We start from the raw sequence: 72,089 nt of genomic DNA on the forward strand, positions 1-72,089 counted from the left end.
CGCTATCATCCAGAAGGCGAGGTCAGTACAGGTGCATCAAAGCTGGGACCGAGAGACTGAAAAACAGCTTCTATCTCAAGGCCATCAGACTGTTAAACAGCCACCACTAACATTGAGTGGCTGCTGCCAACACACTGACACTGACTCAACTCCAGCCACTTTAATAATGGGAATTGATGGGAAATGATGTAAATATATCACTAGCCACTTTAAACAATGCTACCTTATATAATGTTACTTACCCTACATTATGAATCTCATATGCATACGTATATACTGTACTCTATATCATCGACTGCATCCTTATGTAATACATGTATCACTAGCCACTTTAACTATGCCACTTTGTTTACATACTCATATCATATGTATATACTGTACTCGATACCATCTACTGTATCTTGCCTATGCTGCTCTGTACCATCACTCATTCATATATCCTTATGTACATATTCTTTATCCCCTTACACTGTGTATAAGACAGTAGTTTAGGAATTGTTAGTTAGATTACTTGTTGGTTATTACTGCATTGTCGGAACTAGAAGCACAAGCATTTCACTACATTCGCATTAACATCTGCTAACCATGTGTATGTGACAAATAACATTTGATTTGATTTGATTTGAGTCTTTCTGGGTAAGTCTCTAAGAGCTTTCCACACTTTAATTGTGGAACATTTGCCCATTATTCTTTTCAACATTCTTCAAGCTCTGTCAATTTGGTTTTTGATCATTGCTAGACAACCATTTTCTAGTCTTGCCATAAATAGTACATTTAAATCAAAACTGTTAAAATCGGCCACTCTGGAAAATTCACTGTCTTATTGGTAAGCAACTCCATTTTGTAGATTTGGGCTTGTGTTTCAGGTAATAGTCCTGCTGAAAGTTGAATTCATTTCCCAGTTTATGTTGGAAAGCATACTGAACCAGGTTTTCCTCTAGAATTTTGCCTGTGCTTAGCACCATTCCGGTTCTTATCCTCCCCAGTCCTTAACGATTTTTTTGCAGTATTACTTTAGAGCCTTGTTGCAAATAGGATGCATATGTTTTGGAATATTTTTTATTCTGTACATGCTTTCTTCTTTTCACTCTGTCAATTAAATTAATAGTGTGGAGTAACTACAATGTTGTTGATCCCTCAGTTATTTTCTTCTATCAAAGACATTAAACTCTTTAACTGTTTTAAAGTCACCATTGGCCTCATTGTGAAATCCCTGAGCGGTTTCCTTCCTCTCCGGCAACCGAGTTAGGAAGGTTGCCTCTATCTTTGTAGTGACTGGGTGTATTGATACACCATCCAAAGTGTAATTAATAACTTCAGGGCAGCAGGTAGCCTGGCGGGGAGAACCTTCCGGTTACTGGCCTGTACTGAAGAGCTCAGTGACTTTTAAAATGTGGCACTGTCATAGGATACCACCTTTCCAACAAGTCTGTGTGTCAAATTTCTGCCCTGCTAGTGCTGCCTAAGTAAACTGTACGTGCTGTTATTGTGAAGTGGAAACGTCTAGGAGCAACAACGGCTCAGCTGCGAAGTGGTAGGTCACACAATCTCAAAGAACAGGATTGCCGGGGGTGCTGAAGCACGTAAAAATTGTCCTTCCTCGGTTGCAACACTCACTACAGAGTTCCAAACTGCCTCTAGAAGCAACGTCAGCACAAGAACTGTTAGTCGGGAGCTTCATAAAATTGGTTTCCATGGCCGAGCAGCCAAACACAAGCCTATGCCAAGCGTCGGCTGGAGTGTTGTAACGCTCGCCTACATTGGACTCTGGAGCAGTGGAAACACGTTGTCTGGAGTGATAAATCACACCTCACCATTTGGCAGTTTGTCAGATGCCAGGAGAACGCTAACTGCCAACTGTAAAGTTGGGTGGAGGAGGAATAATGGTATATGGCTGTTTTTCATGGTTCGGGCTAGGCCCTTAGTTCCAGTAAAGGGAAATCTTAATGCTACAGCTTGCAATGACATTTTAGACAATCCTGTGCTTCCACTTTTGTGGCATCAGTTTGGGGAAGGCCCTTTCCTGTTTCAGCATAACAATGTCCCCGTGCACAAAGCGAGGTCCATACAGAAATAGTTTGTTGAGATCAGTGTGGAATAACTTGACTGGCCAGCACCGAGCCCTGCCCTCAACCCCATCGAACACCTTTTGGATGAATTGGAACACCAACGGCGAGCTCTGCCCAATTGCCCCACATCAGTGCCCGACCTCACTAATGCTCTTGTGGCTGAATGGAAGCAAGTCCCCTCAGCAATGTTCCAACATCTAATGGAAAGCCTTTCCAGAAGAGTAGAACCTGTTATAGCAGCAAAGAGGGGGAACATATTAATGACCATGATTTTGGAATGATATGTTCGATGAGCAGGTATGCACCTTCTTTTGGTCATGTTATTTACCAAATACTACATAGAGCTCTGTCAAGACCAAATAACATCTGATAATGGCCTAAAGGGGCTTTGTTTGCATGACATTTTATTTATACACCAAAGTGCTACACTGCGTTATTTTGAATCAAATCAAAAGCAAACCTTCACATCACGGGTGCTCCCAACTTTAAAAACTTAGGAGCACTAGGTGGGGAAAAAATGTATATAAAATTGGGGATACATGAATTTTAGCTACTTTTGAAGCACATGGTGTGCACTAGAAAACTAATATGGAACACAATTTATTATAAAAGCTAAAATGTTGATATGAATACCTGAAACTACCAAGTAATTTATTGAATTTGAGGTTTCTACATTGTGAAAGCACTATTTTCCGATTGAGATGCATTACATTGAAAACGTCTTTAACATCAGGTTTGTGATAATGATATGCAAGAGATCTGTCATTCATTCACCATCTGCTATGATATGATCCACTGAAGTATAATAAGAACTGGAGACTGTGTCCAAGATGTCCAACCATTGTTTGCAAGATCTACTCACGTTCACATACGCAGATTCAGATTCATGGACTGTCTATATCCAGGTTGCATCCGGTTTAAACCGACCAACATCACACTGCACTCAGTGTGCACAGGGAGCAGCAACAACATCATCACTTCATCCAAAAACATGGCAGGCAGATGAATTCGTAAGGAATAATCAAGAAGCCGCTGTGTTTGGCCTCCCGTGTATCGGAGGACGATGACTTTCAACCTTCGTCTCTCCCGAGCCAGAACGGAGTTGTAGCGATGAGACAAGATAGTAGCTTGTTGAGGAGAAAAATTGTGCTGTGTTCTATGGAAAATAATGAATGACGTAGATGTGTTCCACGACGTGCTAGCGGAGTGAAACTGACCTTCTACAGAGTTGCATTATTTTCCAGACAATGTACAGAGCTGTTAGTTATCCTTTTTATACCATGGCGCTAGTAATGTGTTCAACATCCACTGAAATAGCTTGCAAGTTCACTAGATAACTACAGTAGCTGCCGTGGTAACCAAACACAAGACACTTGCTAGTTTCGTTAACCAAACCATCAGTCCTAGCTTGCCATTATGAACATTGAATTACAAAATGTCAATGTTTTCAATTCGACTTTTGCGTTCAAAAGCAGCTCAAACATAGTACATGTAAGAATGCACTTTAGCCATTGAATTCTACCGTACAAATATACTGAACATTCTAGGAAAATAATGCATGCTCTAGAATGCCCTTCAAGCCAATCAGAAACAAGTATTCAACAATGCCATGGTCTTCGGGTTGTGAGTGATGGGAGAAAAAAAAATTGGCCTCAGCGACAATTATTTAAATAATTCAATTGATGTTTTGTGCAAAGGTGATGACTAAAGTGTCTTATTAGGAATTTTCAAATCTGACTTCTCTATGTGACTGTCTATGGAAATTGTCTTTCTTGGTCGAGCGTCAGTTAAACTGCAGTACCGATGGTTAGCAACATCAACGCACAAGTAGTTTTAGAACAGCCCATGACAAATACGAAGGCAACGAGTGGAAGACAGCCTTCAATGCAGCTAGTTGACACGGAGTCATGCCATTTGGACTAACCAGCAGTGTTCCAGACCCTGATCAATGATGTGCTCCGTGACATGTTGAATCGATTTGTGCGTTTGTCTACCTCGACGACATCCTTGTTTTCTCTCGTTCTGCTCAAGAACACATCCTCCTTGTCTGACAGGTCCTTCAGCTCCTCCGAGAGAACCAGCTGTTTGTGTAAGCAAAGAAGTGTGAATTCCACCACTCCACTATCTCCTTTCTGGGATACGTCGTCGCTGAAGGGAATGTTCCTATTGATCCTGAAAAGGTGAGAGTGGTGGTGGTTTGGCCCCAACCCACATCCATAGTGCAGCTGCAGCATCCTGGCAGCTCCCCTCTCTGCCGATGCCGATCACATGGTCCCCAGCTGTTGACCAAGTATTGGTTTACTACAGCCTCCATCCTCATCCATCCGGACCCGTCAGTTTATGGTTGAGGTAGACGCTTCTGACGTTGGAGTGGGGGCCGTCCTGTCCCGGCGGTCTGCCTAGGACCAAAAGCTGCATCCCTGTGCATTCCTGTCCCATTGTCTCAACTCCGTTGAGAGAAACTACAACGTAGGAAATCGGGAACTTCTGGTGGTCAAGATGGTGTTGGAGAAGTGGAAGCAATGGCTGGAAGGGGCGGAACATCCATTTTTGGTGTGGACCAAACATAAGAATTTAGAATATCTCCACACCGCCAAGCACCTTAACTCTAGGCAGCCCGTTGGGCTCTGTTATTCACTAGGTTCAACTTCACCATCTCCTACCGCCCAGGGTCCAAGATTGTGAAGCCTGGCGCTCTCTCGCCTGTATAGTTCCGCTGCCACATCTTCTGACTCTGAAACAATCCTTCCTACCTCATGTCTTGCAGGTACAGTTACCTGGGGTATCGAGAGCCTGGTTCGCAAGGTACAAAGTTCCCAGCCGGACCCTGGGGGGGGGCATGACTCAGTTAATTTTTCCCTGATTTGGCCCAATCTGAGGACATGGAATGGGCTCATTCTTCCAAGCTCACCTGCCATCCCAGCTCCCGTTGAACCCTGGCCATCCTCAGACAACGCTTCTGGTGGACACTATGGTTCCTGATGTCTCAGCCTTCGTCACCACATGCATGGAGTCTTATTCTGAGCACACACCACGGCAAGCTCCGGCTGGCCTCCTTCAGCCACTCCCTGTTCCTCATCGCCCGTGGTCCCATATATCTCTGGATTTTGTCACTGGGCTTCCTCCGTCTGATGGCAACACCACTATTCTGATAGTAGTGGATAGGTTCTCTAAAGCCGCTCATTTCATCCCTCTACCCAAGTTACCTTCAGCCAAGGAGACGGCCCAGCTCATGGTGCAACACGTCTTCCGAATACATGGACTCCCTGTCAACATGGTCTCTGATCGTGGTCCTCAATTCTCATCCCGATTCTGGAAGGCGTTCTGCACCCTCATTGAGTCGTCGGCCAGCCTGTCCTCCGGGTTTCATCCCTAGTCCAATGGCCAGTTGGAGCGTGCCAATCAAGACCTGGAGACGACGCTTAGGTGTCTCGTCTTGACCAACCCCACCACCTGGAGCCGGAAACTTGGGTGGGTGGAGTACACGCGGAACACTCTTCCCTGCTCGGCCACTGGGCTCTCACCCCATGGAGCGCTCGAAGGGCATCAGTCCCCGCTCTTCGAGGAGCAGGAAGAACATAACCTCAGTGCTGGGTCCCCGCTAAGGACATCCTGAACCCGGCCATCATCGCCGACTTTCATCGCCGGCTCCCCGGTCAACAAGGTATGCGCCCAGGTACGACGCCATGTGGCGGGGGTACTGTCACACCCTGATCCGTTTCACCTGTCTTTGTGCTCGTCTCCACCCCCCCTCCAGGTGTCGCCCATCTTCCCCATTATCCCAAGTGCAGTTATACCGGTGTTCTTTGTCTGTTGCCAGTTTATCTTGTCTAGTCATGCCTACAAGCATGTTTTTTCAGTGCTCCTGCTTTTCCTAGTCTCTGTTTTCTAGCCCTCCCGGTTCCGACCTTTTCTGCCTGCCCTGACACTGAGCCCACCTGCCTGACCTCGAGCCTGCCTGTACCTTTCGGACTCCGACCTGGTTAATGAACTTCTGCCTGACCGCGACGTGCCTATTGCCTGCCCCTTGTATTTCAATAAATATCAGAGACTAACCATCTGCCTCCTGTGTCTGCATCTGGGTCTCGCCCTGTGTCGTTATAGTATTGTCATTTTGGAGTCACTTATTTTAAATAAGAATAGAATATGTTTTGAAACACTTCTACATTAATATGGTCTGATGCTACCAGGACAACGGAAAGTCTTGATGAATTGTGAATAATGAGTGAGAAAGTTACATAAGGGCTATGTTGAGCGGTAGCTTGCAAGTAAGCATTTCCTTACAGTTTACACCCCGCTGTATCCTGTGTATACGACGAATAAAAATATATTTGATAGTAAGGATGCTTGCCATTTCAGGACAGTTCTAAAAGAGTGCAGCAGGGCTACATCTCCGGATAGAAATTGGGCCAGGAGGGCTGTACTGCTCCGAGGTGACAACCCAGCAACAAGGCACACTTGTTGGGTCAACACAAGATGCAGTTCAGCCTTTACAGGAAGCAGACCTTCAAGTGGGTAGTTAAAGATGCAAAAAAAAAAACATGCTGCCAATCAGATGACTTTCAAGGAGTACCTGGAGGTCCCATCCCATCATCCAGTCCACACTTCTACCCGCATCAGTCCGCTCCTGTACGGGGTACTCCACCACCAGCTGGGCCTCCGTCCGCGCCCCAACACCCGGCACAGGTGTCTCCTAACACCAATATGGGCCTCTGTCCATGCCCTCGATATCAAATTAAAGCAAACAGTCTGCACTTTGCCAAAACATTTCACTATCCCAATACTTTTGGAGCTTTTACTTTGTATTTCAACGCTTTGCTTCTCTTGAGATAGCCGTTGATCATGACTCAGTTCCATTAGATTACAAATAAGAATTGTTGGACGAAGGCGTCTTCTGTGCAGGGAGTTTTGCTTTGAGCCCTGACGCTCTAAACAAAAGGTTAAAATTATACATACCTTTATAGGATTAGTGTTACCTTACCACACGGCCATATCTCCATGTTACAGCGTGTGTTTTCTGAGTCAACTACCTGTGCTAAAAAGCTACCTGCATCTCCTAACACCTATATGTAAAACGGAAGACGGACGCCACTAACATGTTGTCACTAAAAAGATAAGGTTGGCTGCAACTGTGTCAAAACAGTGTACAGTAAGTGTGTATTTTGCATTTGAAATTATTTTGATGTGATTGATGTTTCTAGAACCGTACCGGAATTGAGAATCAATTCACGTTTAGATTGAGTATTTGGCTGTTTTGACTGCCAGAGCCAATTCACACTTTAAAAACAACATTGTTGGTCCATGGACAAAGGAGTAATGTTAGCCAGTACAGGAACATAGGACAGGGGACTGACTGATGCAGCTATGGACTAGAAGCTGGTAAAGGGGGTGGGAGTAGGATGAAAGGTGCCAACAAGAGGCAGGGCTGTCTCCAGCACTGGAACTGTTACACAAGCTCAACAAAGCCCTCATCATACCCCCCTTGGACATCAGGATCACTGCAGCTGTACACAGCCCATCTGTAAATAGCCCATCCAATCTACCTACCTAAATGAGAACTTGTTCTCAACTGGCCTACCTGGTTATGTAAAGGTGAAATAAATAAAAAGGATCACTTGTCTCCAGTTCCTCAATGGCAGCCTTGCAATCCTGCAGCACCAAACCAGTCTGATCGAAGAGGTACTCCAAACCCATCATCTTCCCTAAAGAAAAAAACCAACATAAATATATGAGAATATATACATAAAGCTGGTAGAGGGGGTGGGACTGAGTATGGAATAATTCTATAACAACATTTCACAAAGAGAAATGTGTTGCAGCTTTTACATTTAATACAAACATCATTAGATTATGAAATATATAATCATTACCAGTGTATTTGCATGGAAGAATGTAAGGAACCACTGATGACCTTCCTACTGCCACATAGTAGGATCCATCAACAACCTGCCTGATCTTCTGGTGGAGTCCTGGTGTGGTCAGCTCCCCCCTCTCACAGTCAGAATTTGGGCTTCACCTACCAGAGCTTCCTGGGCATCCATCGCAGCAGAGGACGGGCAAAGTACCTCTCCATCACCAGTACTGAGCTGCAGACGAGGGGTGGTGGAGGGTCCCACCACATTTTGTCAACCCTGGCAAAGTCCATCTCTGGAATCCCATTCCCCAACCACCTGAACAATGCCTTGGACACCCACTTACGGTCCACATCGGGCAAAATATGTTGCCATGCCTTGGGAAGGCATATGTCTCTCCATGAAAAGAAAAGACAACATCCCCACACAAGAAATAATGTAAGGATGATACATTCCCCAAATAACAGGTTATCATATCACATGAGACATACTGCATAGGCCTAGTACATCCTTTGAAGTCATCACTATAAATATGCCACACAAACACATAGAATAAGACTCAGAGGCTGAGCAGTGAGTACTATATGTAATAAACTTGATACTCGTAACACCATTGGTCGTGGCACGTCTGACTCCTGTGACTCAAGCTGCCATAAGGAGCTCACCATCATCAGGCTCAGAGGATGGAAGGGCTGAAAAGTAGAACTATTAAATAAATTAGATCAATTGATTAAACACCAACAAAATATGATCCTTTGTTTTACTTCTCTATTATCTCCATAAACTAAAGCATCATCATTATGATATAATTTATATTAACATAATATAGAGCTTACTAGGCTGAAACGTTCCAGGAGACATGAGCTTCCTTATTGTCCTGTCGAGATTCTGGGAGGGGCGAAGTTTTCCAACCAGCAATGACCTGAGTGAGGATGTTGAGGACCTCTGGGAACCAGGGAACTTCACAAGTTATAAAAGCTATTTAAAAAAAATCCCAGTTTGTTTAGATAGCTATCTACGGTAATAAGAAAATAACTCCACATTAGTATTATGAGGATTCTGTGTTATGCACTATAGCCTGTTACCATATATGTGATTTAATATTATCTGCTGTTGGCTTGTGTGGATGTATGTATGTGTTATGCAACATAGCTGACTTGAAACATTGTTAACAGTTTCAGGGCCATGGGCCTTTCTCATGATGGGAAAATACAGAATAACATAAAAACGGACACATACAGAACGTAGTGTAGCAAACCACAGACTGTTTTTTGTTAGAACTCAAACTTAACAATAACAGAAACCAGATATGTGATAACGGTATCTAGGGAATGAGCGCATAGATACTAGCAACAGTTACATCTATCAACTGGAGCGCCCGGGGGCTGGTACCAGCTCGTACGACAACAATCAACGATAGGCTGGGTGAGTCTAAACCACGCCCAGTCTCTACTCTGACAGGCCGACTCGGAAGCAGGAACTATTTCTATATTTATAATATCTTTGTCAAGAACAAGTCAGTTCTCTGTTTGCCATGCGAGGTGGGACAGAGAGCAGGTATATACGAAAATTGCATTTACCACTTACTGCTTAGCTAATAAAAAATACATAGTATACAATCGGTGCCTCAATGTCATATTTATCCTGATACCAGATTCGAATTGACGCAACCCTAACAGTATGGAAAGTGGGTTTAACAAACTATTTTAATGGTCAGAGTCATCGGACGTTAAGCTAGCTACGTTACCTCGATAAACTGTCAGTGTCAAAACACCAGTTTACTAACGCGTTAGATAGCGTTACTGTAGCTACACTGTAAATCTTGTTAACTGTGCGAACATATTACATGCTGACCAAACCGTATGTGCGCGGTGTGGTCAGCACTTTACCTGCTAGATATTCCGATCGATGATGATGATGATGAATGAAAACAGCAGACAACAAAAAAATGTAACTAAGTTTACCTCAGAAAAGAAAGATAACCCGCGAAAATTAACTGAGGAAATATATTTGTCCATTGTCCTCTTCCAGCGTTTAAAGGTCCCGCCATAGCTCATAGCTAACATTACTTCAGAAAATAAAGATAACACGCTAACAGATTTACCTGAGATGAAATATATTTTCCATGGCACTCTTTCTGCGTTTAAAGATCCCGCCATCGCTCTATCCTTATTGGTCAATATTGGTTACCTATTGGTTGCACTGGTGTCTCGGATTGGTCAGGGAGTGCAATTCTTGGTTACTTCTTGGTGGCAGACGGCGATATGATTGGTTGTCGCAACCAGACATTTCTTCGACTCACGTTTGTCTGGGAGGATATCGAGCATTCGATGTTTCAGAAGAGTACGACTAGCTAGGTTATCAGCCATTATTAATCAAATAAGTAATCAGAAATGTACATTACTTGGAGGAAGAACAAGTAATTGGCTACTAATCAAATCGATGTATAGCTTAATCTAAATTGTCTTTTTTAGCTAGCTTGATATGTATTTTCAAACAATATAACGTGTCCTTTTATTTCTGAAATTGTTAAAGTACTCTTTATAGTCTTGTCTCTCGGGATTGAACCAGGGTCCTTTAGTCTAACGCCTTCCCAGCAATGCAATTTCGGCTTGGGTGGCGTTTGAAATGTCGTTGTTCGCCAGCTTGTTATGTATTTTTAAACAGTGTCCATTTTCTTTGTGAAATTGTAAAAAGAACTTCACAGTCTCGTCTCTGCCGAAACCCGGGATCGAACCAGGGACCTTTAGATCTTCAGTCTAACGCTCTCCCAACTGAGCTATTTCGGCTCGCATATTGTTTTGGAAAATAAGAGACAATTTGAACATCTCCAAGGCATTATGGGATATGGTATTCCTTTGAATGTAGTTTGACAGATAAACCTGCAGAGGTCGACATAATGTTAAAGATATAACTAAACTACTACACCCCATTACATAGCTACTCAAACGTTTTGTATAATTGTATTAAAATACTGTCTTACATTGTAAAAAAAATACTATTGACCAAAAGGCTATGAAATACAATCTGGATAATACTAGATGTTTATGACAGGCATTACCCACTAAGCATTTACCAACGGTGACATCTTTTAGATGTATAATTGATTTCGCTTTGGTCTGGTCCGGACTCACCTTGAATTGGTCCAAACAGCTTCTATAATTAATTCAGTTTGAACAACACAGCAGAGTACAGTACAGTACATTACAGTATCATCATAGTTCAGAACAGTAGAATAAAGCACAGTAGAGTATACAGCAGTACTGTATTGTACCCTATTTACTCTAATGTACTCTACTGTAATAAACTCTACTGAATTAAACTATACTGTACTCTACTGAAAAAAAACTGTCCTGTGCCTTACTGTACTGTGCAGTGTTCCCAACACCTCAGGAAGGAAAGTAGCTATTGGCTATCCTAAAAGTTACTAGAAGTCGATAAATGACGTCATCGCCTAATTTGCATAATTGGCCATGTGCATGTAATTGTGATGGACGCTGTAGGAGAGAGGACTAATGTCGTGGGAAAGACAAAAAAGTGAGTAAAAAACACCCTAAATATGTTTAGAACTACAAATGAGCAAGCTGCAGAGTGGCACATACAGCGAATAAGAACCAGATATTTGAGGCCAAACTCCTCCTTCTGCACTTTATGGACCCCATTGTTAATCCCCGTCATAACAGAGGCATTGTCAGTCCCTGTCCCCAGGAGTTTCTCTTTTTTTAAGACAACACGTCTCGAGGAAAGCCACAACAGCACGGGGCTATAGATCTGGCATCTCCTCCCTCCAACTCAACAAGCCCCAGAAATGTTGATACAATTGTCTGCTTGGTGTCACTAAAGTACCTTATCACAACCCCCAGGTACTTAGAAACACTTACATCCGTGGCCTCATCGAGGAGGAGGAGGCTGAAACGCTGGTCACCCACATCTGCGACCAACTTGTTCAGAAAGTATGATGCTAGAACACCATGCTTCTCCAATGTGATCACATGCCAGCCTTTTTTGCAGAGTCAAAAAATGTTTTACCATAAATGGCAGCTTGTTTCGGGTGGAACTGTTGTAAGGCTTTACTTTTTGAGTATATTTTTGAGTTGTCATGTGTTTTTTTTACAACACTAAGTTTGGCGTAGAAATCAGCCTTACAATACAGGCAGTATGCCCGTGTATCATCTCCAATAAACGGCTTCAACCAGCCTGTGAATTCAGGGTTTGATTCCCACTCCTTTCTGTATTTTTGAATGTACAGTTTAGACTGAGACATGATGAGCTAGCCAGCTAGATGTTTAGCTTATGTCACAGAGAGGCACACACACAGTGGGAAAAGGTGAGTAAGTGACTGAGGCTGTGTGAGTCAAATGCAGTGATTTATTTTAGACAAAAAAAAAAAAAAACATTTTACAGCCAGCGGCGGCTTCCCGCATGAGTGATTCATTTGTAGTCTGGACGCGGAGGGGTGATTAATCTCCTGCTCTGACTGCAGCTGGGAGGGACTGCAGCGCGAGGACTGGGCCGCCTGTGAGTGCTTTGGGACGGGGGTGGGGCCCAGGGTGGGGCCCACAGCAGCACCCGCTGCTCGTTGAGAAGAGTAAGAACGATATGTGCTTTCACGTTCGTCTCCAATAACACCAGAAAAAGTCGCCAGATGTGTCGCTCGTCGACTTTTTGAAAATGTGTCGCTAGAGGGGTCTGACTATTCGCTAAATATAGCGACAGTCGCTAAATTGGCAACACTGGTACTGTGATGTTCAAACTTATGAAACACAGCACCCTCCACTGACTTCTGGCCTGAGGGGAGAATGGCAAATAACGGGATCCATGTGTTTGATTTATTTGCTACCATTTCAAAGATTCCGCTCCAGCCATTACCACGAGCCCATCCTCCCTAATAACTGTGCCACCAACTTCCTGTGCTATAAGTCTATGATTGATTCAGATTTGGTCTGGTCTGGACCAACCAAATGTGTACTTGTTTGGGGACGGCGCTCATTAGAATAATACCTGGCATGCTTTGCAAAAATATCCACATTTACATTTTGGTCAAAACCGACTTAAAGTCATTGCATTCAACTAAGGTAGATAAACTACAACATATCACAGTCATATAAAAAAAAACGTTACTGAGAATGTTAACTGTTCTGTTGGTTTGTACTGTAGGTTGGACTGCTTTGAACATTGCTGCCAGTTTAAAGCTTTTGAAAACGCTAAAATAACTGCATGTGACAGATGGGAGTAATAATGCATAGTCTGTTGGCTCCTGTATTAATAGGATTGAAAAAGTATTATTGTGATATTACTTTACTGAGAATGTATTTGCAGTTCAAATTTGGGTATAGAATCAATTACCAAAAAAGTTGCCTGTCAATTATATATTTTCTATTTACATTCAGAACTGGAAATTAGCTTGATTTCAACGTCTGTAAAATAGGTATTTTCGTCTTCCGAATAAGACATTTTCGACATCCATATAAGACGTCTTTTATTGACGTCACCAGAAGATGTATTTTCACCTTTCATTCAGCACCTAAAATGCACAGGACTTCAACGTCTGGAAAAGACATCTAATGTAATTTTGCTTGTTGGGTAGTGCCTGCAGCTCACTCCGTTGTTGGTTGTTGAACTGTTGCTCCTGCGCTTTGCATGCCCTGCAACAGCTACAGCCCACACACAACTTCCTTTGACATGCTGAAGAGGTATTTTTCCCCATCTTCCACACCACACCACACCACAGCCTGTACTCAAACTGTAGATAGGCCTATTGCTCATAGCAACAGAGAACCCATCATTTGTACACACACACACTCCCATTATATGAATAATGCATGTGAGATTTATCTTTTATTATAGTATGGGAAAAGGCAGTCTGAGCCTACAGTACAAAAAGACACAAAGGCATTATTGTAAGTCTATTTCAAATATATACATGGGTGCATGATTACATTCTGCATGTGAGTGTGCCTACAGTATGTGTCAGTTTGTGTAAGTGAGTGTAGGTGGCTGTGTATGTTCATCTGCCTCCAGCTTAAGGCCTCACAGCAGGCCTTCCCTTTGCCCATTTTTATAATGAATGAAATACTTCCATTAAGCACTGTAGCTCCCCAATCTTCAACTCCAAGCAATTTTAAACCATGTAGTCTAAGGCCTAGATTCTATCAGATCAAGCGTTAACCGGTGATAGCAGACACCCACATAGCAGATGTTTTGGCGGTGACAGAGTTGGAACTGCATCAGAGCCTTCAAATTGGTGGGCAGATGCTCTCGCGATCATTGTCACGAAGCCACAGCCGCGTTAGAAGTTTAAGCTCAAATTGAAAAATCATTAAACAAAATAATGAGGATTTCTATCATGGTGTAGTTTATATCTCACTTTCCGGTGTTTGAACTAAACAAGGCTGCATGGAATTTCTGTTAACGCAACACCAGGCAGCCAATGGGAATGTCCGCTTTAGGTATAATGCCGTGAGTCACTTCTAGAGCCATAAAATGTATTTATTCATATAGCAATGTATGTGAAACCATCTTTATTCAGGGATGAAATGTGCTTCCTATTGAAAAACCTATGACAAGAACACAGGAGTAGAGAAGCCAGATAAAAAGGTAACTGACTGCAAACAAAAGCCCCAATACAATAGTCAAATTTATTGATATGGTCAGTGTCTTCTTTCTATGTATTCAGATACAAGAAAACACAATTAGAAGTTATACAATGAATACATGTGTATATACACCAGGTGTGAGCATTCAGTAGGCCTACCATAAATACATCAGATTTGTCTCAGGTTTTATGACAATAAATCGAAAAGTCCCACAGGAGGATGAAGGTCCTATACCACAGAACAGTGTTGTGCAGAAATCAAACACAAGCCAAGTGTTGTTCAGTTTTTTTTTACCTGATCAACACAACTTCTTTCAGTCCTATATTTTCATGTATTATTACATTTTTTTGTAAACAACAAACAAACAAACGTAAATATACCAGAAGTGCAAAAACCTACCTTTGTTTCATACAGGACAATTATGGGGAAAACACTTTCCTGTTCAGTTACGCCAGCTCGAGGGACCTTTGTATCTGCAAAGGTGTTGAATTGGTTTGAAACAGGGGCTGGCAAGATCACTCTTTGTTACATGACCAAATGATTTGGGGATCAATAGACAAGGTGGAAATCACATTGAATAAATAATGTCAATGTCTATTTAATTTACAGCACACCGCAATAAATACATATCAATACATGATTACAAATTCAGTGCCAAAGAGTAGACACATGAGCTTTATGGAAGTTTGTCAATATTAAAACATCTGTTTACTACAAACTATCTATTACATACAGCAGTAAGTTCTTTAACCCCCCCCCCTCTCTATTTACATATGAATTGTTGATAGTGTTCACAATATACAATCTTAGAGAAAAAAAAAATGTGCTATCAAGAACCGAGAAGTTCTTCTTCGGCTGTCCCCATAGGAGAACCCTTAAACTCTTTTACTCAGAGGGTTCTACATGGAACCCAAAATAGGTATACATGGAACCCCAAAAAGTTATTCCTGGAACCCAAAAGGGGTATCCTATAGTGACAACCGAAGAACCCTTTTGAAACCTTTTTTCTAAGAGTATAGTTAAGACTTATATCAGGAAGGATATACACATGTACTAATATTCTCATTCAGAATCAATGAATCATTCTTAATAGAATTAAGGCATCGGTAACATTTAGCAGATCCAAAGGATCTGTATTTGTGTATCTATGAGTGTCAATGTTTTTGTGTTGGAAGCTGCCTTCGAATGCTTGAGTGGGTGGCATTCTGATCCTCTGCTGGCTAAATAGACTCATACTGTACAGAAGTTACATAAGCATCGAGGGAGTGTACTCAATGTTATACCATATATGTTTCCATTTGTAAACAGACACTTTAGTATATTAAAGATGACCAATGTTTGACCTGTTATTATCTTGTCTTTTATGCTTTGTTTGTTCTAACAAATAATTTATTAGTATTGGAGGCAGAGTAAGGTGGCTAAGGACACAGAGATGCAACAACATGGTTGGACTATAGTGCTGCAAGTTGTGTTTCTGAAATCCAGCACTGGTTTGCTGGTGGTTATATTGTACTATGTCCCCGAGGTGGATGCTACAGTGTATTACTGACATTCCCTTAGCCTCGCCCCAGATTTTTTGGCAACAATTGCAGTGCTCCGTTGAATAGGAACGGTCTCTAACGTTGAGGTATACCTGAGAAATACTTTAAGAAATGAGATGGAAAAATCCATTCAATTCGTATATTAACACCTATTGTGTACATTGCCCGTACGTTGTCAAGGGGCCGCGCGGTGCATTCTGAGCGATGTTGGGAGTGGGACATTGAGTGGGACATGGAGTGGATGGGAGTCAATTGGGTGCAAGCTAATAAAAACACAACATTTATACATATTTTCCAAGATGGGAGATAATAACCATATAGCTTTCAAATCGGGACATTTGGTACTTTTCAGGAAAATGGGAAGGTTTCTCGACTCATATCATTACCTTTAGAAGGGATTGCGTGGCCTGACAACGTGAACTCAATTGATCAAAAGTCTGCTGAGCGGGGCCTTTACGTTCCTCCATTCATTGGCCATTGAGGTTCCCATCTCATTTCTTAAAGTATTTCTGGTATATATGGAATGGAAACAGCGTCCAAATTGGACGACCGTGGTTTTCAACATAATCTTTACAATCGCAGTTTTGTGGCTGTTGCCATCTTTCTACATCGGCATTTAGCAGAATGACTATGCCTGCGCACTACCACTTAGTGCGCACTGGACAAACAGCAGTATCACAGAACAATGAGACAGATACTTCACCGAATGTATAAATGTGAAGCATCCGCTTAGCGTTTCCACTCACTACCAAATCGTGATATTGGAAGCCCAGTGGCCGGCAGTGGGAGAAGAGGGAACGAGAATAATTTTGTCTGAAATGTTCTCATCAATTAAATATTTGATCTCACTACAATTCCCAAAAGTAAAATCTGTTATCAACAGAGCGGACAAAGTGTTGTAGACTTTACCCTTTGCCAGAGTGGTAAAACATCGCATTGTTTGGAAGAACGTAAAAACTAATTATTGCACATGCACACTTCAGAGTAGTTGTTCAATAACTGAAATATGCAAAGGTTTGCTAGAACGCGCCAATAGGATCTGCCCAACTCCTTGCTTGTTCTGCCCACTACGATTCATTTGTTCCCATTGTAAACGACAGGTTGTGGTCTATCTTGGGTTAGTTATAAAAATATTTGGCGGTATCAGGTAAACAAACCAACAGGCTCTTCCCCCTGGACAGCTGGTTCTTGATGTCAGAGAATGAAAGCAAAATGTTAATATCTTCGCATGTGAGTGATAGAAAAATAAATCGACCTCAGTGACAATAATAATAATAATTCAATGGATGTTTTTTTGTACAAAGGTGATGACTAAAGGAATTTTCAAATTTGACTTCTCTATGGGGCCGTCCATGGGAATTGTCTTGGCCAGACTTCAGTTCAACTGCAATAACTAAGCAGTCTACATGTACAGTATTTAATATATAAAAATAAAGTTCTCTGGGAATAGACCGGAACCTAGGGGCCTTATGGTGCATTTAAGACTACTTGGAACTCGGGAAGTCTGAAATTTACGACATGGAAACTTATTATAGAAAGATGAGGACCGAGTTTCCCACTTGGAAAGTAACAGAATTAGGGTTGCAAAGCTACTCGTAGATTACCAAAGTACTGGAATCTTCAGTAATTAACAGAAAATCTATGGCAATCTATTGTAACTTCGGTAATGTATTCTTGAACAATTTTTTTATTGATATATATAGCGTTCCTTTTTCATATTTGTGTCCATATTGTTCATGAGTTTCCAGTAGATAGTCTATCTAGTAGAAACTCATGGACAATATGGACACAGATACATACAAAAATAATAATATACATGAATACATTTCATAATTAAAGAAATGTCAAGACAAAATAGCCTAATTCATTTAAAAAAGCATCAAATCAACAATGGCATTATTTTGAATTAACTCTGAAACTCTTCTTTACCTTTTTCACATCTGCCACCAATTTGATCCAAAAACATTGAAAACAAATACATACTTTCATAGTAAAATAAGTGTACATTTCATACTGAAACTCTCATATTAAACACCAATGGTATTCACTAAGTTGATGGTTTATATTAAGGATAATGATTAACAGCTGTGTCAGTAATTGTTTTATTTAAATCATCTTATTTCATGGTCCTCATGTGATAAGGCCACACAGAGGGCCAGACATAATTATAGACACCTTTACAAATCTGAAGTACCCAAAAGGGCCACTAGATGTCTTGTGATAGATTACATAAAATACTTGAAAGATATCAAAATTCTGGTAGTTTACTGGTAAACTTAGCTTCCAGTAATATACCCTCCCTTTGCAACCCTAATCAGAAGTTAGGGTTGTTCATTTTAACTTGGGGGTTTCGAGTTTGACTTGTCATGAATGCACCATTGGTCTCCAACCAAGCGTGTGTCCAACATCCACAGACAAGTTTTCATTTCAAACGCATGGAAGCCAATGAGGGCAGTGGAAAAATCAGAGATTTGCTCACAAAATTAATTGTTTAAATGGCTAAATAATTGAACAGTGCACTAGGGGTACTTGCTACTGTGATTCCTGAAAGGCAGAGCCTGTTGGGAGTATTTTTCAAATCCAAAATTATACTTTTGCTGTATTGTTTACTAGCTAGCTCTGTCTCATTGGCCACCATTAAAAAACGTTGCTAACACTAGCTAGCTAGCCAGTTAATATAACTTGTTTTCTCCAAATGCATGTCAGCTAGATAAATTATCTATAGGCCTATTATGAGTACAACTCTCATCTGCTGTCGACATCAGGATACGATCGGGAGAACTAGTTAGCTCCAAAAGCATTGTTGTAAAGTCCTTAAGTAAAAATATTTTAAAATACTACTTAAGCAGTTTTTTGGGGGGTATCTGTACTTTGCTATTTATAGTTTGACAACTTTGACTTTTACTACATTACATTCATAAAGAAAATGATGTACTTTTTACTGCATACATTTTCCCTGACACCAAAACGTACTCATTATATTTCAAATGCTTAGCAGGACAGGAAAATGGTCCAATTCACACACTTATCAAAAGAACATCCCATATTGCCTCTGATCTGGCGGACTCACTAAACACAAATGCTTAGTTTGTAAATTATGTATTTAAGTGTTGGAGTGTGCCCCAGTTATCTGTAAATAAATAAAAAACAAGACAATTGTGCTGCCTGGTTTACTTAATAAAAAGGAATATGAAATTATTTATACTTTTACTTTTGATACTCAAGTATATTTAAGACCACATACTTTTACACTTCTACTCAAGTAGTATTTTACTGGGTGACTTTTACTTGAGTAATTTTCTATGAAGGTATCTTTACTTTTACTCATGTACGACAATTGGGTACACTACTGTCCAAAAGTGGTAGCTGACTGCATGCTGAGTCATGGCAGTGGCTAGCCAGACTAAAAGCTTAATTTTTATCAGGTTCCTGTAAAGCGATTGTGATGAGTCCACCACAATGTACCCGAGAGTCTCCTAATCAGCAAGGGGTAGCCTGTTTCATTTAATTGTGTATAAAAAACACAGTTTGAGATCATTGTGATGGGTTTTCTCCAGTGGTTTGGAATGAGGAATTTGGCTTCCTGGGAAAATCTTGACGAGCAGGAACAATAACTAAGAGGGCGGGGCTTAGTGAAGAGTCAATTACCTTCACACAGACCTGTATAACGAGCAGGTCTGTCAGTAGTGTTATACACACACTCAGTCTGTGCTGTTCTCACAGGGGCTCTGCCAGGCAACGGCCAGTGGCGTCGCTGCCCTCCAGCCGTATCTGACATCCCTTCCTTGGCTTCACCCAGGAGTTGTGTATGACTGTCCCTCCTGGCGAGGGGTCCAACTGCAGCAGGGACACCACCCGCTTCTTTACCTTGGCCCTGAGGGCACGCCGCAGCTTCTGCCTCGTGAAGGCATAGAGCAATGGGTGGGAGACTGTGGTGCCGTAGGCCAGGGCCAGAAACCACAGGCGCATGCTGACCAGGGTGTCGCTGGGGCCCAGGCCCAGGATCAGCAAATTGGCCATGGACAGAGGAGCCCAGCAGCCCAGGAAGGTGGAGATGATGAGGAGGGACATCCTGAAGACGCGCCGCTGGCGCTCCCGTCGGTCCCGGTGACGCCTCACAGCCCGCCGCAGTGCGATGATGGCCGACACAGATGCCTGGACAGTGGGACCGGGGACAGGGGCAGCAGCGGCAGGACCTTCTAAGCTGACCAGAGGGTCTGAGGACAGGGCTGGGGGGGAGGTGGCTGTGGAGATGGGGGGGATGCAGGGAGGGTGAGAGAGCGGCTTGCTTGTGTCTGTACACTGCTCTCCTCCCTCTATCACTCCCAGCCCTGCCTTCTGTCTCTTACGGCCCCCCCTACAGTGTGGGCGCCTGAAGCGCTGGCTGTTCTTAATATGGGAGCCGATGCGAATGTTCAAGGCCCGCAGGATCCGTGAGTATGTGAACAGCATGACTGCCACCGTGGTAAAGAAGATGGGCACCTGCAGCAGGAGGTGGTAGTACATGGCCAAGCCTGTGTGGTAGCCCTGGCCGCCCACACACAGCAGCGTCCGGTTACTCCACACTGGCGCCAAGGTGGTGGCGGCGGAGGAGGATGAGGCGGGGATGTGCTTCTCATTCTCCGACCCTCCTGTGAGAAACTCCACCTCCAGGAAAGGGATGAAGAAGACGGCCAGAGACGTGGCCCAGACAGCAGTCAGCAACAGCCCTGCCCTCCGCGGGGTGAGCAAACGGTTGGCGGGTCGGACGGAGATGTCGTAGCGGTCCACACTAATGACCAGCACATTAATGGCAGTAGAGATGGAGGCAAAGGTGACACAGGCCTCGTGGAAGCAGCAGAGCAGGGCCAGGTTTGGCCCTGGAGGTATCAGCACCACTACCAGGGTCAGAGGCAGACACAGCACGCACAACACCACATCCAGCACATGCAGGTTGACCGTGACCATGTTGCTGACGGAGTCGACCAGGTTGGACTGAGAGCAGTAGAGCACCAGCACCGTCATGTTGCTGCTGAAGCCCAGCACCAGCTCCAGCATAAGGAAGGCAGTCAGGGACACCTGGAAGCCCAGGGAGTAGGGCATGTACCAGGCTGTGCTGGAGGAGACACTCCCCCCTGAGACCGCCTCCAGGGCCCCGACACTCACCACCATCCCAGCCCAGTTGCTGGGGACCGGGGTCGGGGTGTAGCTGTCAGTCTCCATGTTGGTGACCTCTCAGCCGTGATGTGTTCTCATGCTGCCACCTGGCTCCCTGATGGTGATGGAGAACAGTTCAGTGACAGTCCTGCAGAGAAAGGGAGACAGGGGGGATGAAGTGTGTGGTGGGGGTCTGGAAATTCAATGGTTAATTAAAAGGTATAAAAAGGCAAAGGTAAGTAATCAAACATAAATATCACAATCAGCAAACTGGTTATGATCTTTGGCCAGGTAGCTATAACTCGGATTGCCTGCTATATTTTTTTTGCACTTTCACTGTAAGTGCATAGATGTTATGTAATTTGTCAGAATTGACTGCTCTTCAAATGAATTTCAGGACATCATATTCAATGTGAAATGGCAGTCGATGGTCTAGAAGCGTCTGTATAATCCACTGGAGGTTAAACTACATCTTGGCAGAACCGGCCTCTCCTCAAGGAGATTAACTACATCACGACAATGTGTTTTTTTACACAAACTAAACCATTTTAATGTTGACCACCATATCTTACAAATTTTCTATAAATCTGTCCTGCAGAGTGTGCTTTCCTTTGGTCTGATATGCGTGTTCGGAAACATGCAAGTGCGAGACCAAGTCAAGCTTCAGCGCTTAATTAAGATGGCGGGAAGGATAATTGGTATAGATCAATTATCAGCCACCAACCTGAACACAAAACTCATCCTCCTAAAATTTGAAAGCATTTTACAGGACAGTACTCAAACCCTTCACTCAAAATACAGTCACAGCAGCAGCCGGACAAGGGGAAAGAGAGTTCTTCAAAAGAAAATTAAAACAGAGATATGGGGAATCATTTATTCCAACAGCCATTAGGCATTAGTATGTTGGTCACTTGTGTCATGACGTTGCCCTCTTTGGGTATAGCAAGCCCCACCCCCCTCTCCCTGCCTCCCCCTTTCCTCCTTCAACTAGGCTGCTGTGGTCAGAGAGACGCCGTAAATTCCTGAGGATCTCCTCATGGACACACAGTATAGAGAGAGTCAATTTTTCATAGAGCACAAAGGAATTTCTTCCACCTCACAGAACTTGAGGTATGAACAAATTGCATGTTCAGGAGAAAGTATAAAAGATCGGTGAAGAATCCAGCTACGAACTGGTCCGTTTGTTACAACTTGGGGAAGCTCATGGGAGACGGTGTGGCCACATTACCATAACGCTGTTTATATAATAGCCTCAGATATGAGGTTTACATCTAATTGTTGTATAAGCTGAATGAGTGAGTATGATACTGTTTGTGAAATTGTGTAATATGATTTTGGACTGTTTAATGAAGAAAAACACAATTCCCTTTTGATTTTAATTAAATCAGAGGACCGCCCCTGAGCCCAGTCAGGGTCAGGCATCCTGGGACAGCCCCTTTTCTGCAATTCCGAATAAAACCCAACTTTGAGAAATTATCACCAGACCATGTTTTTCTCCATTAGGAGGGGACAAAGGTTGTAAACCATTGCTGAATCTTTTAACCATAACATGTGGTTAAACTCTTAGACTATCGATACTGACAGAATAAGTCTTTGATATTAAAACCTCTTAGGGATATTGTGACGCTAGTGTCTCAAGTGGCCAATTGCCTCGGGAAATGCATAGCGCCAAATTCAAATAAAAAGCGATAAAACTCCAACTTGCATTAAATCACACATGCAGGTTACTCAATTAAAGCTACACTCGTTGTGAATCCAGCCAATATGTCAGATTTTAAAAATGCTTTTCGGCGAAAGCATGAGAAGCTATTATCTGATAGCATGCAGCCCCCTGAACGAGTTGTAAACAAAATAATTAGCGTAGCACTGATTAACTTCAACCCAATTCCAAAGACTGGTGACATCCTGTGGAAGTCGTACGAACTGTAAAATGGGTGCTATCTAATTTCCCTTGACAAAGACAATTGAGGGAACTGTCAGCGGGAAAAAAAATGTTTTATTCTGAACAGTTTTTCCTTGGGGTTTTGCCTGTTACATAAGTTCTGTTATAGTCACAGACATGATTGAACCAGTTTTAGAAACTTCAGGGTGTTTTCTATCCACACCTACTAATCATATGCATATAATATATTCCTGGCATGAGTAGCAGGAAGTTGAAATTGTGCACGCTATTTATCAAAAAGTAGAAATGCTGCCCCCTATCTCGCTAGTCTGCACCTAGGAATTCGGTATCGTTGAACGCGAAGAACGACAACCGCCAAAACATCCATTCTATAACGAAACGAATGAATGTCACTCTGAACTATCTCTACCCTCTAACCACAACCGAGAGAGGGGGAGAGAGACGGACAATTCTACAAAATAAACAACTTTTCACCAGCGATCAAGACGACACACTAAGCGTAAATATACATATTGGTTGCAATTGTTCACGAATGAGTGAGCGTTCATGTGCAAAGGATTAGCATTTCAATTGTCATAATTATCACTCTGTAGTGACTTCTTCGTCGACCCCCACTTCCCCTTTTGTCTAACAAGCCGCCATGCCGGTTCAGCCCACTAGGGCACATTCTCCTATCATTTCATGTAACCATATTTACTGTTTGTTTACTCATTTCTGTGAATTACTTAGTTAGTAATAAATAAATGATTTAAGACAATTGATGTATGGATGACTCATATCGAAGACTGGGTTCGTGCAGATAACCAACAATTTACGACGTTTGGAATGAGACTAACGTGAGGTAAAGTAAATAATTAATTAATTCGAAGACTAATTGATCAGATAAAATATCTGAAAAGTTATTTTAGGAAATGATAACTTTAATCTGAATATTTGTCCTTGGTGCCCCGACTTCCTAGTTATTTACGTTACATGATTAATCAGTTGATCGCGTAATACTAATTATAGAGAATCTTTGATAACTATAAGTCTTCAATTTAATGATAGTAAAGACACGACACTTGAGTATACAATATATTGCACTTTCACTTTAAATGTGTGGCTATAGCACTCTGAATTAAAAATTGTGTGTAGTTTGTGTTATGTTTAATGTACCGTCTTTTTAAGAACATGACCAAATTAATTTCCCCCTTGGTGGGATAATAAAGTTGATCTGAATCTGAATAAAATGTCAGCATCAGTCATGGTGGCTTTGGTTTAGAGTGCAGAGGATTTACGGTGCTACATCAGGACATGCATCGAAACAGACAAAACATGCATGAACCTCACATGGCACATGAGCACGTTTCATAATAAGATATTGTTAGGTATTTAGGGGCACAATTTCCTGACATTCACACGTGAAACCGATAAATTAACATTTTTGTGTGTAAGAGGTGGTAGTACAAGGTCTTAATCGCTCGCTGTAAAATGTAGCCGACGCACCAAATCTACTGCATAGTTTGGCATGGCCACGATGAATCACCACGATGCTGCAAAGCTACATTCCAAAATACGCTATGTGTAATACACAATCAAAAACACAAGTCAGACAAACAAAGTACTGTGCTAAACCTTGTGTGTCAGTGGAATAAAGACTTCAGAGATAAAATGTATAATCTGTTTTCTAACCTGAGCTGCTCTGGGGTAAATCAGATTAGTGTCTACCGTCCAGACTATAACCTACTGCTGTATTGGCAACGCACCAGTGGTGATGTCCTATGACACAATTCCTGAACATTGACTAGAGTCCTGCTGCTGAGGGCAATCAATTGATTAATCAAAATCACAATGTGTGCTTTAAAATCAGAAAATTGGACCGATCAGTAAATTGCGCCTATGCCCGACACCTTCTGCACTACTTTAGAAATCACACAGTGGTTGAAAGATGGACCAAATGTCATGTGTTGTTGTAGCCATAGCAACTAGTCTGCGAGGGTCTAGAATGGTTAATGAGGGCACACATGCTGTAGTACTACTCAGCTACTGTGTGACACCATGTTGGTGGCAGTGAAAGTGTTAACCGACCCATGACAGGCTTCAGCTTCCTTGTTGGGGTTTTAGAAAACAAGCAACACTTGTAGAGTTTATTCCAGAACAGGAAAATGGATGAGAACATAAATATTTCATGGATGATGAGACAACTGAATGCAGAGGCTGATAAATTTTCCAGTATATTCTAAAAGAGACAGAAAACATGTGAGAAATGAGGTGAGAATTAAAGGGCTAGGACAAGAGAGGGAGGGAAGGAGGTGTACAGAGCACTGCAGTCCTACACTCCACTTATCCTAGAGATTTTCAGCTGGCTGGTTTCATGAGCAGACTGCCTGATCACCACTGCACTACGAGACGATAAAGAGATAAGAGGAGAGGGACAGAGTCCCTGAACACACAGAGTTGGTGGTAGATATTGAACGAGACCTCCTTCAAACATTGGACCTATTGCATCACTCTCTGATGGGAAATGAAGGAAGGAGAAAGGAAGCGAAGTAGGGAGGTAAAATTGCAATCATGCTGCAAGGGTAAACAAGCCCAAGGGAGAGAGGATGGGGTTGTTTTTGTTCCACTCCAATCTCTCCCACCAGCCTAACCCTGTTCCTGCCTGGTCTCCTGCTCCCTCTGCTCTGTTTTCCTCAAAGGGCTCACACACACACACACATCATCCACCATGTGCGGAGAACTGCATGATATCTTCAGGTGCGACACTTACAGTCTCTCTTGATAGAGGGAGACAACTTCATTCCTACCTGGGAACTGCACTCTCTGTGATGATGCTGCTGTGCTAGTGGATCGATGTAGAGAGGAATCCTGTTATACTCTATCAATCCTGGTCTCTATCTTGTTGCGCAACAGACACTTGAATAAAACTAGGTTATGTCCCCCTAGGCTCTCCTTGTAAATAACAGGTTCAGGACCGAAAGCAATGAGGCTGGAGACACTCAAGAATGTGTTTGGATTTCTTAGGCTGCATTTAGACAGGCAGCCCAATTCAGAGGTGTGTTCAGTTGCTTGAACTTTTGCTACCTTGTACTAAACACGTTTCCCCAAAACATTCTTGAACAGACTGAGGTACGTTGGCTCCCATTTGGTGGGTGTGGCTTGAAGCAATGAGTGACGTATTTAAAGGGCAGAGCCACAAGCCACCCCTCCCCGTTTTTCAACTGGTCGTTCAGTAGAGCACAGTTCAATCAATTGAACGTTCCAGAAGGTAAAAACGTAATGAATGCAGCCCTGATCTTTTTTCCACTAGTTGGTCTTTTGAATTGGGCTGCCTATCTAAAACGCAGCCCAAGATACAATCCAATATGATTGTTTTGACCACGGACACAGGGTTTTTGGGATGACCCAACTCTGACTTCACCCCATCAGAATGTGAGCGGAGCTTGACCAATTTGACTGGAGCGAGATTCCCAAAGGCCGGAGCGTCGGCCTTCTCGCCTACTCCAATTTCGCTCCAGTAGCGCTCAGTTCATGAGCTCAGGGCATGCCTGGGTCAGCATGCATTTGTAGTCTACTTGTGTGCTGCTATTGCCCCTTACTTTAGCTACTGTCATGGAGTTCGCAAAATATTTTTTATAAAGAAACTAAAGAAACACACAGGTGCTAAATCAAAGTGACTTAAAAAGATGAGGACCAGGAGCAAGAGGGGGAGTGCGGTGATGTAGTGTCCACAACTAAATAATCATTGTGGATTCTGAAAAGACACCTGAAAGCATGATGGTGTACTTATTACATGCACATGCTAAAAGAAAGCAACGGAGTGGGTAGATAACTAAGTGTGTCATTGTAGCAAAATATTTATAAACTAAAAATCAGATCTCTTAATTTTATATTATCTATACAATAGGCCATAATTAATTTTGACCCAATAGGCCTGGCATATTCCCACGTTCAAGGAGCTTTCCGTATTGATTGGGTTATTTTTGCCTAAAAACCTTTAGGCCTACCTACCTAATATATATAAAAACTGCATCTGCCCAGCCTGGCAAGAGTGGCTAAAAGGGTGCTTAGCATCCCCAGTGGCTCTGCAAGTGAGGAGATATTCTACAGACTCGGGAGAGGCGAAGGTCAAGAGCCATGCATCCTCCAAAACATGACACTGCCAAGCCGCACTGCTTCTTGACAGACTGCTCGCTTAATCCGGGAGCCAGCCACACCAATGTGTCGGAGGAAACACCATCCAACTGGTGACCGAGGTCAGCTTGCAGGCGCCTGGCCCACCACAAGGAGTCGCTAGACAACGATGGGAGAAGGAAATCCTGGTCCTAACCCAGATGAGACTGGACCAATTGTGTGGCGCTTCATGGGTCTCCAGGTCACTGTCGACTGCAAACACAGCGATGCAGTGCCTTAGAACGCTGCGCCACTCCGGAGGCTGGCTATAATGATTTAATACAATGAAATGTTGATTAATTCCTGAGTGCTTTATGTCCCTACTAGCCTATTGTGTTACACTCACAAATGCTTCAAAATGTATTTCTCTGTAGGCTATTGCCTTGAAATAGTTTAAATAATATAGCCTAAATAGTTAATTTTAGTCTCGTAGGTTCCCTGTCTGGCTCCTGACCTATTTAGAGTGTTTATATGCAGTTTAATATGACATGTAGCCTATTTGAAATTATGAGTGCTTCTTACATTCACCTTTTCATGTTTATTCAAATACTTTTCATTCAAATCCACATGGTTTGGTTTAAATACTTCAAAAACAAAATGTTTAGGTTCAGGTAGTCACAAAAATAGATGGTTAAATTGTGAATGGAGAATGGAGCGAAGGCAGTTTTTTTTCTTCCTGTGAGTGCGGAGCGGTTTTTAGCAGAGTGGTTGGAAATGACAGAGAGCTGGAGCGATGTGCTCCATGAGTGAGATTTCCAACTGCTCAACTCCGCTCACATGCTCTGCACCCCATTGACGTTAAATTTAAAACGGTTAAGGTTAGGTAAGGGTTATGGATAAAAGGAGAAGCTCATTTTTTGTTAGCTTTACCCCGACTAGCAATAGTTAGTCGGTAGTTAGAAGTTTTCTTCATGCTCGATCTGCAGTGGGGTAAGCTTCTCAAAACCAAGTGAAATCGCAAAAAAAAAACAGTCTGGATCGACTCTTTTATAACATGGTACAAGAAAAGGTTAGGGTTTGGGTAGAGTCGTCCAAAGTGTCCAGAGAAAGGGCCACGGTCCATGCTGTCCGGGATCCTTGGGACATCCCAACTCTGACGTTACCCCATTGAAGTTGACATTTTAAAAGGTTAAGGTTAGGTTAAGGTTAGAGTAAAGCTTAAGGTTAGGGTAGGGATGTCCCAAGGATCCCAGATAGCGCTAACTCAGGGTCACATGGCCTTACAGCCGCATGTCTGATCACAAAACACAGCGAAGCCTCACCTCCTGCCTGTGGAAGACCTTGGTTACCATAGTGTCAGTGTTTTTCCCATCATAAGGGAGAGAGCGCAGGTCTGGCAGAGCAGAAGCGTGTTAACATAGTTCCCCTTGTTAGTTCAGTATCTAGACAGTCAGTGATGAAAGCACTGCAGTGAGAGCAACAAGGGCTCTACCAGTTAATTTTCAACTCAGCACCAGTCCAGCTATGAGCCGCCCGTCCTGATCACTCAACAGTTAATCATCAGCATGCTCTGCAGAGTCTGCACCCTCAGTCTGCTCTGGATAGTGTGAAACCCAGGTGCAGCAGCTCTAATTCTAACTCTAATTATGTATTCTGCTGCTTGCTAGAGGAGGCCCACAGGGGAGATCTGGGGCTCCAGGTAATTGTGTTTTCCACTTCCGACCAGCAGAAAGAGTAATGACTTCACTCTCACTAAGAACAATTGAATTCATATGTAGCATCAGAGGAAGAGGTGAAGCGAGAGGGTCCACTCCCGTAAAAATCTGTCCATGTGGGAATACAGTGATTCTACTTAATAAGCAGACCGCCTGACTTCCGCCTTTGTGACAATGACTCCCATTGTTAGGGGGAGACCACCTCGTCAATATATACAGTATCTCTGGCACCATTCACATTTCCAGGTATGGCAGGATATAATCAACACCCAACTGGGCAACTGTTGAGTCACCAGCCTGGAAACAATAACTACTCAATGCACTCTGCAGAGTTTATAATGAAGACTGGCTTACTACTTACTGAGAGTTTAAGGGAGAGAGGGGGGATGGAAAAGAAAGTGTATGATATGGCCAGGGATGGGAAATTCCCGACCGAAGGGACAGAGGAAGATGGTGTTTGAATCATAAGGGCTGTGGTAGTCATGAAAGTGAGGTCAGTTTGGAGGAGAAAGCAGATTCTGCTCCATTGCTGTTTGGTGGAATTTATATGTCCTTAACATATCTTTGTTAACATGTACATACAACAACGTTATATACTGTAGACCCATTTACCTGATTGAAATGCTGTGAGCACACATCTTGACACCCATGTAAAATGATTTGATATCCATTGAATTTGCAGCATAATAGAAACAGTCTTCACAGAGCAGACTTGAGAGAGTGGCACTAAAAGCCCTCACAACAAACACTGCAGATGATCAGGTAAAGTGCAAGCAGCTCAGTCTTAGAACCGTGTCTGGGCCAAGTAATGTACCCCCGTCATTGCAGTAGGAAGTATGAACAGTCATGCATCATTTTCTGCTTATTCTACTGTTCCCCCCCACAGCACCTCAGCCTGGTCCTCTCCCACATCTATCTGCTGCCAGGTGGCAGATCCATCATCCTGATGTGACACTGGCCTTTAGTGAGTTAAAGAGAAGGCTGGGCCAGCTCCCTGAGACAGACAAGGAGGGAGATGGGGATGGAGAGAGAGAGGAGGAAGGACACACAGATCCCACACAGAGAATAGACATTTCCTAGAGGGTTCTTAGTGATATACTTTATCCTCTTATCATGCCAAAAAACTGTCACTAAAGATTGATGTAAACAATCTCATTCATCATACTGTTGTACTACTATTATACTAGAGGTCGACCAATTATGATTTTTCGACGCCGATAGCGATAATTGGAGGACCAAAAAAAGCTGAACAGATTAAATCGGACAATTTTTATATACATATCTGTAATAATGACAATTACAACAATACTGAATGAACACATATTTTAACTTAATATAGTACATCAATAAAATCAATTTCGTCTCAAATAAATAATGAAACATGTTCAATTTGGTTTAAATAATGCAAAAACAAAGTATTGGAGAATAAAGTAAAAGTGCAATATGTGCCATGTAAAAAAGCTAACGTTCAAGCTCCTTGCTCAGAACATATGAAAGCTGGTGGTTCCTTTTAACATGAGTCTTCAATATTCCCAGATAAGAAGTTTTAGGTTGTAGTTATAGGACTATTTCTCTTTATACCATTTGTATTTCATATACCTTTGACTACTGGATGTTCTAATAGGTACTTTAGTACTGCCAGCCTAAATCTCGGGAGTTGATAGGGTTGAAGTCATAAACAGCGCAATGCTTGAAGCAATTCTTCAAGCATTGCGAAGAGCTGCTGGCAAACGCAGGAAAGTGCTGTTTGAATGAATGCTCACGAGCCTGCTGCTGCCTATCACTGCTCAGTCAGACTGCGCTATCAAATCATAGACTTAATTATAATATAATAACACACAGAAATACGAGCCTTAGGTAATTAATATGGTCAAATCCGGAAACTATCATTTAGAAAACAAAACGTTTATTCTTTCAGTGAAATGCAAAACCGTTGTGTATTTTATCTAACGGGTGGCATCCATAAGTCTAAATTTTGCTGTTACATTGCACAACCTTCAATGTTATGTCATAATTATGTAAAATTCTGGCAAATTAGTTCGCAACGAGCCAGGCGGCCCAAATTGTTGCATATACCCTGACTCTGCGTGCTATGAACGCAAGAGAAGTGACGCAATTTGCCTAGTTTAAATAAACATACTTCTGTGTATTGATTTTAAGAAAGGCATTGATGTTTATCGTTAGGTACATTCGTGCAACAATTATGATTTTCTTCGCGAATGCGCTTTTGTTAAATCATCCACCGTTTGGCGAAGTTGGCTGTCTTTGTTAGGAAGAAATGGTCTTCACACAGTTCGCAACATGCCAGGCGGCCCAAACTACTGCATATACCCTGACTCTGTTGTTGTACAGAACGCAAGAGAAGTGACACAATTTCCCTAATTAAAGAAATTCATGTTAGCAGGCAATATTAACTAAATATGCAGGTTTAAAAATATATACTTGTGTATTGATTTTAAAAAAGGCGTTGATGTTTATGGCTAGGTACACATTGGAGCAACAACAGTGCTTTTTTCACGAATGCACTTGTTAAATCACCCGTTTGGCGATGTAGGCTGTAATTCAATGATGAATTAACAGGCACCACATCGATTATATGCAACGCAGGACAAGCTAGATAAACTAGTAATATCAACCATGTGTAGTTAACTAGTGAATATGTTAAGATTGATTGTTTTTTTTTATAAGACAAGTTTAATGCTAGCGAGCCCCTTACCTTGGCTCCTTGCTGCACTCGCATAACAGGTAGTCAGCCTGCCACGCAGTCTCCTCGTGGAGTGCAATGTAATCGGCCATAATTGTTGTCCAAAAACGCTGATTACCGATTGTTATGAAAACTTGAAATTGGCACTAAAATAAAATAAAAACAATTATTATTATTTATTTATTTTTTATTTTTATTTTTTTAAATCGGTCAAACTCTATATTATACTACTGTATATTTTCACACATACATTTGTGCCTTGCTGCACAAGTGGGTTAAGACAGAGTTAAATATGAATTGTAGTGGAGCATAATTATCATATTCCTTTGAGACTGTCTGATCTAACAGGTTGTTCAAATTAAAAAGTGAAAACATGAGTGGAGGGAGGGAAACAGAGTGCATTGTGATGGTGTTAATTTACACCTGCACTGCTTTATGTATAGTACAATATCTCTAACTTTCCACTAAATCATAGTAATAACACTGCATCTTTCGTGTGGTTTATTGTTTTGTTTTTCTGCAAACACTGTCAACGTTCTCTTTGCTCTTTGTCACAATCCACAGAGTTTGAATACATGAATAATAGAGCAGGAGATAGAATGTGAAAACAAATGGAAGGAGAGACGATGGTCTGGGTTGGAAGAGCAGCACTAACAACCGCTGGCCCTGTCCCTCCATCCACCCATCCCTCCCACATGTCAATTGCTTTCTCAAACATGTGTCATAAACAAACCAACAAATTACAATGTCACAGTAAAAACACAGAACAACCCTCTATCTACTGTATCATTCACTCCAAGACAATAGACAAACACATAACTAACAACGCAGCGAAACACAAAGACTGCTTTATGTTCAAATACAATGACAACTTTCCAATGTGAAGCCTCACAACATGACGAGGTGAATAACAACAACTAAATGGTTCTTTACTGCATGCAGTCCAGCCTCACAGAACTAAGTACATGGAATGGACAGCATGGGTTCAGGACGGCCTGGGTTCAGATGGTGGGAAGTGACTAGCTGGCTGTGTGAGCACCCCACTTAGAAAGCAGATCCCTATTTGAGTTCTTGCGCTGTATTCATCACCACATCCTGATTTGGGTGGCTTAAATATCACATTTATGAAAGCAAAACACAGGCCCCGTCTTCAGCACAGTTCTTTGGGAATGCAATACAAACACAGTATCAGTACCACACAAACACAGGAAGCAGCCCAGCAGGGCAACAGCTAAGGGTAAGTGGTCTTGTTGGTAAACGTGGAGGGGGAAATAGCTTTAACCCCAGTAGTGTTCCATTGGGGGAGATGTCAGAGAGAGTTTGTTTCCAAAATGTATACATGCACAGTTAATGTACACAGTGTGTTATATAAAGTGACATATAGCTCCTTGCACTTGTTTCAGCTTTCTTGGTCCCTACCAGTGCTTCCTTTTGGTACAACATATTTCCATCCTGCAAACAGATGGATGTGACTGAATATACAATATATATAGTGAGCCTAATTATAAACAGCCATATTCTCAACTCATTATTCCCATGACTTGAAATGAGAATGATCTGTCCAACCCAGTGCTCTGACCTTCAATAGCATAACACAACAGAGCCAGTCGAGGGCCACAAGCCTGTTCAACTGTGATTGGCTTACTGACCATGTGTCTAGAATTTTAACAGCCACTCATTCTGTGTTACGGCCTCATCCTTTATTTTCATGCAGAAATCCAAATACCCTTTCTTTCCAGGTCCTAAATAGTTTTGCTAATTTCTTAACTGTGCTTAAGAACAGTAAGAGATGCAGCTATTCTGGTTGAGAGTGTGGTTGCATGAAATATGAAGAGAACACGGGGAGAGTGAGATGCAAGAGGATGAAAGCAGGAAAAGATGGTGGACTGGTGGTGTGACAGATGTGGAAGATAAGGCTTTCTGCATGTCTAATTTAATATAGCTAGCTCCAAACAATCCATTACAAGTTGCTGGATTTACAGGCCTTCAGGGGGCCTTATGTGAGGGCTATTTAAGGATGGAGTAGGTGAGTAGAATTATATTGAAATAATATATTTTTGAGATTCCTTTAGTTAGGTTAATATTGTGAAGCTCCTTTATTTTGCGGGATAACTGGCCAAACAACATGTTGGTCAGACGGACTGTTCGACCTTGAGAGGCAGAGACAACTGGGGCTTTATATTGTCCTATTACATGAATAATTTATGGTTGGGCTTTTACAGAAATTTGGACCTGAAATAGCCAGACTGAAAACTTGAGCAAGAAAGGAGGGAGAAAGAAGAGAGAAAAGAGAAAGGAGAGAGCGGGAGAAAGGAGAGAGAAAGGAGAGAGCGGGAGAAAGGAGAGAGAAAGGAGAGAGCGGGAGAGAGCGAGAGAAAGGAGAGAGCGATAGAAAGGAGAGAGCGCGAGAGAAAGGAGAGAGCGAGAGCGGGAGAAAGGAGAGAGCGAGAGAGAGGAGAGAGCGGGAGAGAGGAGAGAGCGGGAGAGAGGAGAGAGCGGGAGAGAGGAGAGAGCGGGAGAGAGGAGAGAGCGAGAGAAAGGAGAGAGCGAGAGAAAGGAGAGAGCGAGAGAAAGGAGAGAGAGAAAGGAGAGAGCGAGAGAAAGGAGAGAGCGAGAGAAAGGAGAGAGCGAGAGAAAGGAGAGAGCGAGAGAAAAGAGAGCGAGAGAAAGGAGAGAGCGAGAGAAAGGAGAGAGCGAGAGAAAGGAGAGAGCGAGAGAAAGGAGGGAGAGAAAGGAGAGAGCGAGAGAAAGGAGAGAGCGAGAGAAAGGAGAGAGCGAGAGAAAGGAGAGAGCGAGAGAAAGGAGAGAGCGAGAGAAAGGAGAGAGCGAGAGAAAGGAGAGAGCGAGAGAAAGGAGAGAGCGAGAGAAAGGAGAGAGCGAGAGAAAGGAGAGAGAAGAGAGGCGGGAGAGAGAAGAGAGGCGGGAGAGAGAAGAGAGCGGGAGAGAGAAGAGAGCGGGAGAGAGAAGAGAGCGGGAGAGAGAAGAGAGCGGGAGAGAGAAGAGAGCGGGAGAGAGAAGAGAGCGGGGGAGAGAAGAGAGCGGGAGAGAGAAGAGAGCGGGAGAGAGAAGAGAGCGAGAGAGAGAAGAGAGCGGGAGAGAGAAGAGAGCGGGAGAGAGAAGAGAGCGGGAGAGAGAAGAGAGCGGGAGAGAGGAGAGAGCGGGAGAAAGGAGAGAGCGGGAGAAAGGAGAGAGCGGGAGAAAGGAGAGAGCGGGAGAGAGAAGAGAGCGGGAGAGAGAAGAGAGAAGAGAGCGGGAGAGAGAAAAGCGGGAGAGAGAAGAGAGCGGGAGAGAGAAGAGAGCGGGAGAGAGAAGAGAGCGGGAGAGAGAAGAGAGCGGGAGAGAAGGAGCGGGAGAGAGGAGAGAGCGGGAGAAAGGGAGAGCGGGAGAAAGAGAGAGCGGGAGAAAGGAGAGAGCGGGAGAGAAGAGAGCGGGAGAGAGAAGAGAGAAGAGAGCGGGAGAGAGAAGAGAGCGGGAGAGAGAAGAGAGCGGGAGAAAGGAGAGAGAAGAGAGCGGGAGAAAGGAGAGAAGAGAAGAGAGCAGGAGAAAGAAGAGAAGAGAAGAGAGCAGGAGAAAGAAGAGAGCGGGAGAAAGGAGAGAAGAAAGGAGAGAGCAGGAGAAAGAAGAGAGCGGGAGAAAGAGAGAAGAAAGGAGAGAAGAGAGAAGAGGAGAAAGAAGAGGAAGAAAGGAGAGAGCGAGAAAGAGGAAGGCGGAGGAGGAAGAGCCTTTTGATAGTGTGTGCACATGTGTACATGTGTCCTTGTGTGTGTAAATGTCTGTGTTTTACTGTGTGTTGAGGGGAGGGGGGGCAGAGAATCAGGGATGCAGGACACAAAGCCGCGTTTCTAAAATTATGAGGTTACTTATCTACAGAAGGAGGCAATTAAAAGTCAATCCAATTCGCCTCCTGGCTGCAGGGAGAGAGAGCAGAGTGACTTCATAATGAATGTATCTCTGTCTGTCAAAAGGTTGCACTCACACACGGCAGGAGAGTTCCAAATAATTACATCAAGATCATACCCCTCTCTAATTACCTCCTTCCTCCCACATTTCCCTGTCTCCATCGCCACCACTCCCCTCATAGACACTATCTCCATTTCTCCTTTCTCAATTTTGATTTCATCTGCTGAAGCGGCCTGCTTTTAGGAGCCCTTTTCACTCCCTGTCAATAGTATCACTCTCTCTCTCTTAGTATCTCTATTTATCATGTAGTTACTTAAATTTTACTGCATAGATGTCTATTCTATTTATTCTGCCACTTTGAATTAATCTGATGTTAATTAACGAAGACAACTTTCTGGCTAAACTTCTTTTCTCTCTCTTGGCTAATGACTAACACCACAAACAGGCACATACACATACATCTCTCTACATACTGTTTTCCTAGTCAGATCTCTGAAGACTGCAGTGGAGGTGTTCCCAGAGGAGTGTGAGAGAAACACAGTCTCAAAGCATGTATAGTGTCAAGCAGTTTCTCCCACAATAAAGCCTGGGGGGGGGGTTGAAAAAAGCCAATATGCATAAAAGTCAATCAATACTATTTTCATACAGATTTGTCACCAAAAACGAAACGAACAGTTTCTTGCCACAGTTAAAATGATCTAAAAATAACGAATCAATATTCATTTTTTTTTAAATGAAAAACAAACGTTTACCTATTTGATCAAATGCACACACTAGGACTCCGTACAGTACAGGACACCGTGCTATAACACAATAGGCTAATACAAGCAAATCAAATAAAAATTTAGCTAATACATGAGCAACAATAAATTTGTATATATTTGTCATTACAATATTATCATAGGGCAGTTGTAAATTGTAAAGTAAAATGTGTTATTGGACTACAAGTAGCCTGCCCTATAGGCTGTTAAATTGAAATGTTTGTTACACTTACACATGTGGGCCGCATACTTTGTACAATGTATTAAATTCATGTACTGTGTGTTTTCATTTTAGATACCATATCAAGTTAAAAATAGGGAAATATGACTTACATTGCCTCGTGCCAGTCCCGGAGATTCCCAGCTACATTCTTTTGCAGGTCCGTTTGTCGCGCTCTGTCTTCTGTTTCTTTGACAAATAATCAGAATATTGCAATGTATTTCATATCATGTTTTATGGCTATGTAATATGACTCTAATGATGTTGTTGTAGGCTACATCTCTGCATGTTAAAGCTGTGCTATTGCCTCTGTCGTGAGATGATCGTCCACCAGTTTTAGGTAGCCGACCGTAAAGAATCCCTACTCATCTCTCACGGTCATGTTGATAATGTCTTCGGAGACCACATGCTCAGCGAAGTGTAGACTACTGTACCTCTGGCCAGATCAGAGGGAGAGCTGCGTTCCCTCCACCCAATACGGGGCGTGTCTTGCACGTACTGCACCGTGGTGGTGTAAAATTCAGAAACGACTGCATTTCGCACCCCGAGTGACAGGAGGGAGGTGCTCAATTTGACAGGCAAGGTCATCAGCATGTGGAGAAGCATATGGCAAATACTGGATAGACAAGATTTCTGTGATTTCCAATAGGCTATAACGAACGGAGAAAAAAAATCACCACCTACAACGAATGCAGTCACGTTGAAAGAGAAAAAGCAGGCTAAACTAGATGTAGGCTTAAACAGGCATGGCTAGGTGTGGGATTTTCAGCTCTCCAATGTCAAGAAAGAAACATACACAGAGGGCATGGTTCTGTTGCAGGATAGGTTCTTTCGTTGACTACTGCAGAATACACAGACAAAACATACTGTAGGTGCTCCTGGTTCTTCATGTAGTGTGAAAACAGGTGCACCTTACCCCTTCATGCGCCAAATACAACAGGTACAGTGAAATGCTTACACTACACGGCTATGTAAGGGCATCAGGTCAACCTGCTTGAAATAGCGATCCAACAACCCACTCACTTTAAATGTTCTGCATATGAGCTGATAAATAGGCCTAGAGAAACCATCCACGGGTCCACATTATTGCATGGTTTATATTCAACACACTCAAATGTTTCCATTAACCAAATCACATTAAGACATGCCAGCTGGATGGAGTGAGGGGGAGACGCGCTCTACATGTTGTTTACTGCCACCCTCTTTCACACCACAGACCAACGCAAACAAACGACCTTGCACTGCTCTCCTGCAGTAACTTAGAGGGAAGTAGCTAGATAGTGTAGCATCAGGCCAGGGTTACAGCTAAAATCACAATTGCTTTTGAAAATCCGGTAAAAACTGAGTAATTCTGAACACTCCCTATTCCCTATTTTGGCAGACAAGTTTCAAATTCTCAAGGAAGTTTCTAACCACAAGCATAAACTATTGTAGCTAGCTGGTGAGGGCTCAGGAAGACTGTCTGAACGAACTGAACCACATCCATTCATCCCCACTCAACTCTCGCTGCACGAAATACGTCATCAATTTTGAGCACCAGGCATGTCTGTATACCCCTTCCCTTATTGACCACTCTTCAATATTGTACTCAGGACAGCTGGAACATCCCAAAATGTGTTAAGTAAATTACAAAAAATCCGGACGCCATTTAACTTGAGATGAGAGGGAGAGTAGATTGATTGTTGATTCTGCTGCCAAAATCGTCATCCTCTCTCTGGTCTGTCTGTGTAATGGCTCATTTCCTTGGCCCTCCACTTCAGCCCCTGCAGCTGTGTGCCATTCCCTGGCCCTGGCTTTCTCCCACCCCCTGGCAGGCCAAGGGAAGCTGGGCTCCAGCTGGCAGCACAGGACAGGGGGCAATTAGAGGAGTGTGGGGGAGACAACCAGACCTGCTGCCAATTACTGTGCCCATGAGCCAGACAGACGTCACCCATAATAACATCCAACACTGTGGAGCACAGCCCTGCCATGTGACAATGGTTGGACAACAAAGTTACACAGGTCTCTGCTTTCAGGTGTGACTTCAAGTGTGTGTGTGTGTGTGTGTGTGTGTGTGTGTGTTTGCTTGTGCGTGTGCATGCGTGCGTGCATGTTTATGTTGAGGGGAAATAAAATCTCTCAAAGGGTTAATATTCTTGTGATTTATTCATGCTTATTATTATGAAAAAAGCCAAGTGCCTTCTATCAGTTGAAGATACAGATCAGCAGCAGTCACTGCAATAGAAAAGTGCATTCACTTGTGGAGTGTTGCAAGCCATATAGACAGACAAATGTAACAAAGTGCAAGTGATCATAGCCAAAATGTAGAACACAGCATTTGCTGCCCCTAAAGTCAACCGAGAGGAGTGAACTAACCAGAAGGTGTGTACCTGCCACTGTAACCATAACATCAGAGTGATGCAGCACTGTGCCGTGGTATTGGTCCTGCAGTTTGCCAGTACCCATTCCTTATAGCAAACAGGCCATTTTAGCAAACAGCCTCTTTTAGAGTGTCTCTCTGAGCAGAGCCCTGTTTGAATATCCTGACAATCCATTATTTCTTTCCATGAAGTGATTACTAAATCAGCCATGACTGGACAGGTGCAAACTTTGCAGTATAGCATTCCCTTTCAACTGTAAAATCGATTTAGATGGGTGATTACTTCAAGGAAGGGAGAAGGATGTATGTTCATAGTATTGAGAGATCACACAGCCGTCTTGCCCACCACAGCCGTCTTGCCCACCACAGCCGTCTTGCCCACCACAGCCGTCTTGCCCATCAGGATGCTCTGTAGTTGTTTGATCTTTCCATCCTGTGGCAGTGGTGGCAGGCTCAGGTCTGCCCGGTCATCCTCATCCAGGAGCTGCTCGATGTAGCAGGAGGAGCCCAGGAGGACATGGCCTGTGGCCTGCATGGAGAACAGGGTCCATCTCAGAGCCTCCCTACAAGAACGGGGAAAAATATGTCAGACAAGAGTTTAGAAAGGAGGTTATCTTACTGGAAACTTTTGGAGTTTACCAGTAAACTACCAGAGGGGGAACATTATCAGAAGCCATTTTGTTGCCTTTTTGAGTACTTCAGATTATTACAGGTACCTGTAATTATCTCCGGCCCTCGGTGTGGCCTTATCACAAGTAAAATATGAAATAATAAAATAAGATGATTTTACAAATAGAATAGCAAACCTGTAAAACATTTACATAAATCTAAACCATCAAAATAGTGAATACCATTGGTGTTTAAACAGACATTGTAAAATGAATCTAGGCAAGTCGATGTATTTCTTGTTTCTTTCACAACTGCCAAACTGCTGGCAGTTGTGAAAGAAGCCAAAAGTTGGAAGAGTTTCAGAGTTACTTGAAAATAATGCCATTGTTATTTTCTCTAGAACCATAGTCTATGCACTAGAAACTCATCGACAATATTAACACAGATATAAAAAAATATATACAGTATCAGTCAAAAGTTGACATAAACCCTTGAATTAGTAGGTTTCTGTATTTTTATATTTTCTACATTGTAGAATAATAGTGAAGACATCAAAACTATGAAATAACACATATGGAATCATGTAGTAACCAAAAGTGTTACAGAAATCAAAATCTATTTTATATTTTTCAAAGTAGCCACCCTTTGCCTTGATGACAGCTTTGCACACTCTTGGCATTCTCTTAACCACCTTCATGAGGTAATCACCTGGAATGCATTTCAATTAACAGGTGTGCCTTGTTAAAATTTAATTTGTGGAATTTCTTTCCTTCCTAATGCGTTTGAGCCAATCAGTTGTATTGTGACAAGATAGGGGTGATATACAGAAGATATTTGGTAAAAGACCAATTCCATATTATGGCAATAACAGATCAAATAACCAAAGAGAATTGACAGTCCATCATTATTAAGACATGAGTCAGTCAATGCGGATTTTTTTTCCATTCATTATTTTGATGTCTTCACTATTATTCTACAATGTAGAAAAGAATTGAGTAGATGTGTCCCAAATTTAGACTGGTACTGTATATGAATACATTTTTCAAATATATATTAACAAAGTTACCATAGATGGATGATCTGTTAATCACCAAAATTACAGAAGATTCCAGTAACATTGGTTAATTCCCGGCACCTTTGCAACCCTATGTCAGACAGATGCCTGTACTGTAGATAGTGATCAGACAGATATAATATGAGCATAGTCAGTGAGATAGGGAAACTCCGACAGGGCTGGAACCTGCATCTCCCTAATCTCTCTCTCCTAGTTGAGATAGTAGTTTCATTCTCTCCAGTGACTTTTCAAAGAGAAAAATAAGAGCAGAAAATGAAATCTAGAAACCTGTTATTTGTTGATTCTGCACAATTTAAATCCTCGTTGTCACAACCGCTCAGCTAAAGCCGAAAATCAGCAGCTCTCAGCAGGTATGACAAAACCTAAATGTATCTGAACATACAGCGCCTTCAGAAAGCATTCACACCGCTCAACCTTTTCCACATTTTGTTGTGTTACAGCCTAAATTTTGATTTTTTTTGTCACTGATCTACACACAACATCCCATAATGCCAAAGTAGATTTGTTTTTATTTTTTACAAATGTTTACAAATTAATAAAAAAATGTAAAGCTATAATGTCTTGTGTCAATAAGTATTCAAGCCATTTGTTATGGCAAGCCTAAATAAATTCAGGAGTAAAAATGTGCTTAACAAGTCACTTAAGTTGCATGGACTCACTGTGGGCAATAATATAGTGTTCAACATGATTTTTTGGATGACTACCGCATCTCTGTATCCAACACATACAGATAATTGTAAGGTCCCTCAGTCAAACAGGGAATTTCTAGTACAGATTCAACCACAAAGACCAGGGATGTTTTCCAATTGTTTGCAAAGAAGGGCAAATATTGGTAGATAGGTTTTTTTTTAAGACTGAATATCCCTTTGAGAATGGTGAAGTTATTAATTACACGTTGGATGTGTATCATTACACCCAGTCACTACAAAGATACACGTGCCCTCTCTCACTCAGTTGCCAGACAGGAAGGAAACCACTCAGGGATTTCACCATGAGGCCAATGGTGATTTTAAAACAGTTACTGAGTTTAATAGCTGTGACAGGAGAAAACTGAAGATGTAGTTACTCCACAATACTAAGAAGGAATCCTGTACAGAATACAAATATTCCAAAATATGCATCCTGTCCAAAACATGCATCCAATAAGGCACTAAAGTAAAACTGCAAAAAATGTGGCAAAGAACTGAACTTTTTGTCCTGAATACAAAGCGTCACGTTCGGGGCAAATCCAATACAACAAATCACTGAGTATCACTCATATTTTCAAACATGGTGGTGGCTGCATCATGTTATGGGTATCCTTATCATCGGCAAGGACAAGGGAGTCTTTTAGGATAAAAATAAACTTAAGGTTAAGCACAGGCAAAATGCTAAGGCAAAACATTCAATTTTCCAACAGATCGGCATGAAAATCTATGGCAAGACTTGAAAATGGCTGTCTAGCAATGGTCAACAGCCAACAGGACAGAGCTTGAAGAATTTTTTTAAAGAATAACGGTAAAATATTGTATAATCCTGGTGTGCAAAGCGCTTAGAGATTTACCCAAAAAGATTTACAGCTGTATTGGAATGGTATCAAATACATGGAAACCATGTGTTTGATGCCATTCCATTTGCTCTGTTCCGGCCATTATTATGAGCTGTTCTCCCCTCAGCAGCCTCCTGTCATTGACTCAGAGGGTTGAATACTTATCTAAATCAAGCTCTATGTTTTTTTTTCCATCAAAAAATGTAAAATGTTAGAATTTTTCTTCTACTTTGAAATAAGAGTATTTTGTGTAGATCGTTGACAAAAAATGACAATTAAATCCAACAAAATGTGGTACATTTCAAGGGGTTCGAATACTTTCTGAAGGCACTGTATCAACTCAACCTCCTCCTAAATCTTACAAACTCACCTTTAAGCACCCACATCAACACAGAGAGATTACTCACTTCAGCATCTTCTTGGCAGCGTAGCAGCGCACATCATAGGACACAGAGTAGGTTCCATACAGCGTGGCCTTCACATTCAGACAGCCAATGAAATCCTGAGGGTTGTTCTTGTATAGGTCAAAGGTTATTCTAGCCACATCTTTTCTGCGCTGGTGTTTGAGCTCATTTTGAATTCGGGGATGAGTGTTCTGGGAGCCAAAAGGTAGAGAAAAAGGGAGGGATATGAGAAACAAGAGCCAAATCAATTTTCCCCAGTTAACACAAATTAAGTCGAGTCTCCTACAGCTTATTTATGGGAAACTCAAATTGAGTGTGAAGGAAAACTGCATATATAACCTCTGACACTTAGTGTCTGTCAAACTAAGATGGATGAACGCAATACTAGCTAGCCCCCCTACACTGTCCCCTTCCTCCCCTCCATCTAAGAGTTCCAGTCATCTGCAAAGGAAGGTAACAAGCATTGGAATACAGATTCATTCATTCTGAACAGTGGAAGGACAACAGGAGAGGAAATTGTATTATGTTAATGAGACACGCTCAGCATGACAGGAGCCAAGTAAACACACAGGGTGATGCCATTCAGGTGGCAGAACATAATTTAATGAATATGGAAATGACCTGCTTTGGACAAACAAACACCCATCAACTCTGACTCAAATGGTGCTTTAATTGCGGCCAAAAGTGTGAGGTAACTAAATGAGGGGGTTATGATTTGCCATCCATGTCAGACATGCTTTCACTCAACTCTTCCCCCAGAATAAGAATGCTTTTGCGTTTATCTGAATGGAATCATTTCTGAATATGCATACTCTATATTCAATCCCAAAAGTTCAGGTCATTCATATACAATATGGGAGTAGATCTTCTTGTTCATCCCATCTTATCTAAAAAGGCAGGCTATACAACTGCATCTTCATCTGAGAACACGTCGGCACTGATGATGATAATACACAGAAGTAAAGCCGTTCACCATTCTACCAGAGTGACCCTGTGTAAATGCGCCCTACCAACCTGTGGAAGTGTCCACTTCTGCCCCTTTTCCAGGACCATGAGGACAGCGTTGTCATGCAGGGTCAGGAAGAACTCCTCCGTATCTACCCCCGTCCCATCTTCATCCAGCACCAAGGCACTGACGCAGGACACGTGCAGAGAGTCCATGGCCTGAGAGGGAACAAACTACCCATTAGCCTGGAGGAGATAGAATCCAGTCATTAGGGACTACAGAACCATTCCTCCTCTCAAAAGTAGTTACTTAGCCACTCCATTCTCTTGTGTCATAGATTTCTACAGTGAATAATGCAAATGGAGAGTTTAAACAAAAAGATTGCATATCTCTGCTGAGGAGATCATTTCCTGAAAAGTCGCAAAATCATGTATTATCATTAAGTTGAACTTTTCAAAGACATGCGTAAGACAGCAGTAGTGGCACAGTTGGAGAACCAGAACAACAGAGACAATTGTCAGTATGTGCATGTGAGCATGCAAGCATTTGAGGAAAACCGTTAGTTCTTTGCGCTTCCCTTTGAAAGCCTGACTCACCCATCCGTTCATTCCTTTATTCATCTGAGTCACATTATTGACTGGATTGAATTTATGATGCCATAAATGAGTAGAGTATGGAACCAGACTCCCTCACTCATACACCACTCTTCTCTCATTCACACTCACTGAAGTTAGAGACTTATACAGTGGGGCAAAAAAATTGTGCAAGTTCTCCCACTTAAAAATATGAGGCCTGTAATTTTCATCATAGGTACACTTCAACTATGACAGACAAAATGAGAAGGAAAAAAAAAAAAGAGAAAATCACATTGTAGTATTTTTAATGAATTTATTTGCAAATTATTTTGGAAAATAAGTATTTGGTCAATAACAAAAGTTTCTCAATACTTTGTTATATACCCTTTCTTGGCAATGACAGAGGTCAAACGTTTTCTGTAAGTCATCACAAGGTTTTCACACACTGTTGCTTGTATTTTGGCCCATTCCTCCATGCAGATCTCCTCTAGAGCAGTGATGTTTTGGGGCTGTTGCTGGGCAACACGGACTTTCAACTCCCTCCAAAGATTTTCTATGGGGTTGAGATCTGGAGACTGGCTAGGCCACTCCAGGACCTTGAAATGCTTCTTTCGAAGACACTCTTTTGTTGCCCGGGTGGTGTGTTTAGAATCATGGTCATGCTGAAAGACCCAGCCACGTTTCATCTTCAATGCCCTTGCTGATGGGAGGTTTTCACTCAAAATCTCACGATACATGGCCCCATTCATTCTTTCCTTTACACGGATCAGTCGTCCTGGTCCCTTTGCAGAAAAACAGCCCCAAAGCATGATGTTTCCACCCCCATGTGTCACAGTAGGTATGGTGTTCTTTGGATGCAACTCAGCATTCTTTGTCCTCTAAAAACGAGTTGAGTTTTTACCAAAAAGTTATATTTTGTCATATGGTCAGAAGAAACCATTCTCCCAATCTTCTTCTGGATCATCCAAATGCTCTCTAGCAAACTTCAGACGGGCCTGGACATGTACTGGCTTAAGCAGGGGGACACGTCTGGCACTGCAGGATTTGAGTCCCTGGCGGCATAGTATGTTACTGATGGTAGGCTTTGTTACTTTGGTCCCAGCTCTCTGCAGGTCATTCACTAGGTCCCCCCGTGTGGTTCTGGGATTTCTGCTCACCGTTCTTGTGATCATTTTGACCCCACGGGGTGAGATCTTGCGTGGAGCCCCAGATCGAGGGATATTATCAGTGGTCTTCTATTTCCTAATAATTGCTCCCACAGTTGATCTCTTCAAACAAAGCTGCTTACCTATTGCAGATTCAGTCTTCCCAGCCTGGTGCGGTCTACAATTGTGTTTCTGGTGTCCTTTGACAGCTCTTTGGTCTTGGCCATAGTGGAGTTTGGAGTGTGACTGTTTGAGGTTGTGGACAGGTGTATTTTATACTGATAACAAGTTCAAACAGGAGCCATTAATAGTGGAGGACAGAGGATCTCTTAAAGAAGAAGTTACAGGTCTGTGAGAGACAGAAATCTTGCTTGTTTGTAGGTGACCAAATACTTATTTTCCACCATAATTTGCTAATAAATTCATTAAAAATCCTACAATGTGATTTCCTGGATTTTTTTTCTCGATCATCTTTTTACGTGGGAGAACTTGCACAATTGGTGGCTGACTAAATACTTTTTTGCCCCACTGTATCTCCCTCACTAACTTTAAGCATCAGCTGTTAGAGCAGCTTACCGATCGCTGCATCTGTAAATAGCCCATTCAATCATCTACCTGCCTCATCCCCATATTTGCTTTTCTGCACTTTTGCCCACCAGTATTTATATTGCACATCCTCATCTGCACATCTATCACTCCAGTGTAAATTGCTAAATTGTAATTACTTCCCCACTATTGGTCTATTTATTGCCTTTACCTCCTTACTTCATTTGCACACACTGTATACAGATTTTACTATTGAGTTATTGACTGTACATTTGTTTATCCCATGTTTAACTGTTGTTTTTGTCACACTGCTTTCCTTTATCTTGGCCAGGTCGTAAATGAGAACTTGTTCTCAACTGGCCTACCTGGTTAAATAAAAGGTGAAATAATTTTTATTTTAACTTGTCGTCCTCCCTCAAGCACCCTCTTCATCCCTCCCTCTTCTCCTCACTTTGTTGAGTAGGTCTCGTAGCCCATCAGCCATGATTCCCTTCTTAACGCTGCGGTCAGCACTGGTGACCCGGAAGGGCTTAGGTCGAGGAGTCCCGACAAGAAGCTGCTGGGTCATGGAGGCACTGGCTGATACACTGGCTGTCACACACCTGGTGGAGATACATACACATAGTCAAATTATGTCAAATCTATTGGAAAACGATGCTAACTTTGACTCTATGACTTATGTCCTACGATGTAAAAAGAAAAACCCATTAAACATTACTGAAAGCAGTCTTATGATAACCAATAGGGCACATCCCCTTAGTGCTGCGGAATCAGGCTCTTACTTGGAGAGTGAGGCAGGGGACAGGAGACTGAGGGACTTCATGGCATAATCCATCCTTTGGATCCTCAGCTAACAGCGTCTGAGGATTCACCAATGTCGTCTTTATTGCTGCAGTAACAACATATCACCAACAGGTGAGGCTATCACCACACTGACTGAACATGGCACTGGTGGAATTATTTTTTACCAAAAAGTTTTTCGTATGGTAGAAACATGACCGACATGAACACACAAGCAAGCCATGACTACAGCTCTAAACAGTAATATTGCTGGAGAGAAAAGACAACCCTTGACAGCTCACTAACAGACACAATATGTTGGGTCACATGTGTAGGCTACAGCAGATACTCGAGATGTCAGCTACCATAATGTAGTTCACCACAGCTAGCACTTCATTATACTGTAATGGTCTCGCGATTATTACCCATCTGTCCTGAATGAAAACAGTTTATAAAATTAATGTAAAGTAATTCTACAAAAGAAATACACTTTGCTAATTAACTCCTGAAACATTAATTCCTAAAAATGTGACAGAAAACAGAGCGGACAGTTGTGGTCTCTGGTCTGATGTTTCAGGTCTCTGGTCTGTATTAAGTTTGGGTTACCTTCTTTGGCTTGCTCTCCCGTCTCTATGAAACAAAGGTCCAATATCTAAATCACTAAATCGATGGATCCTTGATTTCTCCCTGTCGTCTCTTTTTTGCTCCCTCTCCCTCTTGCATCACTTGTTCTTTCACCTTTGTTCTAATCTGTCGACTGTATGCAGTCATTTATATTGAGCAACTCTACACCCTCCCACTATCCCGCCCCTTGCCCCTATAACTGTAATACCCTGATGTGTGTCACTTCTATTCTCTATTCGGTCTTTCTACTTTATGCTTGAAACTTTGACGTGAATGAGTGAATTCCCATGCACTTAAACACAGGGCTGATACAGCTGGCCTTACCAGTAAAAAGAGCAGAAGCCATTTCTTAAATCGACACCGTGTGGGTCTGTAATCTGACATAGCCCAAAGCATTTTGTCTGATCAAACTTGATTACCACAGTCTAAGACACACAGTGAGTAAGTGAAACTGTGGGATAGGTGAACACTATAAAGTCACGCTATAAAGTTTCCAAAAATAGAAACATGACAAATCCCAGCCCTGTAAATCACTAGATGCCAAAAGTAATGGGCCAACTGATATGAGTCCATCAGTAGGCCCACAACCTTGCTGTTGTTATCTGACCAATGTATCACACACGTCACTCATTGTCTTGCGTCAGATGGCCACCTGCACGGACTCCTGGCAACAGCCTCATCACGTTAGAATGACGGCATCTGACAGAACACAATGACACATCAATTGAATTATACATCATAGGGAGTGCCCTGCACTTTCAACTTCATCACGCCACACACTTTGCAAAGCCCAGGTCAGATGTAGCTCTAGATGGTATTGTGTAGACTCTATGGGTCGTATTTCAACTGTTGTAAATCAAAAAGACGCAAAGTATGTAGACAGGATTCATCTGACTCAAACTGAGGTGTGAGAAAACAAAACCATCTTCAAACCCCTCATTATTGAGTCTGATCAGATCTGAGCTACAAATGGGTCATCTCCACCAGAGAATAGCAGCGCACATGAGCAGTGGTGTTTTTGGGGCAGCCACTGATGTACACACTTGTCCTTTGACCTCATGTCTGGTGTGGTCCAATGAAACCTCAGGGTCACAGGGGATGGAGGGACCGCCTTGGCTTTCACGTGTTGAGGGACTGAAGAGACATTTTACAGAACACAGTGTCAAGACCTCCTGCAGTCCTTTAGTTTGGTGAGAAATTACTGGACTCTTTCACAATTTGCTCTCTCTTGCCAGTTATTTCACACACTGTCTGTGACCCTCTAGCTTTTACACACAGCAATTCCTCACAACAATACAGAGCATTCACAAGCACACTCGACCACAAGAACATTTAGAACAAACATACACACCGAAATGAAGACAATTCAACTGCATCTCAAGTCGAAAACACACACACACACACACACACACACACACACACCTGGCCATGTACGCTCAGCCAAATAATAAAAGTACGTAAATGGATTAGGGACAGAGAGGAGTGCAGGAGAGTGTGATAAAATGCTTAAGTTCATTGAGATGTCAATGTCCTGCTGTTTATGCTTTGCTGTTACAACACACACCTCATTACACAAGCCAGAGGCACATTATTAAACAGTGGCAGGATCATCTTCACTATAAACCGTGACTCAGTTATACAGCTAGGGTAACTCGGGTCACAACCTCACAGTACCAAGTTACCACCTCAGCCGTCTTGCACTGGGTCAAAATAGGTAAAGTGCCATGGTCAGGACTAGCCCTTGATCATGACTCTCAGTTCCATTACGTTACACTCAAGTGTCATTGGACGAAGGAGTCTTCTGTACGAGGGAGTTTTGTTAAGAGCTCCAAAGCTCGGTCTGAACATTAACGCACATCGCTTGCGGTACAGTTTTAGAAGCATAGGGACCTTATCTTTCATATCAGCAAGAAATCATTTTCAAAAAAGAAAATGTTCAATTATACACCTTTATAGGGTTAGTGTTCCCACAAGGCCATATCTCGATGTCTCAGTGCAGAGGGACCAACTGTGCTAATTAGCTACCTAGCATGCTCCGAACACCTGTGTGTAACAGAAGAAGGGCGCCAGAAATGTGTTATTGCTGAAAAATACTGTCAGCTGCAACTGTGAAGAAGCCGGTTAAAATAGTGTACATAGAGTAAGTGTGTTTTCTGCATTTGTGAAATTATTTCGATGTGATATGAAAGTAACAGGCTTTATATTTCTAGAACCATAATGAAACTGAGATTCAATTCACATTTAGATGGAGTATTTGGCTGCTAGAGCCAGTCTACCTCTGAAAAGAACATAAGGTTCTTGGACTTTAAGGAGTAATGGTAACCTTGGGCTCCTTAAGAGTACATCTTGGCCTAGGTCAGGAATCGTCAAAGCTCAACAACCTAGGCTACTGTACATTAGAATGTGTGCAATGTGTATTATGGTTGTGTGCAGATTTAATCTGCACAATAACACACATTTCATGATATACAATGTCAAACTCAGGACCATGTCCATTCTATTCTATCAGTGCACACCAAGTACCTGCTATATTAGGCCTACTATTGAGAAGTCTTCAATTAATTATTTGAATGTCAGAGGCATATGTAAATCGTAAACTTACTTTTTGGTATTTCTTTGAGTCAAAAAGCATCTCCTGCCGGCTCTCTGGAGAGTGTCATCCATCTGGCCATCATTGGCAGCACCTGTTTTAATCACATGATAAATTAGAGCTAAATTAGAGCTACAGTGCTGAACATAGGCTATTAACACTCACATACATTAAATGTGTTCTTAATAAGTTTGACAGGACCAGAGGGTGTTTCCGTGAAATTTATTCTGGTATTTTAATGCATGGTTTATAAATTGCTTCGTCCAACGTTGTGTGAATAACGACACCATGTGGACAAATGTCAAATTACCTTCCAACACCCGTGAGGCTGCTCTCGGTCGAGGCACTGAACGGGCATATCGTCTAATGATTCCCGAGGCCGTCGACGCTATCAGGAAGGTATTCAATCTCAAGTATGTCCTGCTTAATTCACTATGGTTGTAACCGCTCTGATGCACCTCAGACCGCTTCGGGGTAGTAAACAATGGGCTACAATAAGTTGTCAACTACGGTCTCGGTTACGCAGGAAAGTGACCAAAAATTAGGCCCCAAGGTTCAGTGACTCATCTGTATTTTCTTTTCAAATATCCTTTTCTATTTCTAAAAATAGCACTTAACTTGTTTTGTCAATGTTGGTAGTGTAGTAGACTACACATGACAACAGAAACCAAAAGGGGAGTGATAGCCTACATTTGGGCTAGGACAGTTGGCTCATTATAGGCATTTTATTTTATTCTTCAAAAATGTATGCAGGTATCATACAGATTGTGCTTATTAATCCATGATAAAATGCTTCTCATAATGAACATCGTATATTGAAAGAAAACATTATACTATACGCTACTTCTGTATAGCCTATGGCATGGTGTGTGTGTGTGTGTGTGTGTGTGTGTATATAGCAGACCTTTATTGAACAATAAAGGCATATACTATATTTCCTTTATAGGCATATGCTTTGATGAACACCATTGTGTTGTAATTGCACACCATAATCTCAGCCATTTTGTAGTCTGTACATTATCTCACCCCATCCAGTACTAATGTTTCTTTGTAATCATTTGCTCATAATCAGAGTTTAGTAATGGTGTGCAATGTATAAAAAAAATAACTGTCAGAATTGCTGTTTAAAGAAGCAATCAGCAGTTACTACATCTATTTTGGGATTTATAAATTAATGACATGTACACAGGGGTGTAATGGACCCCAAAAATCAGAAGGGGCACAAAGTATGTGAGGATGGCTGGGGAATGGTCCTGGGTTTGGGGCTTGGCCCCCATCCATAAATTGGACAATTTTAGCATTTTTCAAACAGCCGAAACAACTTTCATGCAATTTAGAGCCATACTCATTATGCTTAAATATATTTTTAAAATATGTATATTTTTCTGCATATCTCTTGAGCTTTTTTAAGAATTGACATGTTTCTTTGCATCTTTGCTAAATTATGGGTAAAAGGCTGAAAGGAATATGAGTTGTATTATGTAGGTCTACATTTAAAAATTGCTTGCTTTTCTCAAGTCTACCAACCTTGCCAGCAGGCATGCCAGCTAAGATAGTCAGACAAGCTCGCTCGTCCAACTTAATTGATGACTTGAAATGGCTTCTTGATACCTAGTTATTAGGCTGGGAGATTGAGAACCTATCTGGGCTAGCTAAACCCATCTTCATAAAATTGCTAGTTGGCTAGTAGTATTGCAGAGCAACAACAACTATATATACATTTACAGTATTTTAATTAAATGTGTAAACAGGACAAATCTGAGGGGTGACATGACCCGATGGGCATGACACCTCTGTATGTACCCAATGATTCTTCAATAATATAACTTAATGCCTCAATGTCATACCCCTTCAGAACCTTAAATATAAGCTTGTTTTACTCCTATATATTTTTTAACAAAGTAAACAAACACTATATAGCCTCAAACATGGTTAAAACTATACTTTTGACATCATGGATGATCAGTCCATACACTTTTTACCGAAGGGGGCAGGGAGTCACTTTGTTATTGTTTCTACTGCTGATTGCCACTTGAATTATCCAACTCACTTGGGATCAGGGCCATAGCCAGGGTCTGAAAAAAAAGTATTATAAAATCCACACAATTTTAAACTAATTTACTGCATTTCTATACAATTAAAAAAACACTATGATGCTATTTGGAGAACAGCAAAAATGAATCCAGCCGTCATCACATTGGATGCTTAAGTCACCTCAGTCGATCTACAAATACATTGGCTATAAGCCAATCAATTAGCCGCTACACATTAACTCGCATTAACTCAGCACCGGGATTAAAGACAATTATCTAATACTTTAGAGGGATCTGTTAGCAGAAAAAACATGTATTAACAAAATGTAAACATACGTTTGCTTTACAGAACAATTTTTTTTGTTGTTGCAGTTTTCCTGCTAATTTCCTGCATTCTACACATTTTGCCATGACCTATGCCATGTTAAAATATCGGAGCGAGAATGATTAACACATTCAATGGGGGCCTCCTGGAGGTCAGCCGGTGCCCCCTGCGTACGTACCCTGCGTGCCCGGTCGGTAATTTGGCCATGACTACTACAAGTTCAGATAGCTGGTTAGATTAACTAAACCAATTTACCAATCTAAAAAAAATGTAACTGACACAGGTAATTGTGTGAGTGACGTATACCACGGTTTCGCTGACACACAGGCATGTTTCCAAATTGTACCTTGTGTATTCTACTATTCTTTCTTTTCTTCCAATTAAGAACATTCAAACCAAAAGTGAAATAATATTAGACAACAATATGACAAAGTGACAGTAACAAAGGAGGTAAAAAATAAATAAATAATACAATTATACAACAAATAAGTCATAATAAAGAGTAAAATAAAAATAGTAATAATACTGAGACATTGGATTATATGGTCACCTACATGTAAACTACATATTATACATTATGTGTGAAACATTATATACGAATTATATAGAGATTCAGTCAATGTGATGTGGGTGGAGATTCTCCATATAGTCAATAAAAGGTTGCCAAATTCTGTAAAATGTATTCTACTATTCTAACTCTAAACATGAAGTTAAGACTTTGACTAAAAAGAAAATATATATATATATTTTTTACATTATAAAAAATGACAGATGTTCCGACCTCTGTGTTTTCACATGTAGCTACGGCCCTGACTGGGAGTATAAATCAAGTATAAATCAACTAGATGGATGATCTCTAAAACAGGGGGCTCTGTTTGTCTCTGAGGTCAATTTCCTCCCCGTACCATTGTCCTGTTGTCAAAGACCCGTTGGGAATGACGCAGGGTGATATTGCTTATTCCTTAGTGCTTTATTGGTTACTGATGCTTGAAATTAAGAAACACCTCTGACGTCAGTGCAGATTTAGCAAGCAGTACACAGAAATGAGGTTATATGATCAGATTTTATTTTGCAACCTTTGCTTACATTTTTACACATACAAACACAATAAGCACAATTGAAATGGTTCCCTACCTATTACAATGTCATGAGACCATCTGCCTGTAAATGAGTATTTATGCTCACTGTAGCGGAGACAAAAGACCAGCTTCATCTTATATTTGATCAGTGACATTTAACTGGCAAAATGTGTCATTCTTTTTACATAATGTTTTAGTACAGGCAGTCAGTGGAACGTTTTGGCATAAAATGAGGTAAGAATTATGCAATATAAAACAGATAAAGGGCAACATTTATTAATGACTTCAAGATGTCTTTTCCTCTAATAACAACACTTGTTTCATCCCCATGACCTATCCATCCCTCAACCTGCTTTTGTAAACCCACAACCCTAGTGAGGTGAGAATTTCCCCCCCTAGCCTTTGCCAATGTGACCCCAGCCCTTATTTCCTTTTGCCGATGCGTGCCATCAGCTCTGCATTGGCAGCAGCCTTGGCTCTCATGTCGTGGTTCTTGGCCAGGTCTATGAGGACACTGAGGATGCTGGTGGGGACATCCAGGGACAGGGCAAAGCGAGACCCTTGCTGGGCTCTCTTGGCGACCTGGGAGGCCGGGCGTGGGGCTCTGGTCTCCCGGAGGGTAGGGTGAAACTCTAGGGGGAGCAGGGAGCCCAGAATGCCACTGCGGTTTATGATGTTGACAGCCAACAGGTCACTTTCTGTGTCTTCTTCTCCCATCCTTTGGCACAGGCTGCACAATGGCAGCAACAGAGCCAGGCTCAGACACATACGCATGCCTCGCATGGTAAGCACAGTTGATCTGAAGTAGGAAAGGTGGAGAGAAAAGACGGTCAATAACTCAATCTCTTGCTTTAGAGTGAGAATTGTCCTACAATTTTGAGGCATTTGTTAATTTGTTCTAAATATACCATGGTCCTTGTAATGATGGTAAGGCACACCATGAATGTTTTCTCCATGCTATGCAGTTACCACAAATAATGGTTACCCACTGGGATGTATTTACATATTAGTGGTCCTAACAGACGCATAACTGGTTGAATTAGTGAAGAAATGTAGCTTTGGAGTACTTCAGACCATTCAACACCTGTTCAATTGATAATTAAAGACATTCTGGTTCCTTTAGAATTATTTTTACAATCACATTTACTGTGTAAGTTGTGGTTCATCCTAGGAAAGTATAAAACACAATGTAAGCATCAGTAATAGGGACTTACCCAATGTCTTGGCTTAGAAGTATTAAGGTCCCCAAAAGCCACTTCTTAGATGCAGGGTGGTGGCAAAGTATTTTTTTTTTCCCTCTGTCCTCTTCTGGTTCTCACAATATCTCTGTCAGTTTTGCCCAGCAAGTAGAGGAGCGACCACTGTAATGCAAGCACAGATTTTCAACTGGACTTCTCTCGTTACCCAAGACTCTATCTTCCTCCCTCTCCATCGTCCACGTGTCACTGCACCGTCACATCCAGCTTTCCCTCTCTGTTTATCTTGTACATCTCTCCGTCCATTGCCCTCCCATCTCATCTTGTCTCGTCTCATTTCCTTTTCTGACACAGTTTGATATCATCCTCTTAGTCTAACAATAACGTGATGGTAATTGCATTTTTTTTGCTCTGTCTTGATTGGATATCACCCCCACCACCACTCTAAAAAATACTGTATATTTATCTCTCACAAAGAGATAAGAAACACGTTTTCTCATGCTTTAGACAGAGATACTAGATTAGTAATAATTTGGTGAGTGCTTATATTTGTGCTATTTGACACATGTACAAGTGCGTCTTATTTCTCACCTTGTCTGTTCAGGGATTCAAACGAGTGACCTTTCAGTTACTGGTCCAACGCTCTAACCACTAGACTCCCTGCCACCCACCCACATATATATATTTTTTTATCAGTATGACAAAAGAAAGACCATATGCTTTGTACACTTTTAGGTTCACCAAAAGTCTTTATGATACAACATTTCACCATCCTCAAACAATAGGTCCATGGGTATCAAGTAACAACACTATGGAGCCCTGACCTGTTCACCGGACATGCTACCCTGTCCCGGACCTGCTGTTTTCGACTCTCTCTCTCCCTCTCTCTATCCCTGTCTCTCTCCCTCTCTACCGCACCTGCTGTCTCAACCTCTGAATGCTTGGCCATGAAAAGTCAACTGATATTTACTTGTTGCATCCTCTACAGCCACTGTGATTATTATTTGACTCCGCTGGTCATCTATGAACATTTGAACATCTTGATGAACGATCTGTCTTTAAATGGCCATGTACGTTTTTTTCACCAAGCAAAGCCAAAATAAGCCTGGCCACCCCTCAGAGCCTGGTTCCTCTCTAGGTTTCTTCCTCGGTTCCTGCCTTTCTATGGAGTTTTTCTTAGCCACGGTGGTTCTACATCTGTATTGCTTACTGTTTAGCATTTTAGGCTGGGTTTCTGTATAAGCACTTTGTGACATTTGCTGGTGTAAAAAGGGCTTTGTCAATACACTTGATTGATTTTTAACTATGGTCTTTGAAAAGAGAATCAAACACTGAAAGATGAATGCAGATCTCTATCTTTGATTTTGAAGTTGTCGGGATTAACGTTTTACCTATGTGATTATCTTCTTTTCAGAGTGGAAGTTTAAGTTCTTCTACTCAGATCAGATTGACTTCACATCAAGGGCCATTCGACTGTCACAGCACTTTTCCACTCAAGATCATCCTGTCCTAGAGTACTGTGACAGCAAAGCCACTGTACTGACAGATTCCTTCTGTCAATCCTGCCAACAGTAAACTGGAGGGTGTATGCAACTAGGGTTTCACTGTAACTGAGTTAATCAATCCAACAATGAGATCAACTGATCAATGACATACAGTATAGTCACATCCAAAATGATCGGCGCACTTGTTAAAGATGAGCAAAAATGGACTATAAATGATACAAATACAGATAGATATATTGTATGCAATAGTATTTAATACTACAATAATGTCTCAGAGAAATACTTTTTGTTTAACATGTTAAAAAAATACATCAAAGATGGGTGTCAATGAATGGCACCTGTAACAATTCTAATGAATGAAATCAAATGAATTTTATCGGCATTAATTTTCTACTTTTAATCTCAGTTTAAGGAACTGTATTGTGAACTTTCATGGTTCCTGTTTCACCGAGGTATAAAAATGAGGTAACACACATGTAAAATCCATTTGCATCCATCACAATGGAAAAAGGCAAAGAACTCACAGATGAAAAGAGATAATGTTTGTTGACTTTCATAATTCAGACCAAGGATACCATTTAAAAAAAATAAAACTTATACTATTTACCACTATTAGGGCAACAATTTAAGAAGTTTAAAACCACTGGAACAGGGAGGGGAGAAGGATGCTTCAGAGTGTTTATTAAAAGACCAAGGGCCACAGTCAGAGAATTACAGAACTTCCAAATCTACAATTAGATGCCACCTCCATGCCAATAGGAAATATGGAAGGGTTGCCATAAAAAAAGCCTTTATTGAGAAACCAACCAATTAAATGCCTGGACTTTGCTAATCAGCATTGGCACCATTGCTATGGTCAAATGAGAAGAAAAAAGAGCTATTTGGCCACGCAAACCAATGTTTTGTTTGGCGTCGAAAGAAGGATGCATGCAGAAAAGAACATCCTACTGTATCTACTGTAAAACATGGATATTTGATGTTATGGGGCTGTTTGCTTCCCCTGGTCCTGCGGCCCTTAAGGTCAACTGCATCATGAACTTTATCAAGTGCCAGGACATTTTAGCCAAAAACCTGAAACCTGGTCGCAAGGGGATCTTTCAGCAAGACCATGACCTGAAGCACACTCAAAATCCACAAAAAAATGGTTAATTGACAACAAAATGGCCATCCTTTGGTTTGACAGGTTTTTTTGAAAGGTTTTTTAAGAGGGCAGTCCATATGCTCAGACCAAAGGATATCAAGGATCTGCAAAGATTCTGTATGGAGAAATTATCTGTGATCCTTCCCAATGTGTTGTCCAATATCATAAAACATAGCCTAAGTGCTGTTATCCTCGCTCAAAGTATAAAAACCGGAATGTTGACCAATATCAGTTGGACTTTTTTTTTGTATTAATTGTTAAACATCTCTTTTTCTCTGAGCAATTGTATTAGTATATAAGAATATCATTATTTTGAGCATACAATATATATATATTTTTTAGCATATGATATACACTGAGCATATGCAACATTAGGAATATCTTCCTAATACTGAGTTGCACAAGAAAGAGTTCCATAGTGTCATGCCCTGACCTTAGATATCTCTGTTTTCTATATATTTTGGTTAGGTCAGGGTGTGACTAGGGTGGGTACTCTAGGTTTTTGTATGTCTAGGGGGTTTTGTATGTCTATGTTGGCCTGATATGGTTCCCAATCAGAGACAGCTGGTTATCGTTGTCTCTGATTGGGGATCATATATAGTCAGGCCCTTTTCCCCACCTTCTGGTGTGGGATGTTGTCAATGTGTAGTTGTCTGTCAGCACTATATTGTATAGCTTCATGTTTCGGTTGTTATTTTGTTCGGTGTTCATTCTTTTAATAAAGAGAATGTACGTATACCACACTGCGCCTTGGTCTCCTTCATACTGGGGTGGCAGTGTAGCCTAGTGGTTAGAGCGTTGGACTAGTAACCGGAAGGTTGCAAGTTCAAACCCCCCATTCTGCCCTGAACAGGCAGTTAACCCACTGTTCCTAGGCTGTCATTGAAAATAAGAATTTGTTCTTAACTGACTTGCCTGGTTAAATAAAGGTAAAATAAATAAAAAATATGACGACCATGACACAGGGATGCTGGTCCATGCGGACATTTATAGTTGTGTCAAGTTGACTGGATATCCTTTGGGTGGTGGATCATTCTTGACCTCTCTTATCATCACCCAGTGCCTGGGCTTACCTCCGCTGTACCCCTGTCTGCGCATTATGCTCTGAATATATTCTACCATGCCCAGAAATCTGCTCCATTTATTCTTTCTCTCCAGAAATAAGCCTCTCACTGTTGCCGCCTGCTACCGACCCCCCTCAGCTCCCAGCTGTGCCCTGGACACCATTTGTGAATTGATCGCCCCCCATCTAGCTTCAGAGTTTGTTCTGTTAGGTGACCGAAACCGGGATATGCTTAACACCCCGGCAGTCCTACAATCTAAGCTAGATGCCCTCAATCTCACACAAATCATCAAGGAACCCACCAGGTACAACCCTAAATCTGTAAACAAGGGCACCTTCACAGAGACGTCATCCTGGCCAACTGGCCCCCCAAATACACCTCCTCTGTCTTCAACCAGGATCTCAGCGATCACTGCCTCATTGCCTGTATCCGCTACGGATCCGCAGTCAAACGACCACCCCTCATCACTGTCAAACGCTCCCTAAAACACTTCTGCGAGCAGGCCTTTCTAATCGACCTGGCCCGGGTATCCTGGAAGGATATTGACCTCATCCCGTCAGTTGAGGATGCCTGGTCATTCTTTAAAAGTAACTTCCTCACCATTTTAGATAAGCATGTTCCGTTCAAAAAATGCAGAACTAAGAACAGATATAGCCCTTGGTTCACTCCATACCTGACTGCCCTCGACCAGCACAAAAACATCCTGTGGCGGAATGCAACAGCATCGAATAGTCCCCGCGATATGCAACTGTTCAGGGAAGTCAGGAACCAATACACGCAGTCAGTCAGGAAAGCAAAGGCCAGCTTCTTCAGGCAGAAATTTGCATCCTGTAGCTCTAACTCCCAAAAGTTCTGGGACACTAAAGTCCAGGGAGAACAAGAGCACCTCCTCCCAGCTGCCCACTGCACTGAGGCTAGGTAACACGGTCACCACCGATAAATCCATGATTATTGAAAACTTCAACAAGCATTTCTCAACGGCTGGCCATGCCTTCCTCCTGGCTACTCCAAACTCGGCCAACAGCCCCCCCCCCGCAGCTACTCACCCAAGCCTCTCCAGGTTCTCCTTTACCAAAATCCAGATAGCAGATGTTCTGAAAGAGCTGCAAAACCTGGACCCATACAAATCAGCTGGACCCTCTATTTTTGAAACTATCCGCCGCCATTGTCGCAACCCCAATTACTAGCCTGTTCAACCTCTCTTTCATATCATCTGAGATCCCCAAGGAATGGAAAGCTGCCGCAGTCATCCCCCTCTTCAAAGGGGGAGACACCCTGGACCCAAACTGTTACAGACCTATATTCATCCTGCCCTGCCTATCTAAGGTCTTCGAAAGCCAAGTCAACAAACAGGTCACTGACCATCTCGAATCCCACCGTACCTTCTCCGCTGTGCAATCTAGTTTCCGAGCCGTTCACGGGTTCACCTCAGCCACGCTTAAGGTACTAAACGATATCATAACCACCATCGATAAAAGACAGTACTGTGCAGCCATCTTCATCGACCTGGCCAAGGCTTTCGACTCTGTCAATCACCATATTCTTATCGGCAGACTCAGTAGCCTCAGTTTTTCTAATGACTGCCTTGCCTGGTTCACCAACTACTTTGCAGACAGAGTTCAGTGTGTCAAATCGGAAGGCATGTTGTCCGGTCCTCTGGCAGTCACTATGGGGGTGGCCACAGGGTTCGATTCTCGGGCCGACTCTTTTCTCTGTATATATCAATGATGTTGCTCTTGCTGTGGGCGATTCCCTGATCCACCTCTAGGCAGATGACACTATTCTGTATACTTCCGGCCCTTCCTTGGACACTGTGCTATCTAACCTCCAAACGAGCTTCAATGCCATACAACACTCCTTCCATGGCCTCCAACTGCTCTTACACGCTAGTAAAACCAAATGCATGCTTTTCAACCGTTCGCTGCCTGCACCCGCACTCCCGACTAGCATCACCACCCTGGATGGTTCCGACCTAGAATATGTGAACATCTATAAGTACCTAGGTGTCTGGCTAGACTGTAAACTCTCCTTCCAGACTCATATCAAACATCTCCAATCTAAAATCAAATCTAGAGTCGGCTTTCTATTCCGCAACAAAGCCTCCTTCACTCACGCCGCCAAACTTACCCTAGTAAAACTGACTATCCTACCGATCCTCGACTTCGGCGATGTTTTCTACAAAATAGCTTCCAATACTATACTCAGCAAACTGGATGCAGTTTATCACAGTGCCATCCGTTTTGTTACTAAAGCACCTTGTACCACCCACCACTGCGACCTGTATGCTCTAGTCGGCTGGCCCTCGCTACATATTCGTTGCCAGACCCACTGGCTCCAGGTCATCTACAAGTCCATGCTAGGTAAAGCTCCGCCTTATCTCAGTTCACTGGTCACGATGGCAACACCCACCCGTAGCACGTGCTCCAGCAGGTGTATCTCACTGATCATCCCTAAAGCCAACACCTCATTTGGCCGCCTTTCGGTCCAGTTCTCTGCTGCCTGTGACTGGAACGAATTGCAAAAATCGCTGAAGTTGGAGACTTTTATCTCCCTCACCAACTTCAAACATCTGCTATCTGAGCAGCTAACCGATCACTGCAGCTGTACATAGTCTATCGGTAAATAGCCCACCCAATTTACCTACCTCATCCCCATAATGTTTATATTTATTTACTTTTCTGCTCTTTTGCACACCAGTATCTCTACCTGTACATGACCATCTGATCATTTATCACTCCAGTGTGCAAAATTGTAATTATTCGCCTACCGCCTCATGCCTTTTGCACATAATGTATATAGACTCTCTTTTTTTTCTACTGTGTTATTGACTTGTTAATTGTTTACTCCATGTGTAACTCTGTGTTGTCTGTTCACACTGCTATGCTTTATCTTGGCCAGGTCGCAGTTATAAATGAGAACTTGTTCTCAACTAGCCTACCTGGTTAAATAAAGGTGAAATAAAAATACACACGGTAAACTGTTGAGCATGAACCCAGCAGCATTGCAGTTCTTGACACAAACCAGTGCGCCTGGAACCTCCTACTGTACCCCATTCAAAGGCACTTACATTATTTGTCTTGCCCCTTGTAGTAATCATGGCCAAATTACCCAATGGGTATGCAGGGCACATGCCCAGGGGTCCTGACCTCCATGGGGACACCATTGACTTTAAGTCATTCTCACTCAGATATCATATTAACATGGCAAAATGTGTAGAATTGTAAGAATTTTGCTTTTAAGCTTCTTTTTATTTTAACGTTTCCCCAAACCATGGCAAAATGTCTTAAATTACAGGAAATTATCTGTTAAACTGTCGTCACCCCCCCCCCCAATTTAAAAAAAGAATCATCATCTGTAAATCAAATGTATTTATTTACCTTTTCTTAATAAAATACTGCTTCTGCTCTAACAGATCCCTGTGTTCTAAATTATAGTTTTTCATCCTGGAGTTAATGTGTAGTGGGTAATTGTATTAGCTAATAGGCTTTGTGTTTGTAGACTGATAATGGCTGGGCTCATTTTTGCTTGTTTCTGATCTTCTCCAAATAACATTTGAGTTTTTCAATTGTATAGAAATGCAGTAAATGAGCTTCAACTTTCTTAAAATGTATTGGATGGGGCTGTCAACCTCGAAAAGAGGAAAAAGGAAGACAAGCCTCTTTCGTTTCCTGTGTCACATCTTGCCCATCAAGACATTATCCTCATCTGACTAATGATAACCATGGTCTTACTTACACAGCCTGAGCCAAGGGACTCGACCCTGAGGGCCACAGAGAGAAGGCCCAGCCTCAGTAATCCTGTATTGGGGGTCATGTACGCATCATTCAACTTAGTCAGGTCAGTGGGGGACAATACATAAGCTATCCTCTTGGTAGCTACAGCAAGGAACAGCTTGAAATAGATGTCTTGAACGGCTGAAGGAATACCCAGTCTCCCCAGCAGACCCAGAGTCATAGATAGAGCACAGATGATGATGATCACTTTAATCATCAATCGTATACAAGGTCTAACCGAAGTTTGACTTCCGCTTTATCCCAACCCCTCTGAAAGACACGCATACAGGTTGGAGCGGGGGGATGCCGCACTGGGGTCCTGTGGAGCAGTTTTGGGGGTTGCTTTGCTCAAGGGCACAATGGCAGGCAATGGCATTTAGGATTTGATATCAGCAGCCCTCCGGTTGCCAGCTCACTTCCTCACCAATTTTTATCGCTTGAGCTGGCAACCCTACGTTGAGTAAAAGTCTAAAAGTATTTGGTTTTAAATATACTTAAATATCAAAAGTCTATGTAATTGCTAAAATATAAAAAGTGTGAATCATTTTTAAGTCCTTATATTAAGCAAACCAGATGGCACCATTTTCTGTGTGTGTGTGTGTGTGTGTGTGTGTGAATAGCCAGGGGCACACGCCAACACTCAGACATAATTTACAAACGAAGCAGTAGGGATGACCAGGGATGTTCTCTTGATAAGTGTACTGAGTACTTTTGGGTCTTAAGGAAATGTATGGAGTAAAAAGTACATTATTTTCTTCAGGAATGCAAAAAGTTGTAAAAATATAAAAAGTACAGATACCTCCAAAAAATGACTTAAGTAAAAAAAATATATAAAATAGTACTTTACACCACTGGTTACCTGCCGCCCTCATAAGGATGTGAGATGATGTCACACGGTCCATATGATACAGTAGCAGAGTTGTATAGCCGGGGGTATGACATTGGTTCTTTAAATAGGCTTTATTCATAGATATGACAAACAAGATAACACCAATGAGCGGTCTCTCTGACATTTGTCCACAACTCATCTGTAATGAATTAATATTTTTCTGTGTTCTGTTCCCAGAGATGAGTGGTTGGAAGAACATATTCACAGATTACATGTTGATTTTTTTTTTTTTCAGGCATGGAATGGTTAGGTTGCGGTAAGGGTTCAGGTTTGGTTTAGCCATACAGCCAGTCATGTCTGTACAGTGAGAACAGGCAGATCAGTGACGTACCACACGCCCCCGCAAGTAGGGGGGGGGGGGCACAGTCTCCAGTTGAATCCAGGTGAAAGCTATGATCCCACCCTTAAATCAGTTCAGATAAAGAGGAGGAGACAGGTTAAAGAAGGATTTTTAGACCTTGAGACAATTGAGACATGGATTGTGTAGAATTGCAGGCAATTTGCTTTAAAACAGCAACATTTCTTCTCAGCCTAATGGCAAAATTAGTAGAGTAGCTATAAAACTGCATATTTTTCTCCTTCCCCTCTGGCAAAATGTGTCGAATTGTAGGAAGTTAGCTGTTTCCCTGCCCTTGTTTAGACCGCAAAACTGCAGTACGCCATTGAGGCAGATAGTAGATTTACTATCTTGAGAACAGGTAAATGGTCAAAATAATATTATTATTGGTATGTTTAAGGGAAAGGGGGATAAGGGAGGTACATTTAGAGGGGGGGGAGTTGAAGCACAAATAAAGGGAGAGGAGATGCGGTTAAGGGAGCGTGTTTGTGCCGTCAGTAAAAAAATGTTTTAAAATTGTACTGCATCAGAGGACATAAACGTAGGCATAGTCAACTCTGGTATCATCATAAAATAACATCTGGACCAAACATTTGTTAGTGAGTCAGTCCCTCACTGAAGTGTAAATGAGAATTCCTGTCCCCTGTAAAGCAGTTGAACTACAGTGACCTCTGCTGACATGTTTCCATCTATCTGATCTTGCCCAAGCTGATGGAGTTTGAGTTATGTACATACATACATACAAAAAATATAAACACAACATGTAAGTGTTGGTCCCATGTTTCATGAGCTGAAATAAGATTCCAGAAATGTTCCATATGCACAAAAAGCTTATTTCGCAAAATACATTTGCCAAAATGTCTTTGCATCCCTGTTAGTGATCATTTCTCATCTGACAGGTGTAGAATATCAATAAGCTGATTTAAACAGCATGCTAATTACACAGGTGCATCTTGTGCTGGGGACAATGAAAGGTCACTCTAAAATTAGCAGTTTTTTCATACAACACAATGCCACAGATGTCTCAAGTTGATGGAGCATGCACTTGGCATCTTAACTGCACAAATGTCCATAAAAGCGGTTTCCAGAGAATTTGAACTTCTTAACCATAAGCCACCTCAATATCATTTTAGAGAATTTGGCAGTACGTCCAACCGGCCCCACAACAGCAGACCAGGTGTAACCACACCAGCCTAGGACCTCCACATCCAGCTTCAACTGCGGGATCGGAGACCAGCCACTCGGACAGTTGATGAAACTGTGGGTTTGCACAACCAAAGAATTTCTGCACAAACTGTCAGAAACCATCTCAGGGAAGCTCATCTGCGTACTCGTCGTCCTCACCAGGGTCTTGACCTGACTGCAGTTCGCCGTTGTAACCGACTTCAGTGGGAAAATGATCACTTTCGATGGCCACTGGCATGCTGGAGACGTGTGTTCTTCACGGATGAATCCCGGGTTCAACTGTACCTGGCAGACGTGTATGGCGATGTGTGGGCGAGTTGTTTGCTGATGTCAACATTGTGAACAGAGTGCCACATGGTGGCAGTGGTGTTATAGTATGGGCAGTCATAAGCTACGGACAACGAACACAATTTCAATTTACATCTTTGAATGTACAGAAATACCGTGAGGAGATCCTGAGGCCGGCCCATTAATCTGCCATCCCCCTCATGTTTCAGCATGGTAAAGCACGGCCACATGTCACAAGGACATATTCATGATTCCTGCAAGCTGAACATTTCCCACTTCTTCCATGGCCTGCATACTCAAGACATGTTACCCATTGAGCAAGTTTGGGATGCTCTGGATTGACGTGTACAACAGCGTGTTCCAATTCCCGCCAATATTCAGCAATTTCGCACAGCCAACATTGCACAGGACACAATCTACAGCCTGATCAACTCTATGTGAAGGAGATTTTGCGCTGAGTGAGGCAAATGGTCACACCAGACACTTTTTTATCCATGCCCCTACCTTTTTATAAGACATCTGACCAACAGATGCATATCTGTATTCCCAGTCATGTGAAATCCATAGATTAGAGCCTAATGAAATTATTTCAACTGACTGGTTTCCTTATGAACTGTAAAATCTTTTAAATTGGTTATTTTTGCTCCGTGAAGTTACAGTACATATCCCTTGTTTACTCTTCCCTAGTGACAGGGTGTCACATCACTGTTATCCTTTTGTCTAACTAATCTGTGGGGACATCCAATCAGCCACAATGGGAGAGCTCTGTAATCTACTTAATATTTGATATTCATAGGTCATATTTCAAACATTGGAAGACATGTCATTTCATGACTGGTAATCTCCTCCCTCGTCAATAAAGCGTGTTCATACCATTGACGCTACTAGAAGATCAGTTCATACTGGAGTCATCTTGCCCCTCTGGTGGGTAGAAGTGGTCCCTGCAGCTCAAGTCAGAGGAACACGAGTTTTAACCCAACCATTGTGGCTGAAGTAGAACAGGGACTAACTAAATACTGGAATTATGCCATTTGATACAAAAACAAGGATAGAGCATAACATGTTAATTCTTACTAATCTAATTGTGTGTGGGACAATGACTCACATGTTTTACTTGAATGTCAGAATGAGTTTATGTACAATAGGACAGAAACAAAACATTGCCTCAATTCATAAATACTTCTCAACAACTGGTTGTACAGTGCTATGATTGTAAAGTATATGCATCACTGGATGTGTTCAGGTGTCCCCAGAACAGTACCAGGTGCCTGAAAAGGCTCAGTGATAATACATCTTCTGTATTACAATCTTCCAAGATCATCAGCGACAAATACAAGGAAATGGAACACAACTTATGCACACCCTCCACACCATGGTTCTCTCCCTCATAACCAATTAGAACTGACGTAGTGAGAGGAGAGATGGAGAGAAGGCCTGGAGTCCATACCGGTCTGTGCTAATGAGCTGAGGCAGTCCTCGGTTCTTTACTCTTGCAGTGATGGTAGGAGTATGGGAGTGGAGGAGCATAGCAACACTATGGGGGATCTTAGAAGCGGAGCCAGTACATGGCACTGCGCATCCTGTTGTAGTCAGGCAGCTGCTCAATGGGGCCTGTACAACAGAGATAAACAGATGAGAGAAGGATAGAGTCCGGACTTCCAGACTCTATCCTAGACAAGAGGATAAAGGTGCAAAGGCTGCTTGGAAGGAATATTGATGTGCGGTAACTAGGGATGCAAATTTCTCTACCGAATTACCAACCATCATTAACCGGTTGATTGCGCAATGACTGGGCTTACGAAAGCACGTCACTCCTGTACCGGCGTTTTGAGGAGCTGCTCTTGTGCAGTCTGACAGGTGATAGGCTATTCCGTTTCTCAAACTAGGCTCTGTATACTGTGCGCATGTGATAAGATTTATTTTTTTTTTTTAAACCTAGAGACCGATAAGCATAACCAGTCAAATGTATTTTTCGGCAGCTAACCGATTTAAGTCAACATCCCTCGTGATAACTTACCAACAGCAGACACGGCGGGACACTTGTCATAGATGTATTTGGAGCAGACGTCACGCACCAGCTTGGGTGTCACAGCCTGAGGGGGAGACAGGGACAGAGGTGGTAGGAAGAATATGGGTGAGCGCAGTGGGGGGAAGGGGGGGGGGAGAGGCGCAGAAGTAGCACCCTCTAGGTGGTAGGAGGGTGTAACAGCCGTATGTGTGGTGCAGAGAAGGGGGTTGTACTCACGTTAATGCGGGCATCCCACTCGGCCAGAGGGATACGGCGGCCATAGTTCAGGACATGTCTGCCGATGTCATCACATATCGGTGTTGTTCCTACAGGAGAGCAGTAAGGCAGTGTTAGTGGGGACCAAGGAGTACTAGTGCACCATGTCATCTCCAGTACCACCCCAACATTAACATGGGAAAAAAACAGCACATTTCTATGTTTTGTAGTAAGAGGAAGATGAGTATTTCCAATGAAATCATCCAATTAGTAGGCATCACCTACTCACAATTGGTTAAAATCACATGATGCATACCGATGTCATTGGAAACACATATCTTCCTCTTTCAATACAAATGCGCCATTTTTAAACATGTTGATGTTGGGGTGGTGCTGGAGATGAGAACATTTCTGAAATGGCCATTGAAGTTTCTTATGGGCTACATGAGGTAAAGATCTTACCGTTGAGCTGTCCCACCAGGCTGGCCTTGAGGGCATTCTTGGCTCTGGCAATGTCACTCTCTGTCACTGTGGTGCACAAGTTCATCCTTCAGGGAGAGAAAGAAAAAGGCAGGTCAATACTATCAAATTGAATAGGTAGAAGGACACAGGCTGAGGACAAGTGTTCGACCAGGACTGCATCCATGTGTAGCGCTTGAGTGTACGCATTGTAAATCCCAACTAACCATGCGTTCTGTGACCAGTGCATCATGTCGTCGATGTGGTGTTTGTCGGTGACAAAGTAGATGCCCAGCAGACCAGTGTCGCTGTAAGAGGAGTGGAAGGCCTGGAAGCTGTGGCACAGACTCTCCTCTGAGGCTAGACGAGCCAGGCGGCTGCTCAGGTGCTTTCCACCACCGAAAGTGATGTCATAGCTGCCAATGATGGAGTTGGCAACCATGAGAGGCACAATGTCTGGGCTGGCGGCACTGGCACCCTCCACAGCGATGGCAATGTGTGCCAGGGGCATATCATCATCACGCATGCGGATCTACAAAGAGGGAGACAACACAGGGTTAACAATATGAACAATCTAAATAGAACAAAGAAGAAAAGCTTCGGTCCTCCCGAGTGGCGCAGCGGTCTAAGGCACTGCATCACTACTGCCTGGGGTTCCATCCCGTTACAGGGAATTCAGCAATTGTCACAGCGTCATCCGGGTTAGGGGAGGGTTTGGCCGGGGGAGGGCTTTACTTGGCTCATCACGCCCTAGTCGACTCCTTGTGGCGGGCCAGGCGCCTGCAGGCTGACTTCGATCATCAGCTAAACGGTGTTTCCTCGGTCACATTGACGCTTCTAGGTTAAGGGAACTAGTGTCAAGAAGCACAGTTTGGCGGGACGTATTACAGGACACGACTCAACATTCGCCTCTCTCGAGCCCGTTTAGAGAGTTCCAGCAATGAGACAAGATTGTAATCACGAAAAAGGGGGTAAAAGTGACAAAGAATAAAACCTGATGGGATACCTGCACCCTTGTTCAGACATCTGTAAATTCAGACACAGAGAGACCGGAGCGTTCCTCACCTCGCTGCCAGAGAAGCGGCAGGGGGACAGAACAGGCACAGCATCATCCTCGTACTCAAAGGAAACGCCACTGAAGTGCTGCTTGGCCAACCCAACCAGCTCCTCGTGAGTCACACCTACACAGGAGACAGGCAGTGAGCCGTTACAAACAAGGACGACATTACACACAAACACACAAAACAATCAGGGCCGGTTTGTATTTGCATATTATACCTCTCTACACAGCCTTAACATGGCAGTGGTAATGTATGGGAGACATACCTCCAGCAGCTGCCAGCACCATGCGGGGGGCCTTGTAGTGGCTGCTGATGAAATCTACCAGATCCTGTCGACTCAAAGTCCTGAAGGGAAGAGACAGATCTAAACTAACTCGGGAGTGCTGTGAAGTGGAACAGGATGCTGTAACGGGTATGTGGGACTTTCCCTAGGGTTTTGGCTTGGCCCTAGCATGCTCTGACCCAATAAGATTCCCTGGTAGGCTCAGGGTGTGTGTGTACCTGGCGTTTTGGGATGGCCCCAGAACACTGTGTCCTAAGGGGGTGCCCTGGAAAGCTGTAGCGTGCAGCAGGTCCAGACACACGTCCTGCAGACTGCCCTCCACCTCCTCCAGCTCTTTCAGTACTACACTCCTCTGCTGCTCAATGTCAGCCTCGCTCAGGACATTGCTCTGCAGCACCTCGGATAACAGCGCCACCGCTGGGAATAGAGTACTGATTCAGTGTACACACACACACACACACACACATATATATACACACATAGCCACGACAATAACTAGAGGACATGCACAGTAAACTATACTGAACAAAAATAAACATGTAAAGTGTTGGTCCCATGTTTCATAAGCTGAAATAATAGATCTCAGAAATGTTCTATACGCACAAATTTGTTTACATCCATATTAGAGAACATTTCTCCTTTGCCAATGTAATCCATCCACCTGGCAGGTGTGGCATATCAAACAGCGTGATCATTACACCGGTGCACCTTGTACTGGGGACAATAAAAGGCCACTCTAAAATGTGCAGATGTCACAACACAATGCCATAGGTGTCTCAAGTTGAGGGAGGGTGCAACTGGCATGCTGACTACAGGAATGTCAACTAGAGCTGTTGCCAGAGAATTTAATGTTAATTTCACTACCATAAACTGCCTCCAAAGTAGTTTTAGATAACTTGGCAGGGAGTCCAACTGGCCTCACAACCACAGGCCAGGACCGCCTCATCCAGCTGCATCACCCGCGGGTTCGTCTGAGGGGGGTGTGAGGGGTGATGAGTATTGGTTTAATAAAGCCCGTTTGTGGAGAAACTCATTCTGATTGGCTGGGCCTGGCTGCTAAATGGGTAGGCCTATGCCCTCAAATGGCCCCTGCACAGTCATTGTTCAGTATAATTGACCAAAAGGCAACAAGTGCTTAACAACTACAGTGGATTCAGAAAGTATCCAGACACCTTCATGTTTTCCACATTTTGTTACATTAGTCTTATTCTTAAATTTATAAAATTACATATTTACCTAAATCTACACACAATACCCAATAATGACCAAGCAAGAACAGGTTTTTCAAAAAGTATTCAGACCCTTTGCTATGAGACTCGAAAATGAGCTCAGGTGCATCATGTTTCCATTGATCATCCTTGAGATGTTTCTACAACTTGATTGGAGTCCACCTGTTGTAAATTCAATTGATTGGTCCCACAGTTGACAGTGCATGTCAGAGCAAAAACCAAGCCATGAGGTCAAAGGAATTGTCTGTAGAGCGCCGAGACAGGATTGTGTCGAGGCACAGATCTGGGAAAGGGTACAAAAACTTTTCTGCAGCGTTCAAGGTCCCCAAGAATACAAGAAGGGTCTTGGTCAAGGAGGTGACCAAGAACCCAATGGTCACTGACAGAACTCCAGAGTTCCTCTGTGGAGATGGGAGAACCTTCCAGATTGGATGGAGTGCTGCAGAGATGTTGTCAAACAAGCCTTTATGGTAGTAGCCAGGCGGAAGCCACTCCTCAGAAAAAAGGCATGACAGTCGGCTTGGGGTTTGCCAAAAGGCACCTAAAGGACTCTCAGACCATAAGAAACAAGATCCTCTGGTCTGATGAAACCAAGATTGAACTCTTTGGCCTGAATGCCAAGTGTCACCTCTGGAGGAAACCTGGCACCATCCCTACAGTGAAGCATGGTGGAGGCTGCATTTTGCTGTGGGGGTGTTTTTCAGCAGCAAGGACTAGGAGACTAGTCAGGGTCGAGGTAAAGATGAACAGAGCAAAGTACAGAGAGATCCTTGATGAAAACCTGTTCCAGAGCGCTCAGGAATTCAGACTGGGGAAAAGGTTCACCTTCCAAAAGGACAACGACACTAAGCACACAGTCAATACAACGCAGGAATGGCCTCAGGACAAGTCTCTGAATGTCCTTAAGGGGCCCAGACAGAGCCCGGACTTGAACCCGATCGAACATCTCTGGAGAGACCTGAAAATAGCTGCCGTGACGCTTCCCATTCAAACTGACAAGAGCTTGAGAGGATCGCTGCCAAAGGTGCTCCAACAAAGTACTGAGTAAAGGGTCTGAATACTAATGTAAATGTAATTGTCTAAAAAAAAAAAATTTTTTTTTTGCTTTGTCATTATGGGTTATTGTGTGTAGATCTGATGAGGGGAAAAAACAATGATCAGTTTTAGAATTAGGCTGTAATATAACAAAATGTGTAAAAGGTGATGGGGTCTGAATACTTTCCGAATGCACTGTATATACACAAACACACTCGCTCAATCTCTATGACGAGGGGCTTATAAAGAACCCCACATACACACCACTGAATTATCACATCTTATAAACATCCATTCCTTATTCCGGTCTCATTGTGTCTGCAGGTGTCTGGTTGGCTCACCTTTGGGCAGGTCCTTGGCCAGGGTCTTCATGTAGTAGGCAGTGTGCTCCCGGGAAGTGTATGCACTCAGGTGAGCACCCATGGACTCCACCTGATGCTCCAGGGCCATCTGGGGGTGCTTCTTTGTCCCCTGGGGAAAAGAAACAAAGGGAAAAGGGGGAGAACAAAAAAAGTGTCAAATGCTTTTTGGACAGTCTGATGCAGTAGTTAAGTGTGAAATCTCTTATGAGACTCAAGGTAGATTGCACAGATGTCACAGCTATTATGTACCTTGAAAGCCATATGCTCCAGGAAGAACCCAGCTCCATTGTTCTTCTCAGTCTCGTAGCGACTTCCACAGCTGATCCACAACCCAACCTGAGAGAGAGTACAGGTGGAACTCATACCATGCTGCGCTAACAAATACAGTCAGGTTCATCTGAAATGTGACTGTATTACGCAATGTTTCCCAAAACCATTATGAACAGTACTTAGACTGTATAATCAATGACACAGCAGAGGTCCTTACAGTGCATGTGCCGTGTCCAGTCTCCTCAGATGCGATCCTCAGGCCATTGTCCAGGGCAGTGAGACGGGTCTCCGGAGCTCCTAGAAGGCTCTGGGCGTAGGTCACCGTCGCCTGGCCACGCCGTAGAGACAGCAGGATGGGCTAGAGGGAGAGGATAGTCAGCTGTGAATAGATTCTTCAGCAAATAGTAAATTAATTTGGTTGTGTTGATAAAGACTACAGCTGGTGTATGGATTACATGTATGAAATTGCTGAAATAATTTGTAGTAATGGGATGAAGAGACAGCAAAATATTTTTTTACCAACTCAATGTCATCATGGCCAATAAAAAGGTTAAATGGACCAGAGAAAGTGCTTGTGGGGTGATCTGCTGACTTGATCCCACAATAAGTGATAGCTACCAATTTACACGTACAGCCTGTCGACCTTGCTAGCTAATACGTTGGGGGTAACAGTGAGGGGCT

At 42.6% G+C, this 72,089-nt stretch overlaps 3 protein-coding genes and 1 non-coding gene across 5 annotated transcripts in view; all 4 read right to left on the reverse strand.

Annotated features, from left to right (window-relative positions):
• Window positions 1–10,637: 10,637 nt before the first annotated feature.
• Window positions 10,638–10,710, reverse strand: trnaf-gaa (transfer RNA phenylalanine (anticodon GAA)). The gene has a single exon. It is a non-coding gene; the product is annotated as a tRNA-Phe (tRNA).
• A 4,568-nt stretch (window positions 10,711–15,278) lies between these two features.
• Window positions 15,279–36,881, reverse strand: LOC135542109 (G-protein coupled receptor 22-like). The gene is made up of 2 exons (XM_064968767.1): window positions 36,603–36,881; window positions 15,279–21,342 (listed from the first exon to the last, which is right to left on the reverse strand). The coding sequence occupies exon 2, from the start codon at window positions 21,258–21,260 to the stop codon at window positions 19,776–19,778; it is 1,485 nt and encodes a 494-aa protein (XP_064824839.1). The 5' UTR covers window positions 21,261–21,342; window positions 36,603–36,881; the 3' UTR covers window positions 15,279–19,775.
• A 1,734-nt stretch (window positions 36,882–38,615) lies between these two features.
• On the reverse strand, window positions 38,616–47,187 carry cidec (cell death inducing DFFA like effector c). 2 transcript variants are annotated; one of them, XM_064968769.1, is made up of 6 exons: window positions 47,063–47,187; window positions 46,459–46,536; window positions 46,128–46,278; window positions 43,479–43,628; window positions 42,468–42,655; window positions 38,616–39,411 (listed from the first exon to the last, which is right to left on the reverse strand). In XM_064968769.1, exons 2-6 carry the CDS (start codon window positions 46,509–46,511, stop codon window positions 39,174–39,176), a joined length of 780 nt encoding a protein of 259 aa, XP_064824841.1. In that variant the 5' UTR covers window positions 46,512–46,536; window positions 47,063–47,187; the 3' UTR covers window positions 38,616–39,173. The 2 variants fall into 2 exon arrangements, with proteins under 2 accessions (XP_064824841.1, XP_064824840.1); XM_064968768.1 differs by having other exon boundaries at window positions 46,459–46,565.
• An 18,406-nt stretch (window positions 47,188–65,593) lies between these two features.
• The window catches only part of LOC135542111 (cytochrome b-c1 complex subunit 1, mitochondrial-like), a 7,203-nt gene continuing 707 nt past the window's right edge, over window positions 65,594–72,089 (reverse strand). Inside the window, exons 2-12 of the mRNA XM_064968770.1 lie at window positions 71,626–71,766; window positions 71,388–71,474; window positions 71,118–71,247; window positions 68,731–68,929; window positions 68,495–68,574; window positions 68,234–68,349; window positions 67,396–67,700; window positions 67,172–67,257; window positions 66,731–66,819; window positions 66,503–66,578; window positions 65,594–66,096 (exon numbers count right to left, since the gene is read on the reverse strand). Of these exons, the coding sequence (XP_064824842.1) occupies window positions 66,032–66,096; window positions 66,503–66,578; window positions 66,731–66,819; window positions 67,172–67,257; window positions 67,396–67,700; window positions 68,234–68,349; window positions 68,495–68,574; window positions 68,731–68,929; window positions 71,118–71,247; window positions 71,388–71,474; window positions 71,626–71,766 (1,374 nt within the window). The 3' untranslated portion in view covers window positions 65,594–66,031. The remainder of the gene's footprint in view (window positions 66,097–66,502; window positions 66,579–66,730; window positions 66,820–67,171; window positions 67,258–67,395; window positions 67,701–68,233; window positions 68,350–68,494; window positions 68,575–68,730; window positions 68,930–71,117; window positions 71,248–71,387; window positions 71,475–71,625; window positions 71,767–72,089) is intronic.

Source organism: Oncorhynchus masou, chromosome 6 (genome assembly GCF_036934945.1).
Source record: "Oncorhynchus masou masou isolate Uvic2021 chromosome 6, UVic_Omas_1.1, whole genome shotgun sequence".
NCBI lineage: Eukaryota > Metazoa > Chordata > Actinopteri > Salmoniformes > Salmonidae > Oncorhynchus > Oncorhynchus masou.

Coding starts and splice junctions, on each gene's coding strand:
- cidec (XM_064968769.1), bottom strand. CDS start 46,511: ATGGATTATGCCATGAAGTCCCTCAGTCTCCTGTCCCCTGCCTCACTC. Junction 46,279..46,458: donor TCCCCTGCCTCACTCTCCAA/GTAAGAGCCTGA, acceptor TATCTCCACCAG/GTGTGTGACAGCCAGTGTAT. Junction 42,656..43,478: donor AGAAGTGGACACTTCCACAG/GTTGGTAGGGCG, acceptor TTTGGCTCCCAG/AACACTCATCCCCGAATTCA.
- LOC135542109 (XM_064968767.1), bottom strand. CDS start 21,260: ATGGAGACTGACAGCTACACCCCGACCCCGGTCCCCAGCAACTGGGCT.